The sequence below is a fragment of the Aquarana catesbeiana genome, linkage group LG03, assembly GCF_042186555.1.
Source record: "Aquarana catesbeiana isolate 2022-GZ linkage group LG03, ASM4218655v1, whole genome shotgun sequence".
In the NCBI taxonomy this organism is placed as follows: Eukaryota; Metazoa; Chordata; class Amphibia; order Anura; family Ranidae; genus Aquarana; species Aquarana catesbeiana.
The window spans coordinates 284,480,601-284,552,689 of record NC_133326.1 but is presented as its reverse complement, the minus strand read 5'-3'; positions in this window follow the sequence as shown (position 1 = coordinate 284,552,689).

The following is a 72,089-nucleotide window of genomic DNA, read 5'->3' as shown; positions in this document are numbered from 1 at the left end:
AAGGCCTGTGACTGCGGAGAAAGAATTGAGGACCTGTAGGGCCCCCCTAAGTGATGGTCCTGCGTCATTAAGAAAGAGGAGTAGGTCGTCCGCATACAAGGCGACCCTTTCCTCCAGCCAACCAACGCGCAGTCCCTTAACATGAAGGGAAGTACGGAGAACCTCCGCCAGCGGTTCCATCGCTATGGCGAAAAGGGCTGGAGAGAGGGGGCAGCCCTGTCAAGTACCCCTTGACAGAGAAAAAGACTGTGATAAGCTACCTCCCAACTTGATAGCTGAGGTGGGGTTTTGATAAATTATCTGTATCCATTTAATAAAGATCAGGGGGAACCCCATCCTTCTAAGGACCTCCTAAAGAAAAGGCCATTCGATAGTATCAAAGGCCTTTTCAATAGCTAAGGAGGCCACCACCCTAGTACCTTCATTCAAATGCTTTGCATGTATATTAGTAAACAATCGTCTCAAATTTACATCGGTTGACCTGTTGGCCATGAAGCCAGTTTGATCAATATCTACAACAGATGGTAATAGTGGCTGTAGTCTGATGGTAAGTAATTTAGTCAAAATTTTAAAATCTGTATTAAGTAGGGCAATTGGCCTATAGGAGGCACACAATGAGGGATCTTTTAGATCTTTATGAATTAGTATAACATGGGCATGGCTCATAGAAGTTGGAAGGGCTCCATCTGTCAGGCATTGAAAATAAAGTTGTGCTAGCTTGGGAGCTAATATATTCCCATGTGTCTTATAAAACTCTATGGGGAGGCTATCCGGACCCGGAGACTTCCCCCACGGAAATGATTTGATTGCTCTCAGTACCTCCTCCGGGGTTATTGGCCCCACCAGAGATTCTCTTTCTTTATCTGAAAGCCAGCCTAATGCCAATGGGTCTAGCCAGGATGCCAAATCCTTGGGCTGAAATTCAGAAGGCAACATAGAGGTATAAAGAGAACTATAATATTGGCAAAAGACCTCTAATATATCTGGTAATAAAGAAACTGATGCACCTGAGGCAGACACCACATTGGGAATCACTGTTGGAGGATAATCCGGCTGTGCCAACATCGCTAGAAGACGACCATTACGGCCCCCCTGTTCAAAGAACATTTGTTTATTCCGATGTAGATCTAATCTGGTGATCTCAGTAAGATGGAGATGTAGCTTACGTTTTGCAGCATTCAGGAGGTCAAAATGGATATTAGTAGTGTCAGTAGTATAAATATCAGACTGACGTTGCACAGCTTGCTGTAGCGCTGTTGCAACGGCTGCCTGTTCCTTGCGAATCCCAGCAATAGAGGAGATCTATTGTCCCCTGGAAAAGGCCTTGAAGGCGTCCCATATCATTGCAACAGAGGAGGATCCCTCATTAAACTCCCAATATTCCGCCAATCGTGGTGTGATATTGGTCGTCAGGTCTACATGAGAAAGCCAGTGGGTCCCCAAGCGCCATAGGGCTGCAGTTCTATAGGATGGGGCATGAATTTTAAGAAGTAATGGCGAGTAATCTGAGAGTCCGCTGGGTAGATATGATACATCTAATACATCAGACAGCATAGTCGGATTAGCAAAGGCGAGGTCAATACGAGAAGAGGTTTTATATGTGGCAGAAAAACAAAAATAGGCTCTAGTCTCAGGATGTTTCCACCTCCAGACCTCAGTTACGCCCATTACTTGAGCCCAGGTAAGTAAATCTGTAGAAAATTGTTTTGGGGGAACAGGTCTGTCCAGGTCAGGGGCCATAATGGCATTGAAATCACCCATCAACAACAGTTTTGCTGGATAATACGAAATTACTTTCTCCAAGATTAAGTATAGGGTGGACGAAGAAAAAGGAGGGGGAATATAGACCCCTACTACTATATATCGCGTACCCCACACCGTAAATACTATTATTACATATTTGCCTTGGGGATCAGTATAGACCTGTTCCATTATACATGGAAGAGATTTACTGATTAATATCGATACTCCTCTTGCATATGTAGAATAAGAAGAATGAAAGGCTTGCTGAATCCATGGCTTTTTTAGTGCCAAACACTTGCTGCCCCTGAGATGCGTCTCCTGTAAAAGCACCATATGTGGAGAATGTAATTTAAGGTATCTAAAAAGTATCGCCCTCTTAAACTTAGAATTAAGTCCCCGAACATTCCAGGATAATATCCTGAAAACGGAGACATCACGTGTCGTCATTGTACGTCAAATTATAAATGAAAGAAGGAGAAGTAGAAAACAAATGTAATCTAGGTGTACAACCTAATGTACATCTCAGGGGCAGCACCAATCCAGGGAGTCTATACCTGGTAATAGCATAACCAATCATTCCAAACAAAAACATATACACATACACCACCAATAAACAATACCCAAGATGACAAAAGGGTATCTATCCTGCCCTCATCTGGTAGCCAGATCAGGCTTTTACCCAAAAAACAAAAAAGGAAACCCTAAAAAATTTAGTTAGCAACAGTTTGTTAGTAACCGCTTGGTGCTGTAGCGCAGCACCTAGGTAGGGGAAATCTGGTTCAGAAATCGGGAGGAAAAAAATAAACAAATACATAAAAAAATAAAGAAAACAGAGAAAAGAAAACAAACAGCTCCAAGCATCAATTGAAGCAGATTTCCCAATACTTATGGGGTAAAAAAAAGGTGATTGCTTGTTGGCCATGGCCAACACTAAAAAAGGGTCTAGGAAGGGGGGGGGGAAGAGGGGAAGAGGGAAAGGAGGGAGGGGAGGGGAGGGGAATTTTTTATTACCTATTGCCATTGATTTCAGCTAGTCCCTCAAAAAAAAAAAAAAAAAAGAGAAAGCGGAAGGGGGGGCTTCTATACTGAAACAGACACAAGCCGACTTAGAATGCAAGATAATATGATATAGTTAATAATAGAAATTGATACAATTGATACAAATTTAATACAAGGGGAAGACAAAAAAAAAAACAAAAAAAAAACAACCAGCAGCATTACCCAAAAAAAGAAAGAAAAAAAAAAAAAGAAACTTTAAGCATAGAATATATGTGAAGCATGTATACCCCTATATATGTATGTATATATATATATATATATATATATATATATCCATACACATATATACGCATACATACGCATACTCACCCACCCCCACTCCAACCCATGTGTATATAAAATACACTGCCTAAGAAAAAAAAAAAGGGGGGGGAGGGGTATGATAGGCAAACATTTAGCAACCATACATATCAGAGTAATAAAACAGTAATGCAACAATAATGGAGCCATAATGAAAACCCCCCCCCCAAAAAAACAAAAAAAAAAAATATAATGATAATACAATACAAAAAAAAACAAAACAAAACAAAACCAAAAAAAAAACATTTTTCCCTTTTCCTTTTCTTTTTTCCCCTCTAGCAAATTAATAATTAATTAGTATGTAACAAAAAAAGAAAAAAGGAGAGAACCAAAAAAAGGGGTTGTGCAGGCATTAACGAGTGTCCAATCAGGCTAAAACAGCTTCTGGTTTATCAAAAAAAAGTGTGTTGTCACCATCAATAACTCTAATCTTGCTTGGATATAGAAGACTAAATTTTAAGCCTTTGTCTTTCAGCCTCCTGCGAGCCTCTGTAAAGGATTTACGCCTTTGTTGTACTTCCTGGGAATAATCAGGAAAAAAAAAAAAAGTTTTTTATCCTCATACATAGTGTCAGGCTTAGACCGAGCTGCAGCCAGGATGCGGTCCCAGTCCCTATAATTAAGGAACCGGAGCAAAAAAGGATGCGGTGGTGTTCCCGGTCTAGGGGGGGCTGGTGGAACCCTATGAGCCCGCTCAATGACAAAGGTAGGTGGCAGGTCGGTCAGGCCAAACAGATCTATGAACAATTTCTCGGTAAATGCAGTGGGGCATGAGCCTTCTGCTCGCTCAGGAAGGCCTATAATTCGGATATTATTCCTCCTTAAACGATTTTCGGTATCTATAGCCCGATTTTGTAGAGCACATACCTGTAATTGTAAAGCCTTAAGGTCTCTAGAGTCCGACCTGACCTGATCCTCCACACCTGAGATCCGGTCTTCCACCTCAGTGATTCGCATCCGAAATTTGTCCAGATCCTGACGAATAAGGCTGACATCTGTTGCTACAAAATCAATCTTTGATGTTAATGCTGTTTTACACTCAGCAATTTTTTCTTGTTACCATTAACACATTTCATACAAATTACTTAGCACCACAAAATGATACTTGGCTCTATAGTCTCTAAAAGGGGCGATACTGAGAGGTGGGTGGGGAGGGGAATCAAGAAGCGGTGCTCCGAGATGGGTAGGGGGTGGAAACAAGAACTGACTCAGAAAGGGGGAGTTCCTGCACCTATTTTCTGAGAAAAAAAGCCCTGGATATTAGCACATTAACACATTAGCATGTGGGAGTGCAGCACTACTTTTGAATATAAGGATGTTCATCCCCTGGGAAAGAGTGTGAGTGAGGGGCAGGAAAAAGCCAAGCCTGATTGGAGGGGCAAGTAAAGAGGGAAAATGTGGACAGGGCAACAGGTTTAGTAGCAGGGGGCAGACAGAACTGGGCAGCATGCTGTCTGTTTTTTTACAGGTTTGTTCTATTATGATGTAGAATCCTGTTTGGTGCCTTGGGCCACCACTGAAAAAAAAATGTTGGTACCCTTACAGGGCTACACGTGGCAACAAGCTCTGACTTTGTGGGGAGTTCCAGTTTTGCTGCCAGAAAAAAAGAGAGAGAAACAGGAGACATTCAATATACAGCATGGTGGGCATGATCCAACATGCGTGTACTAAACCCCACTTCCCATGGGCATCTGAGTGCAGGCAGGGCTCAGCTGCAGGATGGAGCCTAAGCGGGCCAGGAATTTTGGTAAGTAGTCTCTGGAGTTGAAATACCAACTTATGGGTAGCACAGTGGCTTAATGGTTAGCTCTTCTGCCTAGCAGCACTAGGGTCATCAGTTTGATTCCCAACCATGGCACCACCTACCTAGAATTTGCATGTTCTCCCTGTGCCTGTGTGGGTTTCCTCCAGGTACTCCGGTTTCCTCCAACACTCCAAAGACATGCTGGTGGGACAATTGGCTCCTGTCTAAATTGGCCCTAATATGTGTATGTATGAATGATTTGGGGATCTTAGATTGTAAGCTCCTTGAGGGCAGGGACTGATGTGAAAGTGTAAGGCTTGGTTCACATATATGTAAATTGGACAGGCCTTTAATGGAGCCAGTTCATGGGTGTCCAGTGCGGCCACGGTCAGTTTCTCAAAAGTGTCCTGTGGAATTTTGGGCCGCTCTTGGTGCAAATTCAAGTAATAATTCGTCCCTGAACAGGTGAACAAAACCACACCAAACTCCGGACTGCAAATTGCAGCTGGACATGTGTGAACCTAGCCTAATACATATGTAAAGGACTGCGTAAATTGATGGCATTAATAATAATAATAATGACCTAGAGAGGTCTTAACTGAAGGCGTCCTCACTCACCTGTTATTGCGGGGTGCCAGGATCTGCAGAAGTGCTCTCTAGTGCAGGGGTGTCAAACTGGTGTCCCTCCAGCTGTTGCAAAGCTACAAGTCCCATCATGCCTCTGCCTGTGGGAGTCCTGCTTGTAACTGTAAGCCTTGCAATGCCTCATGGGACTTGTAGTTTTGCAACAGCTGGAGGGCCGCCAGTTTGAGACCCCTGTTTGACATTGTATAGTAAACAAATCAAACAAATTTTAAATAAACAAGTTCTACCTTCTTTTCCTAAAAAAAATAAATGGGGTTTATTTACTAAAGGCAAATGCACTTTGCACCACAAGTGCAAACTACAAGTGCAAAGTGCACTTGAAATTGCACTGAAAGTGCACTTGGAAGTGCAGTTGCTGTAGATCCGAGGGGGACATGCAAGGAAAATAAAAAAACAGCATTTTAGATGGCACATGATTGGATAATACAATCAGCAGAGCTTCCCTTCATTTCAGATCTACCCCTCAGATTAACAGCGACTGCACTTCCAAGTGCACTTTCAGTGCAATTTCAAGTGCACTTTGCACTTGTATTTTGCACTTGTAGTGCAAAGTGGATTTGACTTTCGTAAATAACCACCTATGTCCTGTCTTTATTTGGATTACCTTTTTTTTTTCCTAAAAAGTCAATGTCCTGTCTTTATTTGGATTGCAATTGGGGGGAAAAATGAGAGGAGTGGTCGAACCAGGCCCTATGAAACACACAAGATAGTAATATGCAATTGCACTCTGACCTTCCAATGTTACCAAGTTTGTTTTCACAGTAAACACAGTAAGAGGAACATGTTTGTGTTTCCATTGTATCTCTTCTGAAAGTAAGCCAGATGGTAAAATGCCATGTGCTCAACTGCAGGAAAAGAACTCTGTGAGTAACACTGACCAGGCCCAGTCTCTTCCACTTGATCACACTATTTGGAGATGTCTTTGATGTATAAAACACCCTGTTGATAATGAAATGCTGAGGCAGCTGGCTGATGGCTGGGAAAGTGCAAGCCTTATATTGAACAGGATACTATTCAACACACAGCCAAGAAGGAAGACTGGCTGACTTGTTCTGTAGTCAATTTGTACTGCCATATTTAGCTTTTCCTTCAAAAAAGTTAAAGGGAAGGAGATAAACATCAATAGTATAGTACATCAATTGTGTACTATATGTGTAGGACTGAAAAATATTCTTAATTTAACATGTTACAGGATTATGCATACATATATTATTATATTGCCATGTAGAGCAGATGCAAATGATTGATTTTAATATCATTAATATCATTTATTAGAGCCATGAAAGCATAGGTCATTGGTCAAGACAAAAGGGGCATATTTCTAAAGTAGAGAAACTGACATTCAGCAGACTTTCTCTTCAGGCTAATCTTAATCTTTCCAAATCTATGTACGGTATTTCAAATAGCAGTAATTGATTCTTGACCAGAGAATGTTTAATGAAATTCACATTTACTGCTTTATAAATATTGGATCTAATTTCCTATGTGTGGGGTACCCTAAACCTGGTATGTACAGGCTTATTTCAGGTTAGTGACTCATCAAATACCGCAGAAGCATACACCTTCAAAAACAAGTCAACAATGATAGCTTTTATATATCTATTACTGCTATAAAACAATAAAGATAAAAACAAATGGTATAAAAATAATCACAAATAAATGTTCAAAAGAAATGTAAGCAGACACTTACAGGTGTGCTGTGCAAATTAAAGTTCACCTTATTTTTACGGTGCTGTTCAAGAGGGATGTAAAATATGTATTGGTACATCTGTTATGTCAGTATTGTATTAGTAAGTTAGCAAGCTGCCCAGGAGTTAGGAAGGGGTTAGGTCTGCCTGTTCCCAGGTGTTCATGGCTCTGCCCCCTTGTGGTGGGCTATAAATATAAAGGAAGGCAGCCTTTTTTGGGTCTTGGACCTTCTGCATGGGAGGTGAGGGGAAGGTGTGCTGTAGGATGTAATTCTACTACGAGCGCATGGCTTCCCTTTTGGGGTACCCAGTCGGGGTACTGAAGCCAGAACATGGACTCTGATTAGAAGACTGGACCTGTGTCACGGAGACCCTGTGTATCTAGCTGCATGTCACAGGGAGAAAGTGTGAAGAGGATCCTCAATAGCATGTCACTGGGAGTGAGGAGACATCAAAGCTACAGGCTCTGTGGTATCCCCTCACAAGTGCTGCATCTTGTAAGCATGACAGTGGGGTCGATTTACTAAAACTGAAGAGTGCAAAATCTGATGCGCAGAAACCAATCAGCTACATACGCGGCAGCTTCCATTGCCCATGCACAACAGGGCTGGGTCTACTACGTAGGTCCTTATATATGACTTTGGTAGTCATACCCCGCAGGGGTGCATGTTGATAGTTACTATACTTTTCTTGCCATTATCTTTGCTCCTGTATTATTGTCTCCATCTTAATCACTTGTGCCTGTTGGTTCTGAAGTCTATCTTACTTGGAATGCCACTGCTACCTTTCACATCTGCTGTATGTAATATTTGCCGTATGGCTGATATGTACAACTTGAAGTAATTGTACCAATGGTAATTCTGGATTTCTACTTGTATCTGGTTTATCTCTTCTGTTTTTGTAATCACTGGTAAAATTTTAATACAAAATGATTATATAAAAAAAAAGAAACCATCAGCTTCCTTTTTTTTTGTTGTTGTTGTCGTCAAAGCCTAATTGAACAAGCTGAAGTTAGAAGGTGAATGGCTACCATGCACAGCTGTACCAGATTTTGCACTCTCCAGTTTTAGAATATCAACCCCAATGTACGGTTGGTCTAGTGTACTGAATCAAACTAAACATTACTAAGAAACTATATTCAAGAGTGGTGTATTGGGCCCTTATGTTTCAAGGTAATGTGATTACAGTTGCCATATCTTCTGAACATTTCTGTGGGTAAGCTCTTCCAGTGAAGGTATTTTACATATTCGGAGATCTACATTAATTTGGAGGGACACCTGTGATAGAGTTGAAGGGTTAAAGTTCTTCAAATTGATTACAATATTTTTCTTGGTTTGAAAGAGTATTAAATAAAACAGAGCCAATGTGCGTAAATGGCACAAGTCAGTAGGAATATAAAGGAAGAGAAAGACGTCAGATGTCCGAGGGCCCATAAAATTTAAGTAGGTTTTCATAATAGAAAGTAGGCTATTCCAAAAATGAACAATGGTAGGACAAGTCCAGAACATATGATATGTGAAGATTCACCACATCTATAGCATTGAGCATGATGTGCGAGGTTCATCAGTTGCAGTTTACCTGGGGTTTAGTGCAACTAATCAATAATTTGAAATCTCACAAGCCATGTATAAACAGCCTCTTGCAAGCTCTCCTCAGTAAGGTGGGGAATAAATTTGAGCCATTTTACATAGGAGACCATAAAAGGTCAGGTTCCACTTGCCTGTAAATATTTATATAGTGTTGTAGTCAGTTTGCTTTGTCCTTCTGCATAGAATGATTAAGAGGAGGAAGCGAGATTTAATGTTAGCATACCAAACTAAAGAGCGTAACACAGCAGTTAGCAGTTAGTTAGCAGTAAGTGTTTAAAGATAAATATGTTGGTTATCCCTACCCAATCTTGCAAAGCGTCAAAGGAGAGGAATGAGCTGCTATCAAAAGGATACAAAAAGCGGGTTATTCCTTTGGCAAACACAACCAAGTAGGGTCCCAATGATCATAAAGTTCTTGAACTACTTGAGGGCCAGCATGTTATACCCTCTTCCTGTCCAGTTCATTTATTGGTTTTCAAAGCTGTGATACTTTGACTGACAATTACATTCAACATTGTACTCAAATTAATTTTATATTATTCTTTAAGACAGAGCTTTCTTTTGGTGGCATTTATTCACCACTTTTTTTTGTTTTTTTTTACTATATAAAGGAGAGCAGACTGTACATTTTGGACTGTGTCAAAGTTAAAGAGTCTACAAACTAAGGTATACTGTATGTGTATATATATATATATATATATATATATATATATATATATATATATATACACAGTGGGGACAGAAAGTATTCAGACCTTTTTCACTCTTTGTTATATTGCAACCATTTGCTATAATCATTTAAATTAATTTTTTACCTCATTAATGTACACGCAGCACCCCATATTGACAGAAAAACACAGAAACATTTTTGCAGATTTATTAAGAAAGAAAAAATGAAATACCACATGGTCCTAAGTATTCAGACCCTTTGCTGTGACACTCATATATTTAACTCAGGTGACTTCCATTTCTTCTGATCATCCTTGAGATGGTTCTACGCCTTCATTTGAGTCCAGCTATGTTTGATTATACTGATTGGACTTGATTAGGAAAGCCACACACCTGTCTAGATAAGACCTTACAGCTCACAGTGCATGTCAGAGCAAATGAGAATAATGAGGTCAAAGGAACTGCCTGAAGAGCTCAGATACAGAATTGTGGCAAGGCACAGATCTGGCCAAGGTTACAAAAAAATTTCTGCTGCACTTAAGGTTCCTAAGAGCACAGTGGCCTCTATAATCCTTAAATGGAAGACGTTTGGGACGACCAGAACCCTTCCTAGAGCTGGCCGTCTGGCCAAACTGAGCTATCGGGGGAGAAGAGCCTTGGTGAGAGAGATAAAGAAGAACCCAAAGATCACTGTGGCTGAGCTCCAGAGATGCAGCCGGGAGATGGGAGAAAGTTGAAGAAAGTCAACCATCACTGCAGCCCTCCACCAGTCAGGGCTTTATGGCAGAGTGGCCCGACGGAAGCCTCTCCTCAGTGCAAGACACATGAAAGCCTGCATGGGGTTTGCTAAAATAACACCTGAAGGACTCCAAGATGGTGAGAAATAAGATTCTCTGGTCTAATGAGACCAAGATAGAACTTTTTGGCTTTAATTCTAAGCGGTACTTAGTGGAGAAAACCAGGCACTGCTCATCACCTGTCCAATCCAGTCCCAACAGTGAAGCATGGTGGTGGCAGCATCATGCTGTGGGGGTGTTTTTCAGCTGCAGGGACAGGACGACTGGTTGCAATCGAGGGAAAGATGAATGCGGCCAAGCACAGGGATATCCTGGACGAAAACCTTCTCCAGAGTGCTCAGGACCTCAGACTGGGCCAAAGGTTTACCTTCCAACAAGACAATGACCCTAAGCACACAGCTAAAATAACGAAGGAGTTGCTTTCCCAACAACTCCGTGACTGTTCTTGAATGGCCCAGCCAGAGCCTTGACTTAAACCCAATTGAGCATCTCTGGAGAGACCTAAAAATGGCTGTCCACCAACATTTACCATCCAACCTGACAGAACTGGAGAGGATCTGCAAGGAGGAATGGCAGAGGATCCCCAAATCCAGGTGTGAAAAACTTGTTGCATCTTTCCCAAAAAGACTCATGGCTGTATTAGATCAAAAGAGTGCTTCTACTAAATACTGAGCAAAGGGTCTGAATACTTAGGACCATGTGATATTTCAGTTTTTCTTTTTTAACCACTTGCCGACCGCCTAACGCACATATACGGCGGCAGAATGGCACGGGCAGGCAGAATCACGTACCCGTACGTGATCTGCCTCCCGCGGGCGGGGGGTCCCATCACACAGGCAGAGGATGTGATGTCATCTCTCCTCGGCTCGGCAGTTTCCGTTCCAGCGCCGAGGAGAGAAGACATGTAAGTGCACAACACACACACACAGTAGAACATGCCAGGCATACTTTACACCCCCGATCCCCCCCGATCGCCCCCTGATCCCCCCCCCAATCACCCCCCCCGTCACAAACTGACAGCAAGCAGTATTTTTTTATTTTTTTTTTTTTCTGATTACTACATGGTGTCAGTTTGTGACAGTTACAGTGTTAGGGCAGTGAGTATTACCCCCCTTTAGGTCTAGGATACCCCCCTAACCCCCCCTAATAAAGTTTTAACCCCTTGATCACCCCCTGTCACCAGTGTCACTAAGCGATCATTTTTCTGATTGCTGTATTAGTGTCGCTGGTGACGCTAGTTAGGGAGGTAAATATTTAGGTTCGCCGTCAGCGTTTTATAGCGACAGGGACCCCCATATACTATCTAATAAATGTTTTAACCCCTTGATTGCCCCCTAGTTAACCCTTTCACCACTGATCACCGTATAACCGTTACGGGTGACGCTGGTTAGTTTGTTTATTTTTTATAGTGTCAGGGCACCCGCCGTTTATTACCGAATAAAGGTTTAGCCCCCTGATCGCCCGGCGGTGATATGCGTCGCCCCAAGCAGCGTCAGATTAGCGCCAGTACCGCTAACACCCATGCACGCAGCATACGCCTCCCTTAGTGGTATAGTATCTGTACGGATCAATATCTGATCCGATCAGATCTATACTAGTGTCCCCAGCAGTTTAGGGTTCCCAAAAACGCAGTGTTAGCGGGATCAGCCCAGATACCCGCTAGCACCTGCGTTTTTCCCCTCTGCCCGGCCCAGCCCACCCAAGTGCAGTATCGATCGATCACTGTCACTTACAAAACACTAAACGCATAACTGCAGCGTTCACAGAGTCAGGCCTGATCCCTGCGATCGCTAACAGTTTTCTTGGTAGCGTTTTGGTGAACTGGCAAGCACCAGCCCCAGGCAGCGTCAGGTTAGCGCCAGTACCGCTAACACCCACGCACGCACCGTACACCTCCCTTAGTGGTATAGTATCTGATCGGATCAATATCTGATCTGATCAGATCTATACTAGCGTCCCCAGCAGTTTAGGGTTCCCACAAACGCAGTGTTAGCGGGATCAGCCCAGATACCTGCTAGCACCTGCGTTTTGCCCCTCCGCCCGGCCCAGCCCAGCCCACCCAAGTGCAGTATCGATCGATCACTGACACTTACAAAACACTAAACGCATAACTGCAGCGTTCGCAGAGTCAGGCCTGATCCCTGCGATCGCTAACAGTTTTTTTTGTAGCGTTTTGGTGAACTGGCAAGCACCAGCGGCCTAGTACACCCCGGTCGTAGTCAAACCAGCACTGCAGTAACACTTGGTGACGTGGCGAGTCCCATAAGTGCAGTTCAAGCTGGTGAGGTGGCAAGCACAAGTAGTGTCCCGCTGCCACCAAAAAGACAAACACAGGCCCGTCGTGCCCATAGTGCCCTTCCTGCTGCATTCGCCAATCCTAATTGGGAACCCACCGCTTCTGCAGCGCCCGTACTTCCCCCATTCACATCCCCAACCAAATGCAGTCGGCTGCATGAGAGGCATTTTCTTTATGTCCTCCCGAGTACCCCTACCCAGCGAACCCCCCCAAAAAAGATGTCGTGTCTGCAGCAAGCGCGGATATAGGCGTAACACCCGCTATTATTGTCCCTCCTGTCCTGACAATCCTGGTCTTTGCATTGGTGAATGTTTTGAACGCTACCATTCACTAGTTGAGTATTAGCGTAGGGTACAGCATTGCACAGACTAGGCACACTTTCACAGGGTCTCCCAAGATGCCATCGCATTTTGAGAGACCCGAACCTGGAACCGGTTACAGTTATAAAAGTTAGTTACAAAAAAAAGTGTAAAAAAAAAAAAAAAAAACACATACAAAAATATAAAAAAAAAAAAAAAATAGTTGTCGTTTTATTGTTCTCTCTCTCTCTATTCTCTCTCTCTTGTTCTGCTCTTTTTTACTGTATTCTATTCTGCAATGTTTTATTGTTATTATGTTTTATCATGTTTGTTTTTCAGGTATGCAATTTTTTATACCTTACCGTTTACTGTGCTTTATTGTTAACCATTTTTTTGTCTTCAGGTACGCCATTCACGACTTTGAGTGGTTATACCAGAATGATGCCTGCAGGTTTAGGTATCATCTTGGTATCATTCTTTTCAGCCAGCGATCGGCTTTCATGTAAAAGCAATCCTAGCAGCTAATTAGCCTCTAGACAGCTTTTACAAGCAGTGGGAGGGAATGCCCCCCCCCCAACGTCTTCCGTGTTTTTCTCTGGCTATCCTGTCTCAACAGGGAACCTGAGAATGCAGCCGGTGATTCAGCCAGCTGACCATAGAGCTGATCAGAGACCAGAGTGGCTCCAAACATCTCTATGGCCTAAGAAACCGGAAGCTACGAGCATTTTATGACTTAGATTTCGCCGGATGTAAACAGCGCCATTGGGAAATTGGGAAAGCATTTTATCACACTGATCTTGGTGTGGTCAGATGCTTTGAGGGCAGAGGAGAAATCTAGGGTCTAATAGACCCCAATTTTTGCAAAAAAGAGTACCTGTCACTACCTATTGCTATGATAGGGGATATTTACATTCCCTGAGATAACAATAAAAATGATTTAAAAAAAAAAAAAATGAAAGGAACAGTTTAAAAATAAGATAAAAAAATAATAATAATAAAGAAAAAAAAAAAAAAAAAAAAAAAAAAAAAGCACCCCTGTCCCCCCTGCTCTCGCGCTAAGGCGAACGCAAGGGTCGGTCTGGCGTCAAATGTAAACAGCAATTGCACCATGCATGTGAGGTATCACCGTGAAGGTCAGATCGAGGGCAGTAATTTTAGCAGTAGACCTCCTCTGTAAATCTAAAGTGGTAACCTGTAAAGGCTTTTAAAGGCTTTTAAAAATGTATTTAGTTTGTCGCCACTGCACGTTTGTGCGCAATTTTAAAGCATGTCATGTTTGGTATCCATGTACTCGGCCTAAGATCATCTTTTTTATTTCTTCAAACATTTGGGCAATATAGTGTGTTTTAGTGCATTAAAATTTAAAAAAGTGTGTTTTTTCCCCAAAAAATGCGTTTGAAAAATCGCTGCGCAAATACTGTGTGAAAAAAAAAAATGAAACACCCACCATTTTAATCTGTAGGGCATTTGCTTTAAAAAAATATATAATGTTTGGGGGTTCAAAGTAATTTTCTTGCAAAAAAAATTTATTTTTTTATGTAATCAAAAAGTGTCAGAAAGGGCTTTGTCTTCAAGTGGTTAGAAGAGTGGGTGATGTGTGACATAAGCTTCTAGATGTTGTGCATAAAATGCCAGGACAGTTCAAAACCCCCCCAAATGACCCCATTTTGGAAAGTAGACACCCCAAGCTATTTGCTGAGAGGCATGTCGAGTCCATGGAATATTTTATATTGTGACACAAGTTGCGGGAAAGAGACAATTTTTTTATTTTTTTTATTTTTTTTTGCGCAAAGTTGTCACTAAATGATATATTGCTCAAACATGCCATGGGAATATGTGAAATTACACCCCAAAATACATTCTGTTGCTTCTCCTGAGTACGGGGATACCACATGTGTGAGACTTTTTGGGAGCCTAGCCGCGCACGGGACCCCGAAAACCAAGCACCGCCTTCAGGCTTTCTAAGGCCGTAAATTTTTGATTTCACTCTTCACTGCCTATCAGTTTCGGAGGCCATGGAATGCCCAGGTGGCAAAAAACCCCCCCAAATGACCCCATTTTGGAAAGTAGACACCCCAAGCTATTTGATGAGAGGTATAGTGAGTATTTTGCAGACCTCACTTTTTGTCACAAAGTTTTGAAAATTGAAAAAAGAAAAAAAAAATTTTTTTTTCTCGTCTTTCTTTATTTTCAAAAACAAATGAGAGCTGCAAAATACTCACCATGCCTCTCAGCAAATAGCTTGGGGTGTCTACTTTCCAAAATGGGGTCATTTGGGGGGGGTTTGTGCCACCTGGGCATTCCATGGCCTCCGAAACTGTGATAGGTAGTGAGGAGTAAAATCAAAAATGTACGCCCTTAGAAATCCTGAAGGCAGTGATTGGTTTTCGGGGCCCCGTACGCGGCTAGGCTCTCAAAAAGTCCCACACATTTGGTATCCCCGTACTCAGGAGAAGCAGCTAAATGTATTTTGGGGTGCAATTCCACATATGCCCATGGCCTGTGTGAGCAATATATCATTTAGTGACAACTTTGTGCAAAAAAAAAAAAAAAATTGTCACTTTCCCGCAACTTGTGTCAAAATATAAAACATTCCATGGACTCAACATGCCTCAAAGCAAATAGCTTGGGGTGTCTACTTTCCAAAATGGGGTCATTTGGGGGGGTTTTATGCCATCTGGGCATTTTATGGCCTTCAAAACTGTGATAGGTAGTGAGGAGTAAAATCAAAAATGTACGCCCTTAGAAATCCTGAAGGCAGTGATTGGTTTTCAGGGCCCCGTACGCGGCTAGGCTCCCAAAAAGTCCCACACATGTGGTATCCCCATACTCAGGAGAAGCAGCTAAATGTATTTTGGGGTGCAATTCCACATATGCCCATGGCCTGTGTGAGCAATATATCATTTAGTGACAACTTTTTGTAATTTTTTTTTTTTTTTTTTGTCATTATTCAATCACTTGGGACAAAAAAAATGAATATTCAATGGGCTCAACATGCCTCTCAGCAAATTCCTTGGGGTGTCTACTTTCCAAAATGGGGTCATTTGTGGGGGTTTTGTACTGCCCTGCCATTTTAGCACCTCAAGAAACGACATAGGCAGTCATAAATTAAAGGCTGTGTAAATTCCAGAAAATGTACCCTAGTTTGTAGGCGCTATAACTTTTGCGCAAACCAATAAATATACACTTATTGACTTTTTTCTACCAAAGACATGTGGCCGAATACATTTTGGCCTAAATGTATGACTAAAATTGAGTTTATTGGATTTTTTTTAGAACAAAAAGTAGAAAATATCATTTTTTTTCAAAATTTTCGGTCTTTTTCCGTGTATAGCGCAAAAAATAAAAACGGCAGAGGTGATCAAATACCATCAAAAGAAAGCTCTATTTGTGGGAAGAAAAGGACGCAAATTTCGTTTGGGTACAGCATTGCATGACCGCGCAATTAGCAGTTAAAGCGACGCAGTGCCGAATTGTAAAACGTGCTCTGGTCAGGAAGGGGGTAAAACCTTCCGGGGCTGAAGTGGTTAATAAATCTGCAAAAAAGTCAACAATTCTGTGTCTTTCTGTCAATATGGGGTGCTGTGTATAAATTAATGAGGAAAAAAATTAACTGAAATGATTTTAGCAAATGGCTTCAATATAACAAAGAGTGAAAAATTGAAGGGGGTCTGAATACTTTCCGTCCCCACTGTATATATATATATATATATACACACACACACAGTATTTCACAAAAGTGAGTACACCCCTTACATTTTTGTAAAAATTTTATTAGATCTTTTCAGATGACAACACTGAAGAAATGACACTGTGCTACAATGTAAATTAGTGAGTGTACAGCTTGTATAACATGTGTAAATTTGCTGTCCCCTAAAAATAACTCAACACACAGCCATTAATGTCTAAAACGCTGGCATCAAAAGTGAGTACACCGCTAAGTGAAAATGTCCAAATTGCGCCCAAAGTGTTAATATTTTGTGTGGTCACCATTATTTTCCAGCACTGCTTTAACCCTCTTGGGCATGGAGTTCACCAGAGCTTCACAGGTTGCCACTGGAGTCCACTCCTCCATGACGACATCACGGAGCTGGTGGATGTTAGAGACCTTGCGCTCCTTCACCTTCCGTTTGAGGATACCCCACAGATGCTCAATAGGGTTTAAGTGTGGAGAAATGCCTGGCCAGTCCATCACCTTTGCCCTCAGCTTCTTTAGCAAGGCAGTGGGCATCTTGGAGGTGTGTTTGGGGTCGTTATCATATTGGAATACTGCCCTGCGGCCCAGTCTGTGAAGGGAGGGGATCATGCTCTGCTTCAGTATGTCACAGTACATGTTGGCATTCATGGTTCCCTCAATGAACTGTAGCTCCCCAGTGCCGGCAGCACTCATGCAGCCCCAGACCATGACACTCCCACCACCATGCTTGACTGTAGGCAAGACACACTTGTCTTTGTACTCCTCACCTCGTTGCCACCACACACGCTTGACACCATCTGAACCAAAAAAGGTTAACTTCGTCTCATCAGACCACAGGACATGGTTCCAGTAATCCATATCCTTGGTCTGCTTGTCATCAGCAAAATGTTTGTGGGCTATCTTGTGCATCATCTTTAGAAGAGGCTTCCTTCTGGGACGACAGCCATGGAGACCAATTTGATGCAGTGTGCGGCGTATGGTCTGAGCACTGACAGGCTGACTCCCCATCTCTTCAACCTCTGCAGCAATACTGGCAGCACTCATACATCTAGTTCCCAACAACAGCCTCTGGTTTTGACGCTGAGCACGTGCACTCAACTTCTTTGGTCAACCATGGCAAGGCCTGGTCTGAGTGGAACCTGTCCTGTTAAACCGCTGTATGGTCTTGGCCACCGTGCTGCTGCTCAGTTTCAGGATCTTGGCAATCTTCTTATAGCCTAGGCCATCTTTAAGTAGAGCAACAATTCTTTTTTTCAGATCTTCAGAGAGTTCTTTGCCATGAGGTGCCATGTTGAACTTCCAGTGACCAATATGAGAGAGTGAGAAGGATAACACCGAATTTAACACACCTGCTCCCCATTCACACCCGAGATCTTGTAACACTAACGAGTCACATAACACCGGGGAGGGAAAGTGGCTAATTGGGCCCAATTTGGACATTTTCACTTAGGGTGTACTCACTTTTGTTGCCAGCAGTTTAGACATTAAAGCGGAGTTCCACCCAAATTTTGAACAATATCTGTATGTATTCTCTTCCTTGCCTAGATGCTGACATGCCGTTTAAAAAAATTTAAATCGCCGTAATTACCTTTTATTTTTCTATTCTTCTTTGCACTTCCTGGTTCTCCTCCCGTGGGAGTAGGCATGTTTCTAGCCTCTCCCAGACTCCTGGGAGCTAGTCTCAGGCTTCCCAGGATGCCACTGAGCATGTGCGGGAACGAGCGGTGAATGCTGGGAGCACAGCATTCACCACATCCAGGAAATAAATGCTTGTGGGCTTCAAATGCCCACAATGAAGATGGAAACCGCCTGCAGTGCATAATAATAATAATATAGTTATTCTTTTCGACGAAATCTGACACAGGCGGACATATTACACACAATATGTGAGTATGTAATGCTGAGAAGAAAAGTTTGTAAATGAACTCAAAAAAAAAAAAAACGATAGATAGGTGAACCCCCGCTTTAATGACTGTGTTGAGTTATTTTTAGGGGACAGCAAATTTAAACTGTTATACAAGCTGTACACTCACTACTTTACATTGTAGCAAAATGTCATTTCTTCAGTGTTGTCTCATGAAAATATATAATAAAATATTTACAAAAATGTGAGGAGGTATACTCACTTTTGTAAAATACTGTATATACACAGTATATACAGTTGTGCTCATAAGTTTAAATACCCTGGCAGAATTTATGATTTCTTGGCCATTTTTCAGAAAATATGAATGATAACACAAAAACGTTTCTTTCACTCGTGGTTAGTGTTTGGCTGAAGCCATTTATTATCAATTGACTGTGTTTACTCTTTTTAAATCATAATCACAACAGAAACTACCCAAATGACCCTGATCAAAAGTTTACATACCCCAGTTTTTAATACCGTGTATTGCCCCCTTTAATATCAATGAAAGCTTGAAGTCTTTTGTGGTATTTGTGGATGAGGCTCTTTATCTTCTCAGATGGCCATTCCTCTTGGAAAAAAGCCTCCAGTTCCTGTAAATTCTCTGGCTGTCTTGCATGAACTACACGTTTGAGATCTCCCCAGAGTGGCTCAATGATATTTAGGTCAGGAGACTGAGATGGCCAGTCCAGAACCTTCACTTTATTCTGCTGTAGCCAATGAAAGGTCAACATGTTTTGGATCATTGTCATGTTGGCATGTCCATGTACGTCCCATGCGCAGCTTCTTGGCTGATGAATGGAAATGTTCCTCCAGTATTTTTTGATATTTTACTGCATTCATCTTGCCATCAATTTTGACCAAATTTCCTGTGCCTTTGTAGCTCACACATCCCCAAAACATCAGCGATCCACCTCTGTGTTTCACAGTAGGAATGGTGTACCTTTCATCATAGGCCTTGCTGACTCCTCTCCAAATGAAGCGTTTATGGTTGTGGCCAAAAAGCTCAATTTTGGTCTCATCACTCCAAATGACTTTGTGCCAGGAGGCTTGAGGCTTGTCTCTGTGCTGTTTGGCATAATGTAAGTGGGATACTTTGTGGCATGTGTGTAGTAATGGCTTTCTTCTGGTGACTTGACCATGCAGCCCTTCTTTCTTCAAGTTCCTCCTTGTTGTGCATCTTGAAACAGCCACACCACATGTTTTCAGAGAGTCCTGTATTTCACCTGAAGCTATTTGTGGGGTTTTCTTTGCATCCCTAACAATTTTCCTGGCAGTTCTGGCTGAAATCCTAGTTGGTCTACCTGACCGTGGTTTGGTTTCAACAGAAACCCTCATTTTCCACTTCTTGATTAGAGTTTGAACACCGCTGATTGGCATTCTCAGTTCCTTGGATATCTTTTTATATCCCTTTCCTGTTTTATACAGTTCAACTACCTTTTCCCGCAGATCCTTTGACAATTCTTTTGCTTTACCCATGACTCAGAATCCAGAAATGTCAGTGCAGCACTGGATGAAAGATGCAAGGGTGTCAGGGATGCCATATACAGGCATCCCGCACGGGGTGATCAGATCGTTGGGCTGCACTTAAGGAATCAGGAACAAAAGAGTAAGTGAAAAAAAGGTATATTTATTAAGATAAAAACACACGTGCAAACCAAACAACAGCAAACCATAAACAAGTAATGAATACAAAGAACACAGCAAACCATAAAAACACCTAACTAGCTAACTAACTACTATATACAGATAAAAGAAAAACACATAAGCAAACAACAGGGATGAGCGGAAAAGGGGAACAGAAGCCAGGTATGGGGAACAGGCCGTAATGAGAGCAGGGAGCAGGTCTCAGGGTCAGGATACAGGATACAGAGTCCAGGACAAAAGACAGGAACAGATCAAGGAACAGCTCAGGCAGGGATAAAGCTTGCAGGGGGGAATTCTGAAGCCCTGATCCTTGATTAAAGGCGGGATTATATAGTCCAACAGACCCACATCAGGTGTAACTTGATTGTCAGTAAATAACTTGGCAGGGAGACACCCGCTGGTGGCCACCAGAACTACACCCTTTGGTGCTGAACGCAACAGTGCTACCAGCAGGTGAACCAAACCATGATACCATTCCTGATAGTTCCCCCCCTTAAGGAGTGGCCTCCAGAAGTTTCCCCACTGAGTCTGTGGACTTCTTCACACTTCTCAGGCCAGAGTCTTTTAATTCATTGGGAGACATGCAACCCGAATCTGAAAATAGGACACGCGCCCCACCACCTGGGTCAGGAAGTTTGGATCTGGAAACGAAAATTAGCAGGGCAACGGGCAATAACCCATCGGAGGCAGACCACACAGGGGCATTACAGTCAGGCTGGGCATCAAGCAGGAGAGAAACAGCAGCAAGCTGGGCATCTGGCCGGGAAGCATCAGCGGCAAGCTGGGCATCAGGCGGAGAGGCAGCAGCGGCAATATGGGCATCAGTTAGGAAAACTTTAGCGGTTAACTGGGCATCAGGAACCCGGTTTGGCAGGCACCATGTCAGCAGGCTGGGCAGCGGGCTCTGGGTCATCAGGCTGGGCAGTAGGGATGAGCCGATAACCCCCCGGTTCTGTTTGCAGCAGGACATGCTAACAGGCAAAAAAATTGTGCGAACACTGTTAAAGTCTATGGGACGCGAACATGAAAAATCAAAAGTGCTAATTTTAAAGGCTTATATGCAAGTTATTGCCATAAAAAGTGTTTGGGGACCCGGGTCCTGCCCCAGGGGACATGTATCAATGCAAAAAAAAGTTTTAAAAACGTCAGTTTTTTCAGGGAGCAGTGATTTTAATAATACTTAAAGTGAAACCAAAAAAATGAAATATTCCTTTAAATATCGTGCCTGGGGGTGTCCTTAGTATGCCTGTAAATTAGCGCATCTTTCCCATGTTTATAACAGTGCCACAGCAAAATGATGTTTCTAAAAGGAAAATAAATGTAATTCAAAACTGCTCGTGGCTGTAATATATTGTCGGATCCCGGCAATATAGATAAAAAGAGCAAAAAATAAAAAATAGCATGGATGTCCCTCCCAAAATCCATACCAGGCCCTTCAGGTCTGTTATGGATATTAAGGGAGAACCTCATACATGTACCTGGGAGGTGAGCCTGATGTGCAGAGGGAATAAAATATGGATGAAAACAGCACTAACAAAAAAACTAAATATGTAGCACTATTATGATGTGCAGAGGGAGACCTCTCGTACGGCTCTGGTTCCGGGATCATTGGAGTGGGAACAGTGACTCTCGGAGCACAGTGGGGTATGAGAGCCTGCAGGGTCTGCTTGGCTGAAGATGATGTCCGCTTGGCAGAGGCAGGAACAGGTTTGATTGCTGTGGATGCAGGAACGCTGGGAAGCAGCAGGCAGGTGCGCACAGATGCAGGACTGTAGGCAGGTGCGCACGGATGCAGGACTGTAGGCAGGTGCGCACGGATGCAGGACTGTAGGCAGATGCGCACGGATGCAGGACTGTAGGCAGATGCGCACGGATGCAGGACTGTAGGCAGATGTGCACAAGTGCAGGACAGTAGGCGGGAGCAGGGTCAGACAAGCCAGGTCACAATAGCGGATCAGACAGAGGCAGCAGGCAGAGAATGGTCAAAGTTCAGGCAAGATCAGCAACAGGAGATCAGCTAAACAGGAACACAGAGCAGGTCAAAGGCAAGCCAAGGGCGTCAGGACTGGAGACAGCAGCGAGGTCAGGAAAGCCGGATAAACACTGGAGCAGATGTGGGTTCAGGATCGGGTTACAGGATGAGCTGCAGATCAAACAGCAAGAATGCATTCTGAAGAGGCCCCTTTTAAAGATCACTGGGTGCCAAAGCAGCGTTACTGTGCACGCGTGCATTATCTGCGCACGCGCATGCGCATTGGCGCACGTCTATTCACTGCTGAATGCCCATGGACAGGAACACATCCCGATGGACCCGTGCGCCCGTGGCTAGTTGCAGCACCATGCGCAGTACGTCCATGACAACCCGCACCAAAATTTAAAAAAAATGGGCATGGGGGGGCCCATATCAGTATATATACTATACGGCATGCCCTTTATACTATGCAGAAAATTGGACCTTAGGTGTTGGTGGTACCAGAACACTGTAAGCCCTCACATTTACTCTTTTTGAGTGCAGAAACAGGCCCTGCTGTGAAATATTATATCAAGAATTGTAATTACATGCCCCTGTTAAACGGCTGAAAAATTGGGCCTTGGATGGTGGTGGTGCCACAACACTGTAACCCCTCACAGATGCTCTTGTTGGACACAGGAACGGGCCCTGTTTTGAAATATTAGATAAAAAATTGTAATTACATGCCCCTGTTAAACAGGGGCAGAAAAATTGGGTGGTGGTGCCCTAAACCAAAAATATTGTTGGAAGCTAGCATCATCAAGATTGAGGAGGAATAGGATAGTCAGCATAGGCAGTCTTCAAGGGATCCCACATCCATAGCAAATTCAATCAGTTACATCAGCATCAGGTGCTTAATAGCTGCTGATCCAAGACTGATTCATTTTTATGAATGTGAGCCTATCAACGGTGTCTGTTGACAGATGCACTCTTTGATCCATTACAAACTCTCCAGGTGCACTGAATGTGCGTTCAGAAAGCACACTGGGTGAAGGACAGGCCAGTAGCTCAATTGCATATTGAGCACGTTCTGGCCAGTGGTCCATCCTCAAGACCCAGTAACCCAGTGGATGCTCTGTTGGAAAAGTCTCCAAGTCTGCTCTTGCCCCTAGATCAGTGATGGCGAACCTTGGCACCCCAGATGTTTTGGAACTACATTTCCCATGATGCTCAACTACACTGCAGAGTGCATAAGCATCATGGGAAAAGTAGTTCCAAAATATCTGGGGTGCTAAGGTTCGCCATCACAGCTCTAGATATTCCTGCACCATATAATGCAGATGCTGGCGATGGTTGCTTGAACCGATCAGACCTTGGAGCTGAGGACTGAAAAATTGTTTAAAGGCATTGGTCAGACGGCCACTTTCTCCACCTCTCCTACTCTAAACGAAGCCTTAGCAACGCGTTGTGGGCAGAGGGCTCTGGGTCATCAGGCTGGGCAGCATGCTCCGGGTCATCAGGCTGGGCAGCGGGCTCCAGGTCATCAAGCTGGGCAGCGGGCTCTGACTCATCAAGCTGGGCAGCGGGCTCCGACTCATCAGGCTGGGCAGCGGGCTCCGACTCATCAGGCTGGGCAGCGGGCTCCGACTCATCAGGCTGGGCAGCGGGCTCCGACTCATCAGGCTGGGCAGCGGGCTCCGACTCATCAGGCTAGGCAGCGGGCTCCGACTCATCAGGCTGGGCAGTGGGCTCCAACTCATCAGGCTGGGCAGTGGGCTCCGACTCATCAGGCTGGGCAGCGGGCTCCGACTCATCAGGCTGGGCAGTGGGCTCCAGGTCATCAGGCTGGGCAGCAGGCTCTGGGTCATTAAGCTGGGCAAAGGCACATCAAGCTGGGAAGCAGGCAGAGGCACATCAAGCTGGGCAGCGGGCAGAAGCACATCAAGCTGGGCAGCGGGCAGAAGCACATCAAGCTAGGAAGTGGGTAGAGGCACATTATGCTGGGCAGCGGGCAGAGGCACATTAAGCTGGGCAGCGGGAAAGGAACCACCAGGCAGGGCAGTGGAAAGGAACCACCAGGCAGGGCATCAGGGACAGGACCACCAGGAACTGGATCATCAGGCTGGGTATCAGGTACTGGATCACCAAGCAGATTGGGCATCGGATCATCAAGCTGGACAGTGGGCACTGGAACTTTAGACTGGACAGCGGACACCGGAACATCAGACTGGACAGCGGGCACCTGAACATTAGACTGGACAGCGGGCACCAAATCATCAGGCTTAGTTGGTAACAGGGTATATTGGGCAGCAACTGTGGTTGCTGTGGATGAAGGAGAGGAAGACATCCGAGCAGGCTGGTATTTAGCCACAGAAAGGGGTGGTTGGAAGCTGACAGAGGCTAAATACTAGGGTTGTCCCGATACCGATACTAGTACCGATACCGAGCATTTGCCCAAGTACTTGTACTCGGGCAAATGCTCCCGATGCTTCCCCGATACCTAAAAGTCAGCAGTGATCGGCGCATGGGGGAGATACAAGCTTCTCCCCCAGTGGCTTTCAGCTGCTTTAGTGACACAGCGGTGATCGCTCACCACTGACTGTCACTGCATTATCCTCCATGCCCCCTCCTTTCCTCTGTGCCTCTCCGCTGTCCCCCTCCGTTCTTCTCTCCTTTTCTGTCCCCCTCCGCTGTCCCCTCCGTTCCTCTTTCCTTCCCTGTGTCTCTCCGCTGCCCCCCTCCGTTCCTTTTTCCTCCTCTGTGCCTCTCCGCTGTCCCCCTCTGTTCCTCTTTCCTCCTCTGTGCCTCTCCGCTGTCCCCCTCCGTTCCTCTTTCCTCCTCTGTGCCTCTCCGCTGCCCCCCTCCGTTCCTCTTTCCTCCTCTGTGCCTCTCCGCTGTCCCCTCCGTTCCCCTCTCCTTCTCTGTCCCCCTCCGTTCTCCCCCTCCGTTCCGCCGTCCTCCTCCTCCTTCCTTTGTGAATAGACAGAGTCAGCTGACTCTGTCCATTCACATAACTGAAACATTGTAATCTCTTGTGATTACAATGTGTCAGTTTATGAATGGAGAGGAGCCGCTGTCTTCTCTCCATTCATTCTCAGTGCAGCTGACGCTGCAGAGAAAGGGACTGGGGAATCTCTATCCTCTGTCTCTTTCTCTGTCTCAAGGGGGAGATATCAGAGGTCTGTTAAGACCCCTGATATCTCACCAAAGCCCCCCAACAGGGCTGATTAAAAAAAAAACAAAAACAAAAAAAACACATATTGCAATAAAGAATAAAAAAAAAATTATTGTAAAAAATAAAAATTGTAAATTAAAAAAACAAAACAAAACAAAACACACACACACACATACACCGTTCACCCCCCCCCCCCCCCCCAAAAAAAAAAAAAAAAAAAAAAAAAAAAAAAAAGCACTGTTAAAAAAAAAATTAAAAAAAACACTGTCACGTGACATAAAAAAAAGTATCGGTATTCGGTATCGGCGAGTACTTGAAAAAAAGTATCGGTACTTGTACTCGGTCCTGAAAAAGTGGTATCGGGACAACCCTACTAAATACAACAAACTTGACCAGGCCTGTAATAATGGTTGCACCAAATCTGATTTTCACACTGCTTGTCTGATCAGAGACTGCACTGAATCAATACAATCTACAAGCACCTGTTGAGGACAAGCTCAAAGAAAAAGGCTGAGTCATCCTCCAATAGCCAAACCAAAGACTCCACATGAGCTGCACTAAAAAGGGGGCGTATAGTCATCACCTCCCCTAGAGGCATTAGACAGAACCAACTCTGCATGCATCTGAATAAGTGGCTGAACATCCTCAAACAGAAAACTGCCCTGATCAATAAAAATGTGAGCCAGACGAATACATTCCAACAACTGCGCTCTAGTGTGCTCTTTCAAAGTCTGATAGCAAAAATCTCTGTCATCTGTTGCCAAGAGTGAAAAATACAAAATATCTTCCAGATGCTTCTTCCAATAATTGAGCAAGTGCTCAGACCTAATTCCCAGGTGCAGCCGATCTGATTGTATAGCTTCAGAATTCTGTCAGGGATGCCATATACAGGCATCCAGCACGGGGTGATCAGATCGTTGGGCTGCACTTAAGAAATCAAGAACAAAAGAGTAAGTAAAAAAAAAAGTATATTTATTAAGATAAAGACACACATGCAAACCAAACAACAGCAAACCATGAACAAGTAATGAATACAAAGAACACAGCAAACCCCAAAAACACATAACTAGCTAACTAACTACTTACTATATACAGATGAAAAAAAAAAACCACATAAGCAAATAGGGATGAGCGGAAAAGGGGAACAGAAGGCAGGCACGGGGAACAGACCATAATGAGAACAAGGAGCAGGTCTCAGGGTCAGGATACAGGATACAGGATACAGAGTCCAGGACAAAAGATAGGAACAGATCAAAGAATGGCTCAGGCAGGGATAAGGCTTGCAGGGGGAATTCTGAAGCCCTGATCCTTGGTTAAGGGCGGGCTTATATAGTCCAACAGACCCACATCAGGTGTAACTTGATTGTCAGTAAGTAACTTGGCAGGGAGACACCCGCTGGCGGCCACCAGAACTACACCCTTTGGTGCTGAACGCAACAGGTCCACCAGCAGGTGAACCAAGCAATGACACCGTTCTTGACAAAGGGTCTGTCAGGAGTCCAGAAACTCAATGACCTTTTATACACACACACTAATTACAAGCCAACAGATCACAGGTGAGGATGGTTACCATTAATAGCCATTCAAACCCCTTTGTGTTAACTTGTGTGCATGCTATTAGGGCAAAATCACCAGGGTATGTAAACTTTTAATCGGGGTCATTTGGGTAGTTTCTGTTGTGATTATTGTTTAAAAAGAGTAAACACAGTTGATTGATAATCAATTCAGTCAAACACTAACCATGAGTGAAAGAAAAGTTTTTGTGTTATCATTCATATGCTGTGAAAAATCGTAATTTCTGCCAGGGTATGTAAACTTATGAGCACAACTGTGTATATATAAATATATATATATATACCACAAGACTCCCAACATAACATAGACCTGAGATATGCCCTGGTCAGCTGGTCAGTATGCCAAAAAGGGGGCAAAAAAACCTGGATAGTAAAGCTGTTTTATTGGTATACATGCCATTTATTGGGCACGCTTGGTGAGGACTTGCGACATCTCAACCTGGGGAATTGGAATGTACTGGGTAAAGCAGGCGGATTTCCATCTGCCTAATCTTCTGAAGACATGACCCGCAACCCCCTGCCAGGAGGCAGCCGAGGCTGCTCCGACCCCGGAAGGAGTGCCCGGAAAACTGGTTAGGGTTGAGGCCTAGATTAGCCAGGAGGATGCAAACATGTCTGACGAACTGGCTAGCTGTTAGTGGGCTGGAAGGAAAAGGCAACAATGGGCTGGTGCTAGACTGGCTTGGCAGGTGAGATAACAACTGGTCCAGAACCGCTACTCGACACTAGGGATGGGCTGTCTGTTTGAGTCGAACATGAGTTCGACTCGAACATCGGCCATTTGCTTGTTCGCCGAATTTCAAACATTATGGACCGTTTGCGCCAAATTCGAGCAGCGCATCATGGCCCATAATGCACTGCGTCATCGCAGTGCATTGCTGGCTGATAATTGGCCAAGCATGCACTATGACCCGCATGCTTTGGCCAATCACAGCGCCATCAGCGAAGAGAGCCATAATTGGCTACAGGTAGGGTGCCTGTGGCCAATTATGGCTCAGGGGGTTAAGTACACACCCCACACTATATAAGGCCGCCCGCACCGCGGCCTCGTGTAGTGTGTTGGTGGGGTTTGTTCAGAGAGAGAGTATCATTTCATTTAGTTTGAGCAGGCAAGCAATTCCTGGTGTTCTGTTGCTAATATACTTCAGGCAGGCAGACGAGACAGTTATCTGCAGTGTATTTAGTATATATATGCATCCCGGCTTAGGTATAGATATATATATACACTGTATACAGTTTAGCTTCATCTCACTGCAGACCATTCATGGTGTACTGTTGCTAATATACGTCAGGCAGGCGGGCGAGACAGTTAGCTGCAGTGTATTTAGTATATATATATACAATATATACATCCTGGCTTTATATATATATATATATATATATATATATATATACACACTGTATACAGTTTAGCTTCATCTCACTGCAGACCGTTTCTGGTGTACTGTCGCTAAAATACTTCAGGCAGGTGGGCAAGACAGTTAGCTGCAGTTTATTTAGTATATATATACATCCCGGCTTTGTATATATTTATATATACACTGTATACAGTTTAGCTTCATCTCACTGCAGACCGTTCTTGGTGTACTGTTGCTAATATACTTCAGGCAGGCGGGCGAGACAGTTAGCTGAAGTGTATTTAGTATATATATACATCCCGGCTTATATATATATATATATATATATATATATATATATATATATATATATATATATATATATAAACGCTGTATACAGTTTAGCTTCATCTCACTGCAGACCATTCCTGGTGTATTTTTTCTAATATACTTCAGCCAGGCAGGTGACTCACTGAGCTGCAGTTCATTTAATAAATATATATATATATATATATATATACAGGCTTGTATATATATAGTCTAGCCGAGCCTATACCAGACTAGGCTATTGCCTGAGTGCGTGTTCAAAGACACTTTCAGCCAGGCAGGTGGCTCACTGAGCTGCAGTTCATAAAATATATATCCACTGCATTGTACTCCAGCCAAGCCTATACCTGACCGTAGGCCATTCCTTGATTGTATATATAGTCTGTAGGCCATTCCTGGTGTACTGTTTTTAGTAAACTTTGTTGTTTTGCTCATCTAATTGTACAGTATGTCTGGAAGGAAACCAAGGAGAGGCAGACGCTCACAGGCCACTAAAAGAGGGCAAGCAGGCTCTGTGTCTACAGCAAACAGTGCTGGTCGTGGACACGGTGCATCCTCAGCATGTGGCCATGGGGCACGTTTGTCCTTTTTTTCAGCAGCTGGCCATGTTGAGCTACAACATACAGAAGAGTTGGTAGAGTGGATGACCAAGCCGTCCTCATCCTCCTCATCCTCTGTCACCCAGGCTCAGGGTACTTTGTCTGCCAATGCAGCTGCCAAAGTGACTTCTTCCATCGGCTCAATGTCATCAGTCACGCCTTCCCTAGCCCCACCATCATGCCCTGAGGAGTCCCCCGAACTGTTCGACCACAGTGTAGGGTAGATGCTGCAGGAGGATGCACAGCGTTTTGAAGACTCTGATGATGGTACCCAGGTTAAGGATGAAGGCAGTAACGTGAGCCCAGAGAGAAGAGAGGGTGCCCGAGAAGCACAAGAAACTGGCAATCATGTTCCCCCAGCTGCAGCATACTGCCAGGTTTGCTCCAGTGGCGAGGAGGGAGGGGATGATGAGGTCACTGACTCTACGTTAGTGCCTGATAAAAGAGAGGAGGAGAAGGATGCACATCTCCAACGATGCAGGATGCCCTCCAGGGGCTAGCTTAAGGGCAGCCAACCGAATGCATCACACCGCAGAGCTCCGCATGTGCAGGGTGCTGCTGACTCTGCACATTTTTCCAAAAGTTCTTTGGTGTGGGCCTTTTTTGAGACATGTGCAGCAGATTGCACTGTTGCTGTTTGCAACATATGTCTGAAGTGTATCAAGCGTGGCCAAAACAGCAGCCGCGTGGGCACCACATGCTTGACCAGACATATGTTGAGCTCCCATGTAGTCCATTGGCAACAGTACATAAAAGACCCACACCAAAGAACAAGGCGGACCTCTCCTTGCTCCTTGTCAGCTGGGATCTCCAACCCCACTATACCTTCAGTCCTCTCAGAAACCAGCACTGACAGGAATGAAGGTGTAGAATTAGGTGTGCCAAGTACTTGCGGGTAATCTGCTATTACTACACCAACGTCCGATTGTAGCAGGCAAATTTCCCTACCCCAGTTGCTAAACCAGCAAAAGAAATTCTGTCCCAGCCATCCACATGCTCAGCGGCTGAATGCTAGTTTGGCTAAATTGCTAGCACTCCAACTGCTGCCTTTTCAGCTGGTACACTCTGCCCCCCGAGAATATTTGGAATGTGCGGTACCTCAGTGGCAGGTTCCCAAACGCCTTTTTTTTTCTCGTAAGGCAATTCCGGCTCTCTACCGACATGTGGAAGGCAATGTCTTGGCCTCTTTGGTCAGCGGTAAGGTGCATATTACCGCTGACTCATGGTCCAGCAGGCATGGACAAGGACGTTACCTTTCTTTCATGGCGCACTGGGTAACCCTGCTGGCAGCTGGTTAGGATGCAGGACAGGGTGCAGTATTGTTGGAGCTTGTTCCGCCACCACGCCTCCAAAATGCTGGTAGTGGTGATTCTGCCACACCTCTCTCCTCCACCCCCTCCTCTTCTTCTTCCTCTATGGCCTCTTCCTGTGCAGATTTGTCCTCAGAACCAGCGGTGCTCCGTAGGCGTTCTAGAGGCCACGCAAGCACTCAGGCAAAAAGATGCCATGCGGTGCTTGAGTTGGTCTGCTTAGGGGACAGAGGCCATACTGGGGCAGAGATTCTGTCAGCTCTGCAGGGGCAGGCTCAGAGCTGGTTGACACCACGCCAGCTTCAGCCAGGGATGGTGGTTTGCGACAATGGCACCAACCTCCTCTCCGCCCTCCGACAGGGACTCTTCACCCATGTGCCCTGTTTGGCTCACGTACTTAATTTGGTGGTGCAGTGGTTCTTGTGCAGGTACCCGGGCTTACAGGATATACTGAGGCAGGCCAGGAAAGTCTGTGAGCATTTCTGCCGGTCATATAATACCAGTGCTCGGCTGGCTGACATTCAAAAAGAATGCAACCTGCCCAAGAACCGCCTCATCTGTGACATGCCCACCAGGTGGAACTCAACATTGGCAATGCTGCAGCGGCTGCACACGCAGCATAGGGCCATGAATGAGTACCTGTGCGAGTATGGCACCAGGACAGGGTCAGGGGAGCTTGGCTTTTTTTCGCCACACCAGTAGCTCATGATCAAGGATGCATGCACTGTCCTGTCACCATTTGAGGAGGCCACAAGGATGGTGAGCAGTGACAGTACATGCATCAGTGATACTGCCCCTCTTGTCTACCTGTTGGAGCACACGCTGCGTGGAATAATGGGCAGGGCACTTGAGGCAGAACAGAGGGAGGAAGAGGAGGACTTCCTTACCTCTCAAGGCCCCCTTTATCCAGACAGTATTCCTGCGGGCTCACCGATCTCACAGGAAGAGGAGGAGGATGAGAATTGTGTCAGCATGGAGGTGGAGCCTAGCACTCAGCATCAGCAGCAGTCTTCAAGGGATCGTTTACAGTCCCCAGAAACCCATGGACTTGTACGTGGCTGGGAGGAGGTGGCTGCGGATCAGATCGTCCTTAGTGACCCAGAGGACTCAGAAACGAATGCCTCAGCAGCCCTACGCTGCATGGCCTCCCTGATCCTGCAAAGCCTGAGAAAGGACCCTCGGATTTGTGTGATCAAGGAGAGGGATCACTACTGGCTGGCAACCCTTCTTGATCCACGTTACAAGGGTAAGGTTGCGGAACTTATCCAGCCGTCGCAGAGGGAGCAGAGAATGAAACATCTTCGGGAGGCCTTGCAGAAAGGTCTGTGCAACGCGTTTCCAGAGCCTGGGAGTGTACTAATTCCTGGTCCCGGACAACGTGTTGCTGAGGCTTCAGTCAGTCACAGAAGGAGCGGTGGAGAAGGTGGCCGTCTGACTGATGCGTTCAGACAATTTTTTAGTCCACAGCCCCAAGGTATGATCGGTTCCAGCAACCATCGCCAGCGTCTGTTGTACATGGTGCAGGAATACCTAGGCGCAAGATCAGACTTGGAGACCTTTCCAACCAAAAATCCATTGGTTTACTGGGTCTTGAGGATGGATCACTGGCCAGAGCTTGCACAGTTTGCAATTGAGCTACTGGCCTGTCCTGCATCCAGCGTTCTTTCGGAACGCACATTCAGTGCCGCTGGAGGCTTTGTAACCGATCACAGAGTGCGCCTGTCCCCCGACTCGGTTGATCGGCTCACCTTCATAAAAATGAATCAGTCTTGGATCACCAGATACCAAGCACCTGATGCTGATGTAACCAAATCATTTTTTTACGAATGTGAGATCCCTTGAAGACTGCCTATGCTGATGCTGACTATCCTGTTATGCCGAGTGACTATCCTATTCCTCCTCAATGTTCATGTTGATAGCTTCTAAGAACATTTTTGGTTCTGGGCTCCAGCACCAGTGCCTAAAGCCCAATTTTCCTGCCTCTGTTTAACAGGGGCGCGTTATTACAATCTTTGCTGTAATATTTTGCAGCAGGGCTCGTTCCTGCACTCAACTAGAGTATCTGTGAGGGGTTGCAGTGTTGTGGCACCAGCACCAGTGCCTAAAGCCCAATTTTTCTGCTCCTGTTTAACAGGGGCATATAATTACAATTTTTGCTGTAATATTTTGCAGCAGGGCTCATTCCTGCACTCAACTAAAGTATCTGTGAGGGGTTGCTGTGTTGTGGCACCAGCACCAGTGCCTAACGCCCAATTTTTCTGACCCTGTTCAACAGGGGCATGTAATTACAATTCTTGATATAATATTTCAGAGCAGGGCCCGTTCCAGCGCCCACCAAGAGTAACTGTGAGGGCTTACAGTGTTGTGGCAACACCACCACCAAAGGCCCAATTTTTCTAACCCTGTTCAACAGGGGCATGTAATTACAATTCTTGATATAATATTTCACAGCAGGGCCTGTTTCAGCGCCCACCAAGAGTAACTGTGAGGGTTTACAGTGTTGTGGCAACACCACCACACCACCACCAAAGGCCCAATTTTTCTGACCTTGTTCAACAGAGGCATGTAATTACAATTCTTGATATCATATTTCACAGCAGGGCCCCTTCCAGTGCCCAGCAAGAGTAACTGTGAGGGCTTACAGTGTTCTGGTACCACCAACACCTAAGTCTCAATTTTCTGCAGAGTATATAGGGAAGGCCCCTACTTTCAAACATCCAACTTACAAACCACTCCTACTTACAAACGACTCCTACTTACAAACGGAGGGAGACAACAGGAAGTGAGAGGAAATCTACCCCTAGGAAGGGAAATTCTCTCCTGTAAGAGTTAATATGGGAAAAAGGTGTCTCCTCCACTGATTTATCACCAATCCTTGTTTCCCTTAAAAAACCCACATTTTCAAAATCCAATTGTCATTGGAACAGAAAGTGAGGTGAAATCTTCTGAACAGGGGCACAGACAGCAAAACAAATGTTACAGGTGTGATGATAACCCTTCGCTATGTTTTCCAAAAAGCTTTAAAATAGATTTTTTGGCTGGAGCTACACTTACAAAATGTACCTGTTCCAAATTACAAACAGATTCTACCTGTCTTGTTTGCACTGCCTGTATACTGCTGTTCAGAGTATATAGGGCCTGGGGGCCCAACGCCTTTTCTTTTTTTAATTTGGGTGCGGTGTTCCCCTTAATATCCATACAAGACCCAAAGGGCCTAGTAATGGACTGGGGGGGTACCCATGCCGTTTGTCTCACTGATTTTTCATCCATATTGCCGGGACCCGACATTACTTTAAAACCGCAAGCAGTTTTAAATGACTTTTATTCCTTTAAAAATGTCATTTTGTGCAAGGACTGTTCTAAGCACGGGAAACACGTGCTACTTTACAGGTATACTATAGACACCTCCCAGGTATGATATTTAAAGGAATATTTCACTTTTATTTTTTCACTTTAAGCATCATTAAAATCACTGCTCCTGGAAAAACGTCCGTTTTTAAAACTTTCTTTTGCATTGATACATGTCCCCTGGGGCAGGACCCAGTTCCCCAAACCCTTTTTAGGACAATAACTTGCATATTAGCCTTTAAAATTCGCACTTTTGATTTCCCACGTTCGAGTCCCATAGACTTTAACGGTGTTCGAATGTTCACGCGAACGTTCGGTCTGTTCGCATATTCTGGATGCGAACCGAACCGGGGGGTGTTCGGCCCATCCCTACTGGACACCATTCGTTGTGGGTCTGGAAGAATATGATGTTGACCTCGGTGCTGGACTGATGAGTTTTGGACACTGCCAGATGTAGGACAAAATGGTCTTGAAGACGGGACAGATGGCACCTGCATAGCACCTGGCAACTGGGGCCACTGTAAGTGAACTCACCGGTCCATAGGAAGCCGTAGAAGGCCAGGTTGATAGCTACTGCGATGACCAGGCTGGGCAGCAACCCAAAAAGGGACCTGACAGGATAACTGACATGTCCTGGAGCGTGGAACGTGATATGGGCAAGTGTTTGCCACTGGCTACGGGCTGATGTTTCTGGATGCCACGCAGCAAGGCTTTGAATGCATGGGTCACAACAACGAGGGTTTCCCAGGGGCTTGTAGGGAGAGGAATTGCTGGATGCCAGCTAGGTACAATCTGACAGTGTTGTGGGACAGGCTCAGATGAGTGTGGCAGTAAAACATGAAGGCCAGGACGTGCTTGATGTGACCTATGCCCGTCCTGGGGCATGTGGTTAGGAATTTGCCATAGGCGTTCCAGGCAGTGCGGTAGGCCTTCAGCATGTTGGGCGACAGTGACCAGTTTATGAGCAGGGTAGCGTTGTGAAGGTGGTCTCTTAGCCCATCGTTAGCTGCGACCATGGTGGGATGTGAAATGATGTCGGGTCAGCTCCGGGTCTCTGCAAGAAATACAAAGGAAAATTGAGGTGGGACAGTACGTCTGCTGCAATATTGCACAAGCCAGGTATTTAAGTACAGTGCAAATTGAAATTGCAGTGAAAGGATATCTGCATCAGCCTGTGTAGGAAGGACATGATGGCCAGGGACTTGGACCTGCCTTTGTTGACAATCTCAGCGGTGGCTAAGTTGTCAGTGGAGAAGAGCACGGTCTGACCTGCCCAGGGGTGTCCCCAGACCTGAGCTGCCACGACGATAGGGTAAAGCTTCAAAAATGAGGACGTCTGGCTGAAACTCAGAAACCAGGAGGATTTCATGCAGCCATGGACCTGCAAACCAATGGGTGCAAAAATTAGCAGCAAAGCCTGTGGAGGCTGCTGCATCTGTTACTATATGAGGTGAGGAGGCTGAAGCTACTGAGATGAACATGGATACGCCGTTCCAGTTCTCAAGGACGGACCATTCCAACTTGTCCACCTGAGGATATTGGATAGGGGCAGACATGCCTTGAGTGGCACTAGAGGTAGAGGGGAAGGTCAAGGAACGTCTGGCGTCCATGTTAGAGCACCAGTTTGTCGTGTGTGTGGAGGATTGGCAAACAGTGCAAAGCAGGGAACGCAGACCTGCAAAGTGGCGGCAGAACAACTCGGTGTCCGTGATGCTCCAATTTGTGCTGGTTTGGAACTGGGCAAGTTTGGCTGCAGCTCTGGTTGCAAACAAGTGTCCGGCGTACCTGTAGGTGGTAGTGCCAGGACAGGCGCTACAATCGTGTCTAAGGGGGGGGTCACTGCTGGGCACACCTCTAGGACTCCTACTCTCACCTGCACGTCTGAGACTGCTGTGGTCTGTGTGCTGATCATGGTGTGCAGCTGAGTGAGAGCTGAAGAAATTGACTGCAGGGATGTCTGCTGGGTTTCGGGTGCAGCTGCTGCTGGTGTTGGGAACAGCAGCTTAAAAAATTCGGCTTTCCTGGCCGTGGCGATGTAGGGAATGGCCCTACGCCGTATCTCTGCCGTGAGCTTGGGGATAGTCCATCCCCTGAGGAACTGAGTGCTGCCTGGCTCTGAACCCATGGTGGGTGACGGGGGGGTGAAGCGAAGTTCATCACTACCGGACCGTGACATGACTCCAGCTATAATGAGAAAAGAGGGGGGGATGTATGATTAAAAAGAGTTTTTGGAAAATGAGAACAGCAGAGGAGAGACGGAGTACGTTAAAATAAGTGAGAAGCAAGGGGGGGGGAAGAACAGAAAAAGGAACAACAGTTTTAGTGTATGTGAGGTACTGAGATGAATAAAGGGTGCTGCAGGTTGATGCAGGAGAATGACTCGTGTACTAGCCACCTGACTCATGCCCTGATAGAATAGAGGTCCTGGTTGCGGCCAAGACTGATCTGGCAACCGGGAACCTGAAAAAGGTAACATGGAGGTGCAGGTTTAACCTGGCGTCATGGAGAGCCCTAAGCCCGCCCCCTCCCCCTAAAACATGACAAAACCCCCCCTGGGTAAAAGCATGCAAAGCCCTGCATGTGTGTATGTATGTCATATTACCTGCGAGAAACATGTTCAACCTTGTGCAGGATGGAACAACTTGACCTCACTGACCTATGGAGAAAGACAGACATAAAAACGTCAGTGACCAGGTTGAGTGCCACTGGAGACAAGTTTGAAACACATGTTGCAAGAAAGTAGCCTCGAAGGGAGGATAAAACAAGCAGTAGAGAAAAGTGGATGACCAAGGCCATGCTGACCGAGTGACGTAAATAAACAAGCTGACACTAAAAGAGGGGTGCTGAAGCATGTCGGCGTTTGCAACCTAAGAAGTCGCATGCGTTGTGAACGGGCAAATGAGTGGTATAAGTGACGACTGAGAGCTTGTGGCAGGAACCTCAAGGGGGAGGCCATGCTGCAGAAGCTTGTGGTGCCTGTAAATGGATAATGAGTGGTATGAGTGGCGACTGAGAGCTTGTGGAAAAGAACCTCGAGAAGTAGGCAGGGGGAACCTACGTACAGTGGGGCAAATAAGTATTTAGTCAGCCACCAATTGTGCAAGTTCTCCCACTTAAAAAGATGAGAGAGGCCTGTAATTGTCATCATAGGTATACCTCAACTATGAGAGACAAAATGTGGAGACAAATCCAGACAATCACATTGTCTGATTTTTGAAAGAATTTATTTGCAAATTATGGTGGAAAATAAGTATTTGGTCAATATCAAAAGTTCATCTCAATACTTTGTTATATATCCTTTGTTGGCAGTGACAGAGGTAAAAACGTTTTCTGTAAGTCTTCACAAGGTTGTCACACACTGTTGCTGGTATGTTGGCCCATTCCTCCATGTAGATCCCCTCTAGAGCAGTGGTGTTTTGGGGCTGTCGCTGGGCAACACGGACATTCAACACCCTCCAAAGGTTTTCTATGGGGTTGAGATCTAGAGACTGGCTAGGCCACTCCAGGACCTTGAAATGCTTCTTACGAAGCCACTCCTTCGTTGCCAGGGCGGTGTGTTTGGGATCATTGTCATGCTGAAAGACCCAGGCATGTTTCATCTTCAATGCCCTTGCTGATGGGAGGAGGTTTGCACTCAAAATCTCATGATACATGGTCCCATTCATTCTTTCATGTACACGGATCAGTCATCTTGTTCCCTTTGCAGAGAAACAGCCCCAAAGCATGATGTTGCCACCCCCATGCTTCACAGTAGGTATGGTGTTCTTTGGTTGCAACTCAGCATTCTTTCTCCTCCAAACACGACAAGTTGTATTTCTACCAAACAGTTCTACTTTGCTTTCATCTGACCATATGACATTCTTCCAATCCTCTTCTGGATCATCCAAATGCTCTCTAGCAAACCACGGACGGGCCCGGACATGTACTGGCTTAAGCAGGGGGACACGCAGGTTCTGAGTCCCTGGTGGCGTAGTGTGTTACTGATGGTAGCCTTTGTTACATTGGTCCCAGCTCTCTGCAGGTCATTCACTAGGTCCCCACGTGTGGTTCTGGGATTTTTGCTCACCGTTCTTCTGATCATTTTGACCCCACCGGGTGAGATCTTGCGTGGAGGGAGATTATCATTGGTCTTGTATGTCTTCCATTTTTTAATTATTGCTCCCACGGTTGATTTCTTCACACCAAGCTGCTTGCCGATTGCAGATTCAGTCTTCCCAGCCTGGTGCAGGTCTACAATTTTGTTTCTGGTGTCCTTCGACAGCTCTTTGGTCTTCACCATAGTGGAGTTTGGAGTGTGACTGTTTGAGGTTGTGGACAGGTGCCTTTTATACTTGTCACGGAACGCCCCACACTCCGCTTGAGTGCTTCCGTCATATACCGCTTCCTAAGTTCTGGAACACAAGTCCAATGGATCTGGCTATAGGAACCCCCAAGAACTAGACAACACCAGTCTTGGAGTACATCAGAACTGCCTTTATTTTGAGATCTCACAGACCTTTATACAGCAGGGATGACTCAAAGCTAACCTAATTAACATGACCTAATTTACTACAAAATGTACCCAGACCAGATGACAGTCTTGTGGGCACCGAGCTTCACACATTAATACAATTAACAATACAAACAACAATCTCCCCCCTCCTCAGCCTAGACCATTCGTCTATTAGCCAGGGCTGGTGGCTAATGTGATCAGCTCTCTCAATTAACATAAACACATGTTGATAACACCACCATCTCCTCACAGGATGTGTCCCAGCAGAATGAATCAGTCTTATCAGCAGGGGGCTGCTGGAGGAATCCCCCCTCCCTCTTCAGGGACACAAATATACAGTAAGGAGTCCCCATACAATATATACATGACTGAGTCCGATTAATACAGTTCAGACTGGATTTCTCATTCACCTCAAATGCTAGGGCCCATAATCGGTGGGCAACAGGCTTGCATATAGTCCTCTCCAACAGCCTCCGCTCTGGCCATGCCCGTGACAATACTAATAACAAGTTCAAACAGGTGCCATTAATACAGGTAATGAGTGGAGGACAGAGGAGCCTCTTAAAGAAGAAGATGCAGGTCTGTGATAGCCAGAAATCTTGCTTGTTTGTAGGTGACCAAATACTTATTTTCCACCATAATTTGCAAATAAATTCTTTAAAAAATCAGACAATGTGATTGTCTGGATTTGTTTCCACATTTTGTCTCTCATGGTTGAGGTATACCTATGATGACAATTACAGGCCTCTCTCATCTTTTTAAATGGGAGAACTTGCACAATTGGTGGCTGACTAAATACTTTTTTGCCCCACTGTATCTACTACGCCTGTGCCGATTGATGTCGGGACACGACCGTCAACAACTCAGAGGCAGCTAAGTACGAAAGGGATGCGGGATAGGAAACATGATGAATCGTAACATTGCGTATGAAACGAAAAAGGTTTGAATCCTACCTGCAACAGCGAGCGAGAACCACCGACGAAGACCACGAACTGAGAAGCCGCAACACACATGTAATCAAACGCACTGACTCACGAACACGAAGTGAGCTGGAGAGAGTCGGCCTAGTGATGTGTAGTATTGCGCACTGGAACCAACAAGGAACACAGGTGAGTGGACTGCTTAAATACCCCCCCCCCGGGCTCCTCCCATAAATTCAGGCCACCATACTGGCCTACTTATAAATATATATAGAGAGAGAGAGAGAGAGTCAGGTCCATAAATATTGGGACATCGACACAATTCTAATCTTTTTTGCTCTATACCCCACCACAATGGATTTGAAATGAAACGAACAAGATGTGATTTAACTGCAGACTTTCAGCTTTAATTTGAGGGTATTTACATCCAAATCAGGTGAATGGTGTAGGAATGACAACAGTTTGTATATGTGCCTCCCACTTTTTAAGGGACCAAAAGTAATGGCACAAATGGCTGCTCAGCTATTCCATGGCCAGGTGTGTGTTATTCCCTCATTATCCCATTTACAAGGAGCATATAAAAGGTCCAGAGTTAATTTCAAGTGTGCTATTTGCATTTGGAATCTGTTGCTGTCAACTCTCAATATGAGATCCAAAGAGCTGTCACTATCAGTGAAGCAAGCCATCATTAGGCTGAAAAAACAAAACAAACCCATCAGAGAGATAGCAAAAACATTAGATGTGGCCAAATCAACTGTTTGGAACATCCTTAAAAAGAAAGAACGCATCGGTGAGCTCAGCAACACCAAAAGACCCAGAAGACCAGGAACAACAACTGTGGTGGATGACCGAAGAATTAGTTCCCTGGTGAAGAAAACACCCTTCACAACAGTTGGCCAGATCAAGAACACCCTCCAGGAGGTAGGTGTATGTGTGTCAAAATCAACAATCAAGATAAGACTTCACCAGAGTGAATACCGAGGGTTCACCACAAGATGTAAACCATTGGTGAGACTCAAAAACAGGAAGCCCAGATTAGAGTTTGCCAAATAACATCTAAAAAAGCCTTCACAGTTCTGGAACAACATCCTATGGACAGATGAGACCAAATCAACTTGTACTAGTGTGATGGGAAGAGAAGAGTATGGAGAAGGAAAGGAACTGCTCATGATCCAAAGCATACCACCTCATCAGTGAAGCATGGTGGTAGTAGCATCATGGTGTGGGCATGTATAGCTGCCAATGGAACTGGTTCTCTTGTATTTATTGATGAAGTGACTGCTGACAAAAGCAGCAGGATGAATTCTGAAGTGTTTCGGGCAATATTATCTGCTCAAATTCAGCAAAATGCTTCAGAACTCATTGGACGGCGCGTCACAGTGCAGATGGACAATGACCCGAAGCATACCGTGAAAGCAACCAAAGAGTTTTTTAAGGAAAAGAAGTGGAAAGTTATGCAATGGCCAAGTCAATCACCTGACCTGAATCCGATTGAGCATGCATTTCACTTGCTAAAGACAAAACTGAAGGCAAAATGCCCCAAGAACAAGCAGGAACTGAAGACAGTTGCAGTAGAGGCCTGGCAGAGCATCACCAGGGATGAAACCCAGCGTCTGGGTGATGTCTATGCATTCCAGACTTCAGGCTGTAATTGACTGCAAAGGATTTGCCACCAAGTATTAAAAAGTGAAAGTTTGATGGATGGTTGTTAATCTGTCCCATTACTTTTGGTCCCTTAAAAAGTGGGAGGCACGTATACAAACTGTTGTAATTCCTACACCGTTCACCTGATTTGGATGTAAATACCCTCAAATTAAAGCTGAAAGTCTACAGTTAAAGCACATCTTGTTTGTTTCATTTCAAATCCATTGTGGTGGTGTATAGAGCCAAAAAGATTAGAATTGTGTCGATGTCCCAATATTTATGGACCTGACTGTATATGCAGCATGTAAAATAAGTATTGAACACGTCACCATTTTTCTAGGTAAATATATTTCCAAAGGTGCTATTGACATGAAATGTTCACCACATGTTGGTAACAACCCATGCAATCCATACATACAAAGAAATCAAAACAAATAAGTTCAGAAATTAGGTTATGTGCAATAAAATGAAACGTAATAAGGGAAAAAGTATTGAACACATTAAGAAAGGGAGGTGCAAAAAGGCATGGAAAGCCAAGACACCAGCTGAAATCTATCAGTAATTAGAAAGCAATCCTCCCCTTGTCAGTGCTAATTCATATAAGCTGGTTCAATCTCAACTGATGGGCTATAAAAAAGGTGTCTCATTGCCAAGGTGTCACACAAAAAACATCTCATGATGGGTAAAAGCAAAGAGCTCTCTTAAGACCTTCTCAATCTTATTGTTGCAAAACATACTGATGGCATTGGTTACAGAAGGATTTCTAAACTTCTGAATGATCCAGTGAGCACTGTTGGGGCCCTAATCCAGAAGTGGAAAGAACATAATTTCGCCACAACCAGGTGCTCCTCGCAAGATTTCTGAGAGAGGAGTGAAAAGGATTAACAGAAGAGTTGTCCAAGAGCCATGGACCACTTGTGGAGAGCTTCAGAAAGACCTGGAATAGCAGGTACAATTGTTTCAAAGAAAACAATAAGTAATGCACTAATGCCATGGCCTGTATGCACGCTCATCACGCAAGACTCCACTGCTGAAGAAAAAGCATGTTGAAGCTTGTTTAAAGCCTGTGAAATACTGGGAGAATATAGTCTGGTCAGATGAGACCAAAATTGAACTCTTTCGATGCCATAATACACACCATGTTTGGAGGTCAAATGGCACTGCACATCACCCCAAAAACACCCCAATACCAACACTGAAGTTTGGCAGTGGGAACATCATGGTGTGGGGCTGTTTGTCAGCATACGGTACTGGCAAACCTAATATCATTGAAGGAAGGATGAATGGAAAAACATACCAAAACATTCTTGATAAAAATCTGCTGCCATGAAATGAGGGTGGATATTACAGCAAGATAATGATCCCAAACACAAAGCCAAGGAAACTCTTAATTGATTTCAAAGAAAGAAAATAAAGCTGCTAGAATAGCCCAGCCAATCACCTGACTTGAATCCAATAGAAAATATATGGAAAGAACTAAAGATCAGAGTTCATAGAAGGGGCCAGCTGAACCTTCAAGATTTGAAGACTGTTTGTGTGGAAGAATGGGCCAAAATCACAACTGAGCAATGCATGCGACTAGTTTCTCCATACAGGAGGTGTCTTGAAAATGTAATTCTCAACAAAGGATTTTGTACGAAGTATTAAATACATTTCCGTTAGTGTGTTCAATACCTTTTCCCTGTGTCATTTCATTTTATTACACATAACTTCATTTCTGAACTTATTTTTTTGGTTTCTTTTTATGTATGAATTGGATGGGTTGTTACCGACATGCAGTGAAATTTTATGTCAATAGCACCTTTAGAAATATATTTACCTAGAAATATGGTGATGTGTGCAATACTTATTTTACCCGCTGTATATAAACACTAATGCTCTAGCTGCCTAACTAATATCTCGAGGTCCTAAAATTCCAGGACAGTATAAACATCCCCTGTCTGGAAAGTAGAAACCCCAAAGTATTTTAAAGAGGTATGGTGAGTATTTTGAAAAAAATCATTTAATGACACAAGTTTTCAGAAAATGATTAAGTAAAATTATTTATTTTATACAAATTGTCAGTTTAGTAGGATATTTCTCATGCTCAGCATAGCACAGGCATTTTTTAGAATTACACCCCAAAACTCATTCTGCTACTGCTCCAGACAATTTTTTAGTCCGCAGCCTCAAGGTATCATCGGTTCCAGCAACCATCGCCAGCGTCTGTTGTACATGGTGCAGGAATACCTAGGGGCAAGATCAGACTTGGAGACCTTTCCAACCAAAAATCCATTGGTTTACTGGGTCTTGAGGATGGATCACTGGCCAGAGCTTGCACAGTTTGCAATTGAGCTACTGGCCTGTCCTGCATCCAGCATTCTTTCGGAACGCACATTCAGTGCCGCTGGAGGCTTTGTAACCGATCACAGAGTGCGCCTGTCCCCCAACTCGGTTGATCGGCTCACCTTCATAAAATTGAATCAGTCTTGGATCACCAGATACCAAGCACCTGATGCTGATGTAACCGAATCATTTTTTTACGAATATGAGATCCCTTGAAGACTGCCTATGCTGATGCTGACTATTCTGTTATGCCGAGCGACTATCCCATTCCTCCTCAATGTTCATGTTGATAGCTTCTAAGAACATTTTTGGTTCTGGGCTCCAGCACCAGTGCCTAAAGCCCAATTTTCCTGCCTCTGTTTAACAGGGGCGTGTAATTACAATCTTTGCTGTAATATTTTGCAGCAGGGCTCGTTTCTGCACTCAACTAGAGTATCTGTGAGGGGTTGCAGTGTTGTGGCACCAGCACCAGTGCCTAAAGCCCAATTTTTCTGCTCCTGTTTAACAGGGGCATATAATTACAATTTTTGCTGTAATATTTTGCAGCAGGGCTCATTCCTGCACTCAACTAAAGTATCTGTGAGGGGTTGCTGTGTTGTGGCACCAGCACCAGTGCCTAAAGCCCAATTTTTCTGACCCTGTTCAACAGGGGCATGTAATTACAATTCTTGATATAATATTTCACAGCAGGGCCCCTTCCAGTGCCCAGCAAGAGTAACTGTGAGGGCTTACAGTGTTCTGGTACCACCAACACCTAAGTCTCAATTTTCTGCAGAGTATATAGGGAAGGCCCCTACTTTCAAACATCCAACTTACAAACCACTCCTACTTACAAACGACTCCTACTTACAAACGGAGGGAGACAACAGGAAGTGAGAGGAAATCTACCCCTAGGAAGGGAAATTCTCTCCTGTAAGAGTTAATATGGGAAAAAGGTGTCTCCTCCACTGATTTATCACCAATCCTTGTTTCCCTTAAAAAACCCACATTTTCAAAATCCAATTGTCATTGGAACAGAAAGTGAGGTGAAATCTTCTGAACAGGGGCACAGACAGCAAAACAAATGTTACAGGTGTGATGATAACCCTTCCCTATGTTTTCCAAAAAGTTTTAAAATAGATTTTTTGGCTGGAGCTACATTTACAAAATGTACCTGTTCCAAATTACAAACAGATTCTACCTGTCTTGTTTGCACTGCCTGTATACTGCTGTTCAGAGTATATAGGGACTGGGGGCCCAACGCCTTTTCTTTTTTTAATTTGGGTGCGAGGTTCCCCTTAATATCCATACAAGACCCAAGGGGCCTAGTAATAGACTGGGGGGTACCCATGCCGTTTGTCTCACTGATTTTTCATCCATATTGCCGGGACCCGACATTACATTAAAGCCGCAAGCAGTTTTAAATGACTTTTATTCCTTTAAAAATGTCATTTTGCGCAAGGACTGTTCTAAGCACGGGAAACACGTGCTACTTTACAGGTATACTATAGACACCTCCCAGGTATGATATTTAAAGGAATATTTCACTTTTATTTTTTCACTTTAAGCATCATTAAAATCAATGCTCCTGGAAAAACGTCCGTTTTTGAAACTTTCTTTTGCATTGATACATGTCCCCTGGGGCAGGACCCGGGTCCCCAAACCCTTTTTAGGACAATAACTTGCATATTAGCCTTTAAAATTCACACTTTTGATTTCCCACGTTCGAGTTCCATAGACTTTAAGGGTGTTCGAATGTTCGCGCAAACTTTCGGTCTGTTCGCATATTCTGGATGCGAACCGAACTGGGGGGTGTTCGGCCCATCCCTACTGGACACCATTCATTGTGGGTCTGGAAGAATATGATGTTGACCTCGGTGCTGGACTGATGAGTTTTGGACACTGCCAGATGTAGGACAAAATGGTCTTGAAGACGGGACAGATGGCACCTGCATAGCACCTGGCAACTGGGGCCACTGTAAGTGAACTCACCGGTCCATAGGAAGCCATAGAAGGCCAGGTTGATAGCTGCTGCGATGATCAGGCTGGGCAGCAACCCAAAAAGGGACCTGACAGGATGACTGACATGTCCCAGAGCATGGAACGTGATATGGGCAAGTGTTTGCCACTGGCTACGGGCTGATGTTTCTGGATGCCACGCAGCAAGGCTTTGAATGCATGGGTCACGAACAACGAGGGTTTCCCAGGGGCTTGTAGGGAGAGGAAATGCTGGATGCCAGCTAGGTACAATCTGACAGTGTTGTGGGACAGGCTCAGATGAGTGTGGCAGTAAAACATGAAGGCCAGGACGTGCTTGATGTGACCTGTGCCCGTCCTGGGGCATGTAGTTAGGAATTTGCCATAGGCGTTCCAGGCAGTGCGGTAGGCCTTCAGCATGTTGGGCGACAGTGACCAGTTTATGAGCAGGGTAGCGTTGTGAAGGTGGTCTCTTAGCCCATCGTTAGCTGCGACCATGGTGGGATGTGAAATGAGGTCGGGTCAGCTCCGGGTCTCTGCAAGAAATACAAAGGAAAATTGAGGTGGGACAGTACGTCTGCTGCAATATTGTACAAGCCAGGTATTTAAGTACAGTGCACATTGAAATTGCAAAAATTAGCAGCAAAGCCTGTGGAGGCTGCTGCATCTGTTACTATATGAGGTGAGGAGGCTGAAGCTACTGAGATGAACATGGATACGCCGTTCCAGTTCTCAAGGATGGGCCATTCCAACTTGTCCACCTGAGGATATTGGATAGGGGCAGACATGCCTTGAGTGGCACTAGAGGTAGAGGGGAAGGTCAAGGAACGTCTGGCGTCCATGTTAGAGCACCAGTTTGTCGTGTGTGTGGAGGATTGGCAAACAGTGCAAAACAGGGAACGCAGACCTGCAAAGTGGCGGCAGAACAACTCGGTGTCCGTGATGCTCCAATTTGTGCTAGTTTGGAACTGGGCAAGTTTGGCTGCGGCTCTGGTTGCAAACAAGTGTCCGACGTACCTGTAGGTGGTAGTGCCAGGACAGGCGTTGCAACCGTGTCTAAGGGGGGGGGGTCACTGCTGGGCACACCTCTAGGACTCCTACTCTCACCTGCACGTCGGAGACTGCTGTGGTCTGTGTGCTGATCATGGTGTGCAGCTGAGTGAGAGCTGAAGAAATTGACTGCAGGGATGTCTGCTGGGTTTCGGGTGCAGCTGCTGCTGGTGTTGGGAACAGCAGCTTAAAAAATTCGGCTTTCCTGGTCGTTGCGATGTAGGGAATGGCCCTACGCCGTATCCCTGCCGTGAGCTTGGGGATAGTCCATCCCCTGAGGAACTGAGTGCTGCCTGGCTCTGAACCCATGGTGGGTGACGGGGGGGTGGAGCGAAGTTCATCACTACCGGACCGTGACATGACTCCAGCTATAATGAGAAAAGAGGGGGAGGGGGAGGGTGTATGATTAAAAAGAGTTTTTGGAAAATGAGAACAGCAGAGGAGAGACGGAGTACGTTAAAATAAGTGAGAAGCAGGGGGGGGGGAGAGAACAGAAAAAGGAACAACAGTTTTAGTGTATGTGAGGTACTGAGATGAATAAAGGGTGCTGCAGGTTGATGCAGGAGAATGACTCGTGTACTAGCCACCTGACTCATGCCCTGATAGAATAGAGGTCCTGGTTGCGGCCAAGACTAATCTGGCAACCGGGAACCTGAAAAAGGTAACATGGAGGTGCAGGTTTAACCTGGCGTCAAGGAGAGCCCTAAGCCCGCCCCCTCCCCCTAAAACATGACAAAACCCCCCCTGGGTAAAAGCATGCAAAGCCCTGCATGTGTGTATGTATGTCATATTACCTGCGAGAAAAATGTTCAACCTTGTGCAGGATGGAACAACCTGACCTCACTGACCTATGGAGAAAGACAGACAAGAAAACGTCAGTGACCAGGTTGAGTGCCACTGGAGACAAGTTTGAAACACATGTTGCAAGAAAGTAGCCTCGAAGGGAGGATAAAACAAGCAGTAGAGAAAAATGGAACATGTATGGGGATGACCAAGGCCATGCTGACCGAGTGACGTAAATAAACAAGCTGACACTAAAAAGAGGGGTGCTGAAGCATGTCGGCGTTTGCAACCTAAGAAGTCGCATGAGTTGTGAATGGGCAAATGAGTGGTATAAGTGACGACTGAGAGCTTGTGGCAGGAACCTCAAGGGGGAGGCCATGCTGCAGAAGCTTGTGGTGCCTGTAAATGGATAATGAGTGGTATGAGTGGCGACTGAGAGCTTGTGGAAAAGAACCTCGAGAAGTAGGCAGGGGGAACCTACGTACAGTGGGGCAAATAAGTATTTAGTCAGCCACCAATTGTGCAAGTTCTCCCACTTAAAAAGATGAGAGAGGCCTGTAATTGTCATCATAGGTATACCTCAACTATGAGAGACAAAATGTGGAGACAAATCCAGACAATCACATTGTCTGATTTTTGAAAGAATTTATTTGCAAATTATGGTGGAAAATAAGTATTTGGTCAATATCAAAAGTTCATCTCAATACTTTGTTATATATCCTTTGTTGGTAGTGACAGAGGTAAAAACGTTTTCTGTAAGTCTTCACAAGGTTGTCACACACTGTTGCTGGTATGTTGGCCCATTCCTCCATGTAGATCTCCTCTAGAGCAGTGGTGTTTTGGGGCTGTCGCTGGGCAACACGGACTTTCAACTCCCTCCAAAGGTTTTCTATAGGGTTGAGATCTAGAGACTGGCTAGGCCACTCCAGGACCTTATAACGCTTCTTACGAAGCCACTCCTTCTTTGCCAGGGCGGTGTGTTTGGGATCATTGTCATGCTGAAAGACCCAGGCATGTTTCATCTTCAATGCCCTTGCTGATGGGAGGAGGTTTGCACTCAAAATCTCATGATACATGGCCCCATTCATTCTTTCATGTACACGGATCAGTCGTCCTGTTCCCTTTGCAGAGAAACAGCCCCAAAGCATGATGTTGCCACCCCCCATGCTTCACGGTAGGTATGGTGTTCTTTGGTTGCAACTCAGCATTCTCTCTCCTTCAAACACGACAAGTTGTGTTTCTACCAAACAGTTCTACTTTGCTTTCATCTGACCATATGACATTCTCCCAATCCTCTTCTGGATCATCCAAATGCTCTCAAGCAAACCACAGACGGGCCCGGACATCTGAGTCCCTGGTGGCGTAGTGTGTTACTGATGGTAGCCTTTGTTACATTGGTCCCAGCTCTCTGCAGGTCATTCACTAGGTCCCCCCGTGTGGTTCTGGGATTTTTGCTCACCGTTCTTGTGATCATTTTGACCCCACCGGGTGAGATCTTGCGTGGAGCCCCAGATCGAGGGAGATTATCAGTGGTCTTGTATGTCTTCCATTTTCTAATTATTGCTCCCACAGTTGATTTCTTCACACCAAGCTGCTTGCCTATTGCAGATTCAGTCTTCCCAGCCTGGTGCAGGTCTACAATTTTGTTTCTGGTGTCCTTCGACAGCTCTTTGGTCTTCACCATAGTGGAGTTTGGAGTGTGACTGTTTGAGGTTGTGGACTGGTGCCTTTTATACTAATAACAAGTTCAAACAGGTGCCATTAATACAGGTAATGAGTGGAGGTCAGAGGAGCCTCTTAAAGAAGAAGATGCAGGTCTGTGATAGCCAGAAATCTTGCTTGTTTGTAGGTGACCAAATACTTATTTTCCACCATAATTTGCAAATAAATTCTTTCAAAAATCAGACAATGTGATTGTCTGGATTTGTTTCCACATTTTGTCTCTCATGGTTGAGGTATACCTATGATGACAATTACAGGCCTCTCTCGTCTTTTTAAATGGGAGAACTTGCACAATTGGTGGCTGACTAAATACTTTTTTGCCCCACTGTATCTACTACGCCTGTGCCGATTGATGTCGGGACACGACCGTCAACAACTCAGAGGCAGCTAAGTACGAAAGGGATGCGGGATAGGAAACATGATGAATCGTAACATTGCGTATGAAACGAAAAAGGTTTGAATCCTACCTGCAACAGCGAGCGAGAACCACCGACGAAGACCACGAACTGAGAAGCCGCAACACACATGTAATCAAACGCACTGACTCACGAACACGAAGTGAGCTGGAGAGAGTCGGCCTAGTGATGTGTAGTATTGTGCACTGGAACCAACAAGGAACACAGGTGAGTGGACTGCTTAAATACCCCCACCCCCGGGCTCCTCCCATAAATTCAGGCCACCATACTGGCCTACTTATAAATATATATATATATATATATAGATATATCTATATATATATATATATATAGATATATCTATATATATATAGTCAGGTCCATAACTATTGTTTTTGCTCTATACACCACCACAATGGATTTGAAATGAAATGAACAAGATGTGCTTTAACTGCAGACTTTCAGCTTTAATTTGAGGGTATTTACATCCAAATCAGGTAAATGGTGTAGGAATGACAACACTTTGTATATGTGCCTCCCACTTTTTAAGGGATCAAAAGTAATGGCACAATTGGCTGCTCAGCTATTCCATGGCCAGGTGTGTGTTATTCCCTCATTATCCCATTTACAAGGAGCATATAAAAGGTCCAGAGTTAATTTCAAGTGTGCTATTTGCATTTGGAATCTGTTGCTGTCAATTCTCAATATGAGATCCAAAAAGCTGTCACTATCAGTGAAGCAAGCCATCATTAGGCTGAAAAAACAAAACAAACCCATCAGAGAGATAGCAAAAATATTAGATGTGGCCAAATCAACTGTTTGGAACATCCTTAAAAAGAAAGAATGCACCGGTGAGCTCAGCAACACCAAAAGGCCCGGAAGACCACGAACAACAACTGTGGTGGATGACCAAAGAATTTGTTCCCCGGTGAAGAAAACACCCTTCACAACAGTTGGCCAGATCAAGAACACCCTCCAGGAGGTAGGTGTATGTGTGTCAAAATCAACAATCAAGAGAAGACTTCACCAGAGCGAATACCGAGGGTTCACCACAAGATGTAAACCATTGGTGAGCCTCAAAAACAGGAAGGCCAGATTAGAGTTTGCCAAATAACATCTAAAAAAGCCTTCACAGTTCTGGAACAACATCCTATGGACAGATGAGACCAAATCAACTTGTACCAGTGTGATGGGAAGAGAAGAGTATGGAGAAGGAAAGGAACTGCTCATGATCCAAAGCATACCACCTCATCAGTGAAGCATGGTGGTAGAAGCATGGTGGTAGTAGCATCATGGTGTGGGCATGTATGGCTGCCAATGGAACTGGTTCTCTTGTATTTATTGATGATGTGACTGCTGACAAAAGCAGCAGGATGAATTCTGAAGTGTTTCGGGCAATATTATCTGCTCAAATTCAGCAAAATGCTTCAGAACTCATTGGACAGCGCTTCACAGTGCAGATGGACAATGACCCGAAGCATACCGTGAAAGCAACCAAAGAGTTTTTTAAGGGAAAGAAGTGGAAAGTTATGCAATGGCCAAGTCAATCACCTGACCTGAATCCGATTGAGCATGCATTTCACTTGCTAAAGACAAAACTGAAGGGAAAATGCCCCAAGAACAAGCAGGAACTGAAGACAGTTGCAGTAGAGGCCTGGCAGAGCATCACCAGGGATGAAACCCAGCGTCTGGGTGATGTCTATGCATTCCAGACTTCAGGCTGTAATTGACTGCAAAGGATTTGCAACCAAGTATTAAAAAGTGAAAGTTTGATGGATGGTTGTTAAGGTTAGGTAAATATATTTCCAAAGGTGCTATTGACATGAAATGTTCACCACATGTTGGTAACAACCCATGCAATCCATACATACAAAGAAACCAAAACAAATAAGTTCAGAAATTAGGTTATGTGTAATAAAATGAAACATAATAAGGGAAAAAGTATTGAACACATTAAGAAAGGGAGGTGCAAAAAGGCATGGAAAGCCAAGACACCAGCTGAAATCTATCAGTAATTAGAAAGCAATTCTCCCCTTGTCAGTGCTAATTAATATCAGCTGGTTCAATCTCAACTGATGGGCTATAAAAAGGTGTCTCATTGCCAAGGTGTCACACAAAAAACATCTCATGATGGGTAAAAGCAAAGAGCTCTCTTAAGACCTTCTCAATCTTATTGTTGCAAAACATACTGATGGCATTGGTTACAGAAGGATTTCTAAACTTCTGAATGATCCAGTGAGCACTGTTGGGGCCCTAATCCAGAAGTGGAAGAACATAATTTCACCACAACCAGGTGCTCCTCGTAAGATTTCTGAGAGAGGAGTGAAAAGGATTAACAGAAGAGTTGTCCAAGAGCCATGGACCACTTGTGGAGAGCTTCAGAAAGACCTGGAATAGCAGGTACAATTGTTTCAAAGAAAACAATAAGTAATGCACTAATGCCATGGCCTGTATGCACGCTCATCACGCAAGACTCCACTGCTGAAGAAAAAGCATGTTGAAGCTTGTTTAAAGTTTAAAGCCTGTGAAATACTGGGAGAATATAGTCTGGTCAGATGAGACCAAAACTGAACTCTTTCGATGCCATAATACACACCATGTTTGGAGGTCAAATGGCACTGCACATCACCCCAAAAACACCCCAATACCAATAGTGAAGTTTGGCGGTGGGAACATCATGGTGTGGGGCTGTTTGTCAGCATACGGTACTGGCAAACCTCATAGCATTGAAGGAAGGATGAATGGAAAAACCTACCAAAACATTCTTGATAAAAATGAGGGTGGACATTACAGCAAGACAATGATCCCAAACACAAAGCCAAGGAAACTCTTAATTGGTTTCAAAGAAAGAAAATAAAGCTGCTAGAATAGCCCAGCCAATCACCTGACTTGAATCTAATAGAAAATATATGGAAAGAACTAAAGATCAGAGTTCATAGAAGGGGCCAGCTGAACCTTCAAGATTTGAAGACTGTTTGTGTGGAAGAATGGGCCAAAATCACAACTGAGCAATGCATGCGACTAGTTTCTTCATACAGGAGGTGTCTTGAAGATGTCATTCTCAACAAAGGATTTTGTACGAAGTATTAAATACATTTCCGTTAGTGTGTTCAATACCTTTTCCCTGTGTCATTTCATTTTATTACACATAACTTCATTTCTGAACTTATTTTTTTGGTTTCTTTTTATGTATGAATTGGATGGGTTGTTACCGACATGCAGTGAAATTTTATGTCAATAGCACCTTTAGAAATATATTTACCTAGAAATATGGTGATGTGTGCAATACTTATTTTACCCGCTGTATATAAACACTAATGCTCTAGCTGCCTAACTAATATCTTGAGGTCCTAAAATTCCAAGACAGTATAAACATCCCCAAAATGACCCCTGTCTGGAAAGTAGAAACCCCAAAGTATTTTAAAGAGGTATGGTGAGTATTTTGAAAAAAATAATTTAATGACACAAGTTTTCAGAAAATGATTAAGTAAAATTATTTATTTTATACAAATTGTCAGTTTAGTAGGATATTTCTCATGCTCAGCATAGCACAGGCATTTTTAGAATTACACCCCAAAACTCATTCTGCTACTGCTCCAAAGTATGGTGATACCACATGTGTAAGGCATTTCACTGCCTGGCTACATAGAGGGGCCTAAGGTCCAAGGAGCACCTTCAGGATTTCAAGTGGCCTAAATTATACATCAGAATTCCTACCTACCTATTTTCTGAGCTGGCGCTGGAATTCAATGGCACTGATTATATAGTTACATAGTAGGTGAGGTTGAAAAAAGACACAAGTCCATCAAGTCGAACCTATGTGTGTGATTATATGTCAGTATTACATTGTATATCCCTGTATGTTGCAGTCGTTCAGGTGCATAGCTAATAGTTTTTTGAAACTATCGATGCCCCCAGCTGAAACCACCGCCTGTGGAAGGGAATTCCACATCCTTACCACTCTTACAGTAAAGAACCCTCTATGTAGTTTAAGGTTAAACCTCTTTTCTTCTAATTTTAATGAGTGGCCACAAGTGTTGTTAAACTCCCTTTCGTGAAAAAGTTTTATCCCTATTGTGGGGTCACCAGTACGGTATTTGTACATTAAAATCATATCCCCTTTCAAGCGTCTCTTCTCCAGAGAGAATAAGTTTAGTGCCTTTCCTCATAACTAATATCCTCCAGACTCTTTATTAGCTTAGTTGCCCTTCTTTGTACTCGCTCCATTTCCAGTACATCCAGTACATCCTAGTGATACTAGATGTACAGGCATTGGTACTGGATGGCACTGGTACTGGCTGTTCTGATATTGATACTGCATGTACAAGCACTAGTACTGGCTGGCATTGGTTCTGGGTTGCACTGGTTCCGGCTACCACCAGTACTGGATTGCACTGCATCTGGCTGGCACAGGTACTGTTGCTCAATGGGTATCAGAATTTAATCCCCCCTTTTCTTCTCACTACCGATCACTGTGTAAGAGAAAAAGGGGTGTTGGCTGCTAATTGCAGCCATTTCTTACATTTTGAGATGCTTTGGTTGGTCACAGTGATCACATGGTACAGACTCACTCTCATTGGCTCTGTACCTTTTTTTGCTATCCACACTGTACAGTGCTCGCTCTAGGGGGCAAGCAAGAGCAAATAAAGATGTTGAACTACTTGACTTCTGAAACCCCCCCTTCATGACCTATTTTTTTCGATACCCCACTGCGTTACTTTAACTGAGAATTGCGCGGTCATGCAACGCTGTACCTAAAATACAATTTTTGTAATTTTTTTTCCCCCAAAAATAGAGATATTTGATCACCACTGCATTTTTTAATTTTTGCGCTATAAACAAAAAAAGGCTGACAATTTTTTTTTATTTTTTTACCTTCTGCTATAAAACACATCCAATAAAAAAAATAAAAAATGTCTTCATAACATTTAGACCAATATGTATTCTGCTACATGTTTTTGGTAAAAAAAAAAAAAACAACAATAAGTGTATATTGATTCGTTTACACAAACGTTATAGCCTCTACAAACTATGGGATATATTTATGTTTTTTTTTTTATACTAGTAATAGGGCCAATCAGTGACTTATAGCAGGACTACTATATTGTGGCGGACAATCGGGCACTGATACTTTTGACACTGGGGGAACCAGTGACACTAATACAGTGATCAGTGCTAAAAATATGCACTGTCACTGTACTAATGCCACTGGTTGGGAAGGGGTTAAACATCTAGGGCGATCAAAGAGTTAACTATGTGCCTAGCCAGTGTTTTTGTGTACACAATGTGCTGCTTTAGCTAGGGGAAGAGATTGATTTTAGCCCTGCTTTTCAGAGACACAGAATACATCCCTTCTCTCCTTTCAGAACTGAGATATGACTTGTTTACATAGGCATATCTCACTTCTCTGTGTTTTACTGACGATCAATGGGTGCCCGGAGGACATCGAGCACCGGGCACCCACAGATCGGCTTCTGCTGTGAATTTTCACAGCAGAAGTGGCCTGCCCGTGTTGCGCACGCATCCCCTGCAGGTGAAAATGCAGAATCACTTATATATGATTCTGCACAAGAGAGCCATCCTGTAGCAGTAAAACTACTATGGGGCGGACATTAAGTGGTTAAAAATGGCAACCTGGCCTGTAAATCCACCCTTTGTCGGCTTGCATACGGTGGGCCGATGGAGGTTGGTTAAGCATGACATTTTTTCACAGTGGAGTCCAAGGTGAGATATACACTTGTGATGCTGAGAGCATATGGCCAGCTGTAATCCAAGCTAGAAGAGAAACTTCCACTGGAGTTAATCGGTTAAAACAGTGTAGGGTAAAACAGTGTAGCATGTCTTGGAGAAATCAAAGTAGTAGTAGTAGTAGTGCACTTTTTTGTCCAATTACTTTTTTAAAAACAGAAAATAAGACTAGTTTTGTGGGTCACACAACCCTCCTTGAAGTCAAGATATAGCTACGCATATCAGACCAAGGTCCACTGTCTAAAATTAAATTAAATGATGATTACTGTACTTACCTTGTCGCAGCCAGTGCTATATTATACTGTACTGAACATCATTTTCTAACCTTAGCTTGATTTCCAGTAATTTAATTTCAATCAGTACTTGGCACACTGCCCAAAGTCAAATTTTTCTTTGAATACTTTAATTATACATGAAAGCAGGGGGCACATAGACGAATTGATTAAAATTCAGACAAGAAAAAATGTTATCCTCCAAAATACAACTAATATTGCTCTCCCTATCCTTTGACCTAGATATATCAGCACCCTTTATTTGTCTAGCATGGAATATATGATAGCAGTTAAATATTAAATCAGTAAGATAATGGAGTAAAAGTACCTAAAAGCACAGGATAAATTGAAAGGATTGTAGTTTACAAATAATTCTTCCATCAAATTATCATTTGATTAGACACTTGCACCCTTAACATGCCAGATAACGTCTGGTTTCTAATTTGTGGGAAAAATGCAATCTATCCACAGATGATAGATTTTCATTGTACACACTGTATATCAATGTTTCTCAACTCCAGTCCTCATGTACCCCCAACACAGGGGAGGCCTGTGCATTAAGGGTGCACGGGCACCGCCCCCTCTATCCTCGCCTCTCCCCTCTACGAATAATGGATAGATTCATGCATTCTCCATGTCTCCCGGCAGACAACTCCCCCCAGTGGGCTTTTACCTCAGCTTATATGGGAGGCCTGCCCCCTGCCAATTCCAGTTGGTGATTGGTCAGGGCTCCTCACATGAGCTACCTTCCACTCCAGTCCTAGGCCCTGCCCCTCTTCCAGATCATTCTTCCTGTAAGCAGGGGAGGCGCCTCAGAACTAAAGCACAGGTGGTCACACCCACTGCTGCACTAACCACTCCCTGACCCCCATATCAAAACAATCAGGCCTAGCCTGAAGCATAGGCCTGCCCAAATTTATCTGCACTGACAGTTTCCCTTACAAACTCTAGCACCTACCTATGGTAGAGGGTGCTACAGTACATAAATGTCCCCAGGCACAGTGCTACACTCACAGGACATTCCCCAGCAACCCTTAGAGAGAGAGAGTTCATGTGCCGTGTCAAGTGGCTTCGCAATACTGAAAAGTTTAAAGGAAGGTACCATATGCGGGATTGACTAGGACTAGTGACTGGCTGGATGCCGAGCTTGCAGTGGTCAGGACTGGATAGCATCAGGCAGAGGCAGAGTCTCTTATCCAAGCAAGGGTCAGGGCAGGTGGCAATCAATAGCATATCCTTTATCCAGGCAAGAGTTAAGACAGGCAGCAATCAGTAGTGAAGAGGCAGGGATGAGTGGTACAGAGATGAATAAAGGCAATGAAAACTCCTTACAAGATGATCAGCATATTGAGAGGAAGCCAAAATCTTCTTGGCTAAAACCCTTCCAGTGGATAAGATATTGAATCTACCTAAAGTGTAAGATAGCCTCTTCCTAAAAACACATCCTGACCATTGACTGGTTTTAGCAATGAAGCCTGAAAATGTCTTGTATGAAAAAGAGTGGACGGTTGTTTAGCAAAGGCAGCTTGGGTAATGCCACAAAATAGACCATCTTGCTAAAGTGGTCCACTGTAACCCAGATGATTGTCTTGGCCTGAGTGGGAGTTAAATCAATTATAAAATCTATCAAGAGAGGAGTTTACAGACAGGTAGCAGTGAAAGCAGACCAAAAGGCTTAGTTCTGTTGTGTCATCAGTTAGCAGAGGCATTGCACGAAAATAAATCTGAGCCACCTGCTACAGAGAGAAAAGGCTGAGAGAGAGAGAGTGGTGAAGCACCCTCTAGTATGTGCTAGGATTTAGTGCAGGCAAATTTACTGGCTCATGGTAAAATTAGTAACTTTTGAATCTGGGTCAGGGTTTACTAAAGTTCAGGGCTGGGTGACTCATCCTGGCAGTTGTCTGGTGCCTCCCCCTGGTCTAGAAGGTTGAATAATCTTCTAGAACTAGAGGGTGGAGGTTAGGAGGAGCTGCCTTGAATATTTATGGAGCCTTGGCCAATACTTAGAGGTAGGCTGGCAGGGGGCTGAGACCACTCCATAAATAGATATGAGCCATGCCAGCAGGGCAGTCGGGCGGAAGATTGAGATACAGTGTTGAGGAGGGTTTCGGTGGCCCTCAGGGGTGCCCCCTAGTCTGGGGGGGTGGGGTGGGGTGTCCTGCCTTGGGCCAGAAAATCCTGAAAAAATCCTGCCAAAACACTTGGGAGGAAGTCTTTCCGGGAGGTACAGGAGCAAGAGAGGACAGAGTGAGGGAGACTGCCACACACATGTAGCCAGTCTCCCTTGAAGATAGCGGTGTGCTTAAGTCTTCAGCCTCTCCCTGAAGATCTCCTGAGAGTCAGCCGGGTGGGCTGGTTAAGCGTCAGTTGGGTGGACTGGTATAGAGAGGCAGCCAGGAGGGCTGGTGAAAGGGGCAGCTGCTGAAAAGGTAGTGCTAGGATCAGTGGCCACAGAAGAAAAGTTGCAAGTGGTTTCACTACATCTGTGCTACACAAAAAGGGGTTATACAAAGTGATTAAGCTGGAGCAAGCAACTGAATGTGCTGGAGGAAAGTAAAGGAGACTGTATATAGGTGTATATAGGTGTATATAGGAAGATGTCCCTGAAGTTTTGCTAAAGTCAAGTGGGCATCCCAAAGCCTCCCATCCCTATCCAAGTTATTAACTCTCAAATAAATAACAAAAACAAAGCCACGGACTGTTTTCTGACTCTAGGTGCTTGTGAAAATTTGGTGTGCCTGGCTGTGCAGGAGTGGGGGATCTAAATTCATCTGCAGTCCCTACGGGGGTGTGCTACAGTGGCAATGATCTTAGCAGAAAGCAATGTGGGATGCTCATCACAATGGGAAGAAAGGCAAGGTTTTCAAAACTTCAAGAAAGAGCCCCTGTCTCACCATTCTTAAGGCCATAGCGATAGGTCATGATGAAATTCAACCTGGAGAACAATTGGGACCCCTGAGTCTGACAACTTACTGCACTTGAGGTTCTTGTGATCCGTAAAAATGGTGAATGGATGTTGGGCCTCCTCCAGCCAGTGATGCCACTCTTCAAAGGGCCGTGTCGTGGCAGTAACTCTCAGTTGCCATTGTCATAGTTGCAGTCAAAGAAGGGTAATTTGTGAAAAAAAACACACTAGGATGCAAGTTACCTTGACAGTTACAAGACAGGTCCTACCCCAATTTCAGAAGTGTCAACCTCTAGCAAGAATTGCAAGGCAGGATCCAGATGCCTCAAGATAATAGCTGAAATAAAGGCCTTTTTAGGGTTTCAAATATGTGGATAGCTTCTTATGGCCACAATGTAGGATTAGTGCCTTTCTTGCAAGAGCAGGAATGAGTTCCACCAGGGCAGAGAAGCCTTTGATAAACTTTCTGTAGAAAGTGCCAAATGGAATAAAAATTGATGGAAAGCGGTCACTGCAAAATATCTAAATCCGGCTAAATCCGGCCATAGACTGAGTGATTTTCTTTCCTGCAACCATGGGTGATTCTCACATCAACACAGTCAGTGTAGATGGGGGAATCCCTCCTGTGGAGCCATTGTGTTCTTCCTGCAGGAGGGAGGAGCCGTCCCCACCGGGAGAACACAGTGATTACTGCTAGCGGCTATGTACTCAAGTTGATTGATCGATCAACTTGGATACATTCAGCCTGCCCATACATGGTTTGAATCTCGAGCTGGGGTGGGCTTAATCGTCAGCTTTTTAAAGAGGAGTTCCACCCAGGGGCTCCATTAAAAAAAAAAAAAATTAAAAGTCAGCAGCTACAAATACTGCAGCTGCTGACTTTTAATTGGACACTTACCTGTCCCTGGGTCCAGCGATGCGGGGGATCGAAGCCCCGCTCGTCCCCCCCTCTGCTCGTTGGCGCCGGCATTTCAACTGTGGGCGCCGGGCTGTGGCTTCACAGCCTGGCACCTACTGCGCATGCGCGAGCGGCGCCGCGCGCCGTGATTGGTCGCTCAATCACCTGGGACCTGTAATGGGTCCCAGATGATTGACAGGAGGGAGGGAGCAGAGCTGAGCCCTTCCTGTGCCTGGGGGGAAGTGATGTCACCAGCCCAGGCAAAGGAAGAGGCAGACTACGAGGGACCACCTAGCAACAGGCATTTAGAGGTAAGTAAAAAAAAAAAAAATATTCAAATTTTTTTTGTTTTTTTTTTTTTTACAATTTTTCAGGTATTTTTGTTTTTTTAGGTGGAACCCCACTTTAAGTGTGGTGGCGGCTCTAGTAGCATGACTGCCCCACAGTAGTTTATGTCTCTGGCTATTACATTATTCAGTTTATCAAATGAACATCACACCATCATTTAGAATTATAGTGATGATGAGAGTTGTGTGGACCTGAACATTTTGGTAAAATATCATGCCACTAGATGGCCAAGGAAACAAGCCCATATGTCGTTCTGCCTGTCAACAACAATGCAAAATGGAAACCGCAGTTTTGGGTGCAGTGGGCCTTTAAACATATATATATATATTTTTATTAATTACAAAATGTGTTGTTCTGCTTGTGATATTTACTAGATAATCTCTTTTAATAACTAAAACCTTAGTTAGCCTTACCGGTAACGGTATTTCTACGAGTCTTTCAGGACAGCACCTGGAGAGAGAGCGCAGTGCCACCCACTTCCCAGGAAACACTGCAGTAATTTCTTTAAAGCCTGGACACTTCCACCATGGCCTCAGTCGTTATCGAGTACTTCCAGCAATGCTGAAATTATATAAGCAGAACATAGCAATAACACCATATTAACATTCATATCCAAGGGAGGGTCATCGGCGCTGTCCTGAAAGACTCGTAGAAATACCGTTACCGGTAAGTCTAACAAAGATTTTCTCCCCTCGCCTTTCAGGACAGCACCTGGAGATTATAAGCGAGTACTTACTCCTAGGGTGGGACCACTGCCTGCAGGACCTTCCTGCCAAACGACTGCTCTGCTGCCGAGAAGAGATCCATCCTATAGTGACAAGTGAAGGTGGAATAACTCGTCCATGTGGCCACTTTGCAGATTCGCCCTGGTGAAGCCCCAGCTCGTTCCGGCCTGGACATTGCTACAGCCCGAGTTGAATGGGCCACTACCTTTGCGGGGGGGTTCTACTTCCGCAGCCCTATAAGCTTCCTGGATGGCCATCCGAAGCCACCTTCCAATCATGCTTTGAGAAGCTAGATAACACTTATGAGATCCAGAAAATAAAACAGAGTATTTGACTTTCTAAATTCTCTTGTAACCTCCAGATAGCGTAAAATGCATTTCTTTACATCCAGACTATGAAAATCTCTCTCCTTAGGGCATGTTGGAAATGGACAGAATGGCAGAATTATCTCTTGGGATCTGTGAAAAACTGAAGCAACCTTCGGCAAAAACCCTGGGACTGTCCTTAGTACTACCCGATCTGGGAAAACTGTCAAGAAAGGCTCAATGATAGATAATGCCTGAAGTTCACTGACCCTTCTAGCCGAGGTGACTGCTATCAGCAGTGATAATTTTAACGACCAAAATTGAATTGCAGCTTCTTCTGGTGGTTTGAAAGGTCTTCTAGTCAGACCCTGCAAAACAACTGATAATTCCCGTTTGGGGAAAAACTTAAATGGAACCAGCCTAGCCCTAGCTAGTGCCTTGAAAAACCTAATGATCAAAGGTTCTAGAGATAACCTTTTCTCTAGAAACACTGACAGTGCCGCTACCTGAACTTTTAAGGTACTGCCAAACCCTTCTCCATTCCGTCATGGAGAAATTTAAGAACGGAAATACTACTGTGGAGAGCAACTTTTTGACACACACCAGGAATTAAAGCACTTCCACATTTTAAAATAAACGGCCCTTGTGACCTTCTTCCTGCTTTTTAGCAGGGTATAAACTAAACCTTTGGACAAACCCTTTCTCCTCAGGATTTGCTCTTCAGAGTCCAGGCTACCAGCCTAAGGTGACCTACATCTGGATGCACCTGAGTCAGCAGGTCCCTCTGAACCGGAAGCAACCAATGGAGCTCTACCGCTAGCTTTAATAGGATTGAAAACCAAGCTCTCTTGGGCCAATACGAAACTACTAGAATCAGGGTCATATTCTCTCCCTGTAGTTTCCTGAGCACTAAAGGGATCATCTGTACAGGGGGAGAGGCATAACACAAGCGGAAGGTCCAGCGCTGAGCTAATGTTTCCAGACCGGCCGCTAGGTCCTGCCTGTTCAGGGAAAAGTAGACTGGAACTTTTGCATTTGCTTGGGATGCAAACAGGTCTACCTGGGGAACACCCCATCTGGCCACTATCCTCTGAAAAATATCCGTACTTAGACTTCATTCTGATTCTAGCACCCTTCTTCTGCTTAAGAAGTCCGCTATCTGGTTTAGGCTGCCCTTCAGGTGTATTGCTGTTAGGGATGCCAAGTTGTCTTCTGCCCATGTCAGAATCTGTAAGGCCAAGGTTAGAAGACACTTGCTTCTTGTGTCCCCTTTCCTTGAGATGTATGCCACCACCGCGGCGTTGTCTGACATCACCTGGATGTGTTGGTCCCTGATAATCTCTTAGAAGGCCCACAGCCCCAGATTAATGGCCCTTAGTTCCCTCCAGTTGGAGGACCTTCTGGATTCCTCCACTCTCCAGGACCCTTGGGCCATCCTGTTCTCCAGATGTGCCCCCCACCCCCAGGAGCTTGCATCTGTTGTTAAAGCTTTTGCTTCGGGAAAGGTCCAGAACAGACCCTTGTTCAAAATCGCTTGCCTCCTACTCCACCATAACTTCCTCTTGACTGGAGAGGGAATCCTAATTTGTTTCTCCAGAGACTCTCTGTATGCCCAATTCTGTAGAATTGCCTTCTGGAGGTCTTTCGAATGGAGGTGGGCCCACTGAACAGCTGGGATTGAGGCTGTGAGAAGCCCCAGTGTGGACATGGCTGCCGAACTGTCACAGATAAATTTGTCTGTACTTTCCTTACTGCAGCCTGCACCGTTATAATTTTTTCCTCTGGGAGGAAAATCCTTTCCTGTACTCAACAGTCTGTTGATTGTGCCACCAGAAGTTTGTCCAGATAGGTGCGGAAGGACTGAAAGGTGTCTTCCAACTCCTTCCAGGAATGAAGTGAGCATTTCACTAGGTTGGACAGAGGGTGCTTTAGTGGAAGTCTCCTCTCTGACCAAATCCGCTATGCAAGACCTGCACAAAGGCTTGGTCCAGCACTCCCTAAGGGAAGCTTTACATGAAGCACATCTTTTCTTGGGGGGAGGGGAAACAGTCTTATGCCCTGTACACACGGTCGAATTTTCCAACGGAAAAAGTGCGTTCGGATTGTGTTGTCGGAAATTCCGATCGTGTGTGGCCTCCATCAGACTTTTTCCGTCGGAATTTCCGACACACAAAGTTTGAGAGCAGGATATAAAATTTTCCGACAACAAAATCCGATCGTTTAAATTCCGATCGTGTGTACACAAATCCGACGCACAAAGTGCCACGGATGCTCAGAATAAATTAAGAGACGAAAGCTATTGGCTACTGCCCCGTTTATAGTCCCGACGTACGTGTTTTACGTCACCGTGTTCAGAACGGTCGGATTTTCCGACAACTTTGTGCAACCGTGTGTATGCAAGACAAGTTTGAGCCAACATCCGTCAGAAAAAATCCGATGGAATGTCCGATCAATGTCCAACCGTGTGTACATGGCATTAGTCTTTTCTAAAAGGGACAAAACATACATGGCCCAGGGTAACTAACAGAGGCCACTGCCTCTCCTACCTGGGTCTGGCTGGTGCTTGTGACTCCTGCTTCCGCCACTGTTGCCGGTTCCTCTGGCTCCATCTCTCCCAGGGTTCCAGCAGACGTCCGGCAGTCTTTTTATTTTACATTTTTGCGGTCCTTTTGCCACTGCGAGGACTGGAAATGCACCCGCCGAGGCTGCCGAAGCCTCCCCCTCCTGCGCTCCAATGGCCGAAACCGGAAGCCGCCACGCGCCGCCGCAGTGGCATCACCCGCCACTCAGGACCCGGAAGAGGATGGAGGCTGGAAGCCAGAGATGCTGCACTGCCTAGTGCAGCCCCGCACTTCGCCCGCGCCCCCCCGGTCTATCGGCGCGAGGCCCTCCGCCGGCCTCTGCCCTCGCCGGACTTGATGAAGGGAAAGGCACCAGAACACCCCTCACCTGTCAGGAGGGTGTTGGGCTGGCCAAGAGGCAAAAGACAAAAAAAACACCAGGTATGCCTCCCACCCTTCTCCACCTGGAGAGAGCGCAGCACACCCCCTGGTCCCCTGCAGCGCTTCCACCATGGCTGGAGGAAGCACTACAACTAAGGCCATGGTGGAAGTGTCTAGGCATTAAAGAATTGACTGCAGTGTTTCCTGGGAAGTGGGTGGAGCTGCGCTCTCTCTCCAGGTGCTGTCCTGAAAGACGAGGTAAGAAAATTGTAATAGTACCTAAGTACATATTTGGCTTGCTGACAGATCCTATATTTTATACTATAATATTGTTTAATGATGTGCCGTCTATCTGAAATCATGCAATGGATAAATTCTTTTGTCATTCCTGTTAATAATACTGCAAATAAATGAGGTTCACGATAGTTAAGTATTGCTTGTCATTTCACACCTGCTGTACAATTTAAAAATGGGATAAAAATCTTTCTCAGCATTTCAGATGAAGTATTTTGCATTTATGAATTTTGTTTTACATGTATTATTGTTCATATGATGCTTGCTAATGAACCTTACAGTTGCAAATATAAAAAGTAGTTATGTATGAGTTGTTATGGTGTTGTTATGTAGAAGGATGCTCCTTCTGGTATGGTTCCTACGGATATGAGTCACGCTTCTACAGTACCTTCTAGAACTATATGAGCTATCAGGGAACGATCATTATAATCAGCATGTGTCATCAGTGGCACAATTTACAATCCTTACTTCCAAGGTGATTATGAAAGGTGGTAACTGTTCCACAGTATGACAAAGCTCAAAGCACTATTCGGCTTTAGATTGGCTGATTGATGTGTAGGTATGATCTGACCACTGAAATATCTTTTATACAAAACGTATGTCCATAACAAGTACAGTTGCAGAGCATAAAGTGCAGGTGCCTAACAATAAAGTTTGATTCCAATCTACAATACATAAGCATGGTGACATTCAATGGCCATTAGAAAAGTGCCATTTATAAAGTGGTAGTTCAGTGATGTTGGTGTTTCCATAACATATTTCAGCTGCTCATCAAATACAGACACAACTTTCTAAACTTATTTACTCAGAGTTACTTCTTGATTTGGAGTAGCATCACTAGGAAGCATCTAAGAGTGTCTTGAATGCTAATTTTAGAGTATATCTAAAGCAGGGGGGTCTCCATACCTTCTTATCAAAAGGTCAGTTTAATGTCCATCAGACTTTAAGGGGGCGGGACTGTGGCCAGTGTAAGTAGAAATTGCTCTGGTGTCAATGGGAGTAAACAATACCCCATCATTGGCATTATCAGGGAAATAATGCCCCATTGTTGCTATCAGGGAAAGGAATTGTGCTCCATAATTGGTGTCAGTGGAAGAAATAGTACCCCACCATTGGTGTCAGTGGAAGGAATAGTGCCCAATTGTTGGTATCAGTAGAAGGAATAGCGCCTCGTCATTGGTGTCAGTGCAAGGAACAGTGCCCCATCATTGGTGTCAGTGGAAGGAATAGTGCCCCATCATTGGTATTAGTGAGAGGAATAGTACCCCATCATTGGTATCAGTCGGAGGAATAGTGCCCCATCATTGGTATCAGCGGGAAGAATAGTGCTTCATAATTGGTGTCAGTGCAAGGAATAGTGCCCCATCATAAGTATCAGTGGCAAGAATAGTGCTTCATCATTGATGTCAGTGGGAGGATTGTGACTCATCATTTGTGTCAGTGCAAAGAACAGTGCCCCATCATTGGTGTCAGCGAGAGGAATAGTGCCCCACCCATCATTGGAGCACAGGTGTGTCAGCAGGAAGGAGTCTCTGGAGCTGCTCCAGGTGATCCGTGTGAGAGAGGAGTGGTGGTGAAATCTCTCCCAGCTCTCCTGGCTCCTTTCTGGGGAAGCCATGGAGGCCAGCGGGGCCTCTCCTGCTGGAAGCTCTCAGCCATCTCCTGGGCCATCAGTTGACATGCCTGCCCCTGTACAAGCTGATCTCTCTGCCCCTGGTGAGGATGAAGGTTCCAAAGCCATTCGGGAGCGAGTGGTGGCCGGGATTAAGGTCCTGAATAGGGAGAGGGACAAGCTCTACAAGCTCAGAGCGGAGCTGAAGCGCTTGAGAAGGCAGCGTGAGGGCTTGCACAGCCAGAAACGAGGATCCATGGATTTAGGGATCGAACTGGCTAAAGTCCGGGTGGAACACCAGGAGACCATTGCGGCCATGATGGAAGGAAGAGATGGGCCCTTCAAGGAGAAGTTTAGCAATAAGCAAAGGTTTGGAGGGATGGCAAAGGTAGAGGAGGAGACCCCCAGTTCTGACCCCCTGCCCCCTCAGGGAGAGGTAAGCAGCCCCATGCCTTCCCAGGACTCAGGAGGCATGCTCAGGGCCATCCAGGTAATGGAGTCTCCTGTGCGGGGGGATCATCTGGCGTTTGGTGATGAGGACATAACAGATAATGTGCCTGATAATGTCAAGCCCCGAGCAGGGGATGAAACTGTTTTTGTACCATCTAACACCATGAGCAATGTTGAAAGTGTGTCCAGTGACAATCAAGTTTCTAATGCTATGTGTAGCAATATTGTACCTGCTAATGCTGCAGCGCAGCAAGAGCTGCATTTAAAAAATGACAGTTCTGAAAAGGAACTATAGGTGTCAGCGGAGCCTATTAACTCTCCTTTGGCTGAGCCTAAAGCTGTTTGCCCCACAGCTGCTGGAGACTCTACAGTGCAGCATCAGGAGACAGCTGGTATTGCAGCAACTGTGACTATTCCTGATGGGAAATTGAATGTGTGTGTGACTGATAGCAATTGTGCAAGTGTGATGGACAATCGTCCCAGCTCAGTCCAAGCAAATAGTATTGTACAGACTACTGTGACATCAGTGTGGGGCCTTGGCCCCGATAAACCTACATTTGCTCAGGTGGTACGCTCTGCTCCTGGTAGCTCCGCTCCCAAGCGGGTTTTCCCCCTGCAGCCTACCACTTTGGGCACCCCGGGATCTGGTCTTGGGTCTCTGGCTTCTGCTGGGGGTCCAAGAAGAAATGTGGTAATTCTCAAATGGGAAGGTGGTGCAATCCCTCCAGCATGGCGTGCAGTGGTGGACATGATTTTGGAGATGGGTTTTGGGGCAAACGACCTGTATGCCCTAATACATGTAGCTAGGACACAGGAATATATTATTAGCTTCACCAGGCCAGAGGTTCTTGATCTGTTCTGGGAGCGATATGAGGCTCGGTGCAGGTCAAGACCTGAATGGGAAGGTCTGGTCCCAGTTGCAGTTTCTCAGAGGTCAACGGTGAAAAAGATCACAATTATTCTGACTAATGAGTGACTAATCACTAATTATTCTGACCCCAGCTCGGGATCTAGAGGTCTGGTTAACCACTTCAGCCCCGGAAGGTTTTACCCCCTTCCTGACCAGAGCACTTTTTACAATTCGGCACTGCGTCGCTTTAACTGCCAATTGCGCGGTCATGCAATGCTGTACCCAAACGAAATTTGCGTCCTTTTCTTCCCACAAATAGAGCTTTCTTTTGATAGTATTTGATCACCTCTGCCGTTTTTATTTTTTGCGCTATACACGGAAAAAGACCGAAAATTTTGAAAAAAAATGATATTTTCTACTTTTTGTTCTAAAAAAAATCCAATAAACTCAATTTTAGTCATACATTTAGGCCAAAATGTATTCGGCCACATGTCTTTGGTAAAAAAAATGTCAATAAGTGTATATTTATTGGTTTGCGCAAAAGTTATAGCGTCTACAAACTAGGGTACATTTTCTGGAATTTACACAGCCTTTAATTTATGACTGCCTATGTCGTTTCTTGAGGTGCTAAAATGGCAGGGCAGTACAAAACCCCCACAAATGACCCCATTTTGGAAAGTAGACACCCCAAGGAATTTGCTGAGAGGCATGTTGAGCCCATTGAATATTCATTTTTTTTGTCCCAAGTGATTGAATAATGACAAAAAAAAAAAAAAAATTACAAAAAGTTGTCACTAAATGATATATTGCTCACACAGGCCATGGGCATATGTGGAATTGCACCCCAAAATACATTTAGCTGCTTCTCCTGAGTATGGGGATACCACATGTGTGGGACTTTTTGGGAGCCTAGCCGCGTACGGGGCCCCGAAAACCAATCACTGCCTTCAGGATTTCTAAGGGCGTACATTTTTGATTTTACTCCTCACTACCTATCACAGTTTTGAAGGCCATAAAATGCCCAGATGACATAAAACCCCCCCAAATGACCCCATTTTGGAAAGTAGACACCCCAAGCTATTTGCTTTGAGGCATGTTGAGTCCATGGAATGTTTTATATTTTGACACAAGTTGCGGGAAAGTGACAAATTTTTTTTTTTTTTTTTTTTTTTTGCACAAAGTTGTCACTAAATGATATATTGCTCACACAGGCCATGGGCATATGTGGAATTGCACCCCAAAATACATTTAGCTGCTTCTCCTGAGTATGGGGATACCACATGTGTGGGACTTTTTGGGAGCCTAGCCGCGTACGGGACCCCGAAAACCAATCACTGCCTTCAGGATTTCTAAGGGCGTACATTTTTGATTTTACTCCTCACTGCCTATCACAGTTTCGGAGGCCATGGAATGCCCAGGTGGCACAAACCCCCCCCAAATGACCCCATTTTGGAAAGTAGACACCCCAAGCTATTTGCTGAGAGGCATGGTGAGTATTTTGCAGCTCTCATTTGTTTTTGAAAATAAAGAAAGACGAGAAAAAAAAATTTTTTTTTTCTTTTTTCAATTTTCAAAACTTTGTGACAAAAAGTGAGGTCTGCAAAATACTCACTATACCTCTCATCAAATAGCTTGGGGTGTCTACTTTCCAAAATGGGGTCATTTGGGGTTTTTTTTTGCCACCTGGGCATTCCATGGCCTCCGAAACTGTGATAGGCAGTGAAGAGTGAAATCAAAAATTTACGGCCTTAGAAAGCCTGAAGGCGGTGCTTGGTTTTCGGGGTCCCGTACGCGGCTAGGCTCCCAAAAAGTCTCACACATGTGGTATCCCCATACTCAGGAGAAGCAGCAGAATGTATTTTGGGGTGTAATTTCACATATTCCCATGGCATGTTTGAGCAATATATCATTTAGTGACAACTTTGCGCAAAAAAAAATAAAAAAAATAAAAAATTGTCTCTTTCCCGCAACTTGTGTCACAATATAAAATATTCCATGGACTCAACATGCCTCTCAGCAAATAGCTTGGGGTGTCTACTTTCCAAAATGGGGTCATTTGGGGGGGTTTTGAACTGTCCTGGCATTTTATGCACAACATCTAGAAGCTTATGTCACACATCACCCACTCTTCTAACCACTTGAAGACAAAGCCCTTTCTGACACTTATTGTTTACATAAAAAAATAATTTTTTTTTGCAAGAAAATTACTTTGAACCCCCAAACATTATATATTTTTTTTAAAGCAAATGCCCTACAGATTAAAATGGTGGGTGTTTCATTTTTTTTTTTCACACAGTATTTGCGCAGCGATTTTTCAAACGCATTTTTTGGGGAAAAAACACACTTTTTTACATTTTAATGCACTAAAACACACTATATTGCCCAAATGTTTGATGAAATAAAAAAGATGATCTTAGGCCGAGTACATGGATACCAAACATGACACGCTTTAAAATTGCGCACAAACGTGCAGTGGCGACAAACTAAATACATTTTTAAAAGCCTTTAAAAGCCTTTACAGGTTACCACTTTAGATTTACAGAGGAGGTCTACTGCTAAACTTACTGCCCTCGATCTGACCTTCGCGGCGATACCTCACATGCATGGTGCAATTGCTGTTTACATTTGACGCCAGACCGACGCTTGCGTTCGCCTTAGCGCGAGAGCAGGGGGGACAGGGGTGCTTTTTTTTTTTTTTTTTTCTTTATTATTATTATTTTTTTATCTTATTTTTAAACTGTTCCTTTCATTTTTTTTTTTTTTAATCATTTTTATTGTTATCTCAGGGAATGTAAATATCCCCTATCATAGCAATAGGTAGTGACAGGTACTCTTTTTTGCAAAAATTGGGGTCTATTAGACCCTAAATTTCTCCTCTGCCCTCAAAGCATCTGACCACACCAAGATCGGTGTGATAAAATGCTTTCCCAATTTCCCAATGGCGCTGTTTACATCCGGCGAAATCTAAGTCATAAAATGCTCGTAGCTTCCGGTTTCTTAGGCCATAGAGATGTTTGGAGCCACTCTGGTCTCTGATCAGCTCTATGGTCAGCTGGCTGAATCACCGGCTGCATTTTCAGGTTCCCTGTTGAGACAGGAGAGCCAGAGAAAAACACGGAAGACGTTGGGGGGGGAGGGGCATTCCCTCCCACTGCTTGTAAAAGCAGTCTAGAGGCTAATTAGCCGCTAGGATTGCTTTTACATGAAAGCCGACCGCTGGCTGAAAAGAATGATACCAAGATGATACCTAAACCTGCAGGCATCATTCTGGTATAACCACTCAAAGTCGTGAATGGCGTACCTGAAGACAAAAAAATGGTTAACAATAAAGCACAGTAAACGGTAAGGTATAAAAAATTGCATACCTGAAAAGTAAACATGATAAAACATAATAACAATAAAACATTGCAGAATAGAATACAGTAAAAAAGAGCAGAACAATAGAGAGAGAATAGAGAGAGAGAGAACAATAAAACGACAACTTTTTTTTTTATTTTATATTTTTGTATGTGTTTTTTTTTTTTTTTTTTTTTACACTTTTTTTTGTAACTAACTTTTATAACTGTAACCGGTTCCAGGTTCGGGTCTCTCAAAATGCGATGGCATCTTGGGAGACCCTGTGAAAGTGTGCCTAGTCTGTGCAATGCTGTACCCTACGCTAATACTCAACTAGTGCATGGTAGCGTTCAAAACATTCACCAATGCAAAGACCAGGATTGTCAGGACAGGAGGGACAATAATAGCGGGTGTCACGTCTATATCCGCGCTTGCTGCAGACACGACATCTTTTTTGGGGGTTCGTTGGGTAGGGGTACTCGGGAGGACATAAAGAAAATGCCTCTCATGCAGCCGACTGCATTTGGTTGGGGATGTGAATGGGGGAAGTACGGGTGCTGCAGAAGCGGTGGGTTCCCAATTAGGATTGGCGAATGCAGCAGGAAGGGCATTATGGGCACGACGGGCCTGTGTTTGTCTTTTTGGTGGCAGCGGGACACTACTTGTGCTTGCCACCTCACCAGCTTGAACTGCACTTATGGGACTCGCCACGTCACCAAGTGTTACTGCAGTGCTGGTTTGACTACGACCGGGGTGTACTAGGCCGCTGGTGCTTGGCACTTCACCAAAACGCTACCAAAAAAACTGTTAGCGATCGCAAGGATCAGGCCTGACTCTGCGAACGCTGCAGTTATGCGTTTAGTGTTTTGTAAGTGTCAGTGATCGATCGATACTGCACTTGGGTGGGCTGGGCTGGGCCGGGCGGAGGGGCAAAACGCAGGTGCTAGCAGGTATCTGGGCTGATTCCACTAACACTGCGTTTGTGGGAACCCTAAACTGCTGGGGACGCTAGTATAGATCTGATCGGATCAGATACTATACCACTAAGGGAGGTGTACGGTGCGTGCGTGGGTGTTAGCGGTACTGGCGCTAACCTGACGCTGCCTGGGGCTGGTGCTTGCCAGTTCACCAAAACGCTACCAAAAAAACTGTTAGCGATCGCAGGAATCAGGCCTGACTCTGCAAACGCTGCAGTTATGCGTTTAGTGTTTTGTAAGTGTCAGTGATCGATCGATACTGCACTTGGGTGGGCTGGGCTGGGCCGGGTGGAGGGGCAAAACGCAGGTGCTAGCAGGTATCTGGGCTGATCCCGCTAACACTGCGTTTGTGGGAACCCTAAACTGCTGGGGACGCTAGTATAGATCTGATCGGATCAGATATTGATCCGATCAGATACTATACCACTAAGGGAGGTGTATGGTACGTGCGTGGGTGTTAGCGGTACTGGCGCTAACCTGACGCTGCCTGGGGCTGGTGCTTGCCAGTTCACCAAAACGCTACCAAAAAAACTGTTAGCGATCGCAGGGATCAGGCCTGACTATGCGAACGCTGCAGTTATGCGTTTAGTGTTTTGTAAGTGACAGTGTTCGATTGATACTGCACTTGGGTGGGCCGGGCGGAGGGGCAAAACGCAGATGCTAGCAGGTATCTGGGCTGATCCCGCTAACACTGCGTTTTCGGGAACCCTAAACTGCTGGGGACGCTAGTATAGATCTGATTGGATCAGATATTGATCCGTACAGATACTATACCACTAAGGGAGGCGTATGCTGCGTGCGTGGGTGTTAGCGGTACTGGCGCTAATCTGACGCTGCCTGGGGCGACGCATATCACCGCCGGGCGATCAGGGGGCTAAACCTTTATTCGGTAATAAACGGCGGGTGCCCTGACACTATAAAAAATAAACGAACTAACCAGCGTCACCCGTAACGGTTATACGGTGATCAGTGGTGAAAGGGTTAACTAGGGGGCAATCAAGGGGTTAAAACATTTATTAGATAGTATATGGGGGTCCCTGTCGCTATAAAACGCTGACGGCGAACCTAAATATTTACGTTCCTAACTAGCGTCACCAGCGACACTAATACAGCGATCAGAAAAATGATCGCTTAGTGACACTGGTGACAGGGGGTGATCAAGGGGTTAAAACTTTATTAGGGGGGGTTAGGGGGGTATCCTAGACCTAAAGGGGGGTAATACTCACTGCCCTAACACTGTAACTGTCACAAACTGACACTATGCAGTAATCAGAAAAAAAAAAAAAAAAATACTGCTTGGTGTCAGTTTGTGACAGGGGGGGGGTGATTGGGGGGCGATCGGGGGGGGGATCGGGGGTGTAAAGTATGCCTGGCATGTTCTACTGTGTGTGTTTGTGTTGTGTGCACTTACATGTCTTCTCTCCTCGGCGCTGGACGGAAACT